Source organism: Neopelma chrysocephalum, unplaced genomic scaffold (assembly GCF_003984885.1).
Source record: "Neopelma chrysocephalum unplaced genomic scaffold, ASM398488v2 Primary Assembly neopelma1_91, whole genome shotgun sequence".
NCBI lineage: Eukaryota > Metazoa > Chordata > Aves > Passeriformes > Pipridae > Neopelma > Neopelma chrysocephalum.
Genome location: NW_020897753.1, coordinates 2,397,041 through 2,460,859, shown reverse-complemented (window position 1 = coordinate 2,460,859; position 63,819 = coordinate 2,397,041). Strand labels below are relative to the sequence as shown.

The window sequence follows — 63,819 nt, the reverse complement described above, 5'->3', positions numbered from 1 at the left end:
GCCGCCGCCCCGCTCTAATATACCGCGGCGCACCCGCGCCGGACAACGCCGCTTTTCAAGCGCTTTCAATAGCGCCCCGCTCTTCAATGCAAAGCAGCCCGGCCTCCTTTTATCCGCCTTATTCTCTCGCCTCCCCTCTTTTCTTTCCCTTTTCTTTTCTCTCTCTTTTTTTTTTTTTGTCTTTTTTTTTGGTTTTATTACTGCGATTATTATCCCAATCCTTTTATTCCTTGCGGCGGAGCCCCTCGCCCCCCCGAGACACACACGCACACACACTCACACATACACACGCACATGCAGCACACGCACCGCCCCGCAGCCGCCCGCCCGTCTGGGAGCGCCGCCGCCGCTCCGCTTCATCTAGCCCAGGGCGGCGGGCGCATGCGCCCATCCATATGCATGAGGGGAGAGGAGGAGGAGGGAGGGAGGGGAGGAGGAGGGGAATGGCACGGCACGGTCAGGGGAAGGCAGGTACCGGCAGGAGGAGGAGGAGGAGGCGGCGGAGAGGAGGGATGGCACGGCTTGGCATGGCATGGCATGGCATGGAGCGAGCTGCGGGCGGCGCCTCCTCCGCCTGAGGGAGACGGCGCGCCCCGGCTGCCCCGAGGGTCCGTCCCTCGGGAAGCGCCGCTCCGCAGGTGGTTCCAGCGCTACCTGGAGCGGGAGGAGCCGCGCCGGGGCGGCCCTGGGAGCGCCGGGGCGGGCGCGCCCTCAGCGGCTGCCGCGCGCCCTCGGCGGCGCTCGCGGCCGAGGGGCTTTTCCCGCCCCGCCGCTCGCTGAGGGGACGCGCGCGGGTCCTGCCTGCCCGCCCGCCCGCCCAGGAGCCGCGGCCCGTCCCTCCTCTCCTCCTCGGTCCCGATTGAAACAAGAATGAAGAGTTCGGGAGCGCTTTTTGCGGGGTGAAGCCTTCCCTCCCCTGCCCCGGGCCGGCGGCGGCGGCGGCCGCCCTTCCCGCCCTGCGGTGCCTGAGGCGGGCCGGGGCGGGGGTCGCTGCGCGGGAGCGGGTCGGCGCTCCCTGAGGGGACGGGAGGGGCGGCCGGCCCGGGGCTCTGAGGTAGCCCTGGCCAGCGGCTCTCCCGAGGGAAGCCGAGGCGGCAGTCGCCACCGTGCGACTCGTTGTCTCCTCCTCTACACGAGGCCGCACCGCCGAGGGCCTCCCGGGGTCCAAGTGGGAGGAAAGATCCCTCAGCCGATCAGTCCCGGGAAGCGAGTGCTGGCTCAGACTCCATCAGGGACCCTGTTACCCGCACTGCAGATGTTCGTCCCAGCTTCCAGGGGATTGCTGGGGTTTGTCTGCCCACGCATCCTTTCAGGAACAGGGTCCAGAGCCACACAGCCAGGTGGTGGTCACCTGGGGGACTCCCTGCCACAGGGCACTGAGAAGCCCAACAGTTTGCAGAGAAAGCATTTAGACTTGTTCCCAGAGGAAGAGCCACACATCAAAGGGCATTGAGCAAAAAAAGCAAAACCCCCAAAACCCCACCCCTAACTTTGTCTCTGGTTTGGGAAGTCCCTGGGCTGCTGGTCTAGAAGTTGGGTGACTGTGCTGGGAACTTGCTGCATCACTGTCCCTTTCTTCCTGAGGCACTGGAGACAGGAACCTGGCCTACATGACGTTTGGTCTGACCCAGAACAGCTATTCTTGTGTCCTGATGTCCTATTCTACCCTGATCTAGCGCAGTAGATGTGTGAATGTCTGTTTTATACACCAGTGTCAGTGGCACAGAGGAAAACAAGATTTCTGACCTAATTTTATATCCTTTGTTTTCATTTCCTATGGCAAAAGCAAAGCGCGTGCCTGTTCTTGGCTATGGTGTCCCATTCTGGAGTGCCTCAGGCTGGGAAGCTGGTGGTATTTGTGCCCCTCACTTCAGAGCTGTGCTCAGACCTCCATCCAACTCTTGCAGATCACTTCCCATTTGAGTTCACAAATCACATCCCAGCAATTTTGGCATTACCCGTGAGGTGTGTGGTTGCCGAATACTCCTTCCAGCCTCATTCAGCCCCCAAGTTCCAGCAGTATTGGTTGTTTCTTTTTGGAGTAATTAACTTTTCTTAGGCTGGTAAACCTTCATTGTGTTTTATCCACAGCATGGCTGCAGTTTGGTGATACAAGAACCAGTGCCTCTCTTCTTTTTTTTTTTTTTTCCAGTGGGTATTGGTTTAGCTTCCACAGCCTGTTTAGATGTTACTCATTCCCAAGTGCCACACATCTCCTCCTCTGGGCCTTTAAATACCCTGCTGCTTGCTGCTACGCTCTGTACCTTTAGGGCAGGTCTGGAGTTGACCTTTCTGTAACAGGTTACTCCACCTGTTTGACTCCAGTGCTTAGGAAATCCAGAGTTCTGGTTCCCACAGTGCTTGTGACTCAGCAGTGTAGCTGCCCTCAAACACAATTACTCGTCCAACAACTTAAAATGCTTTGCAAGCATTAATGAATTAAGCCTCCCAATGTCTTGAGATGGGGAGTATTACTGATAGGTAAAGCAAGGCAGAGCATGAGTCACGTGGCAGAGGCACATTGCAAACCCTCTCCCTCGCAAAAGAAATTTTGACCTCATGGAAGTCAGCAGTGAAATCACCTTATTTAGTCCCGAATTTTACCCTTGAAGTCCCATCTCTTGCTTTTCTCCACCGGGCTCTCAAGGGCAGATCTTTAACCCCTGCACGGCAGCACTGAAAAATAGCTGAGCGTGGTGCCTGCAGCCCGGGCATCTTTTTAAGGTACTAATTTCATTACACATGCAGCAACATACGAATTGCTTCGTGGGCACAGGGGGCCTGAACTGAGCTGCTTCGAGTAGCCAGAGACTGGTGCACATAAAGTTCCTGCTTGCACATCCCACAAGTGTGGAGCCGACGTGTCTTCCTTTGCGGCCGGTGAAGAACTTTTCGACGTCTGGCACTCGGCTTCTTACATTGCGTAAAGTTACTTCCTGCTAACCTTCCTATTCCGACATAATTAGATCACATCCACATTAGAAGCCGTTGTGGACATTTAGTTGTGCCAAAGTCCAGAATTGCAGGCACTGCTTTGCTTTGGGCCTGAATCAGTTCCTTAATTTAGAGCTGTTCATTGAAGCCACTGGGAGATTGCCCAGGACTTTGGTGGGACGGGGATCACAGCCTTCAGAGGGAGTGCCTGGCTTACGAGGGTCAGGTGTCGTGAAGTCAATTCTTTGTGTTAGGAAAGTTGTAATTTCCTTTTAAAGCTCAGTGAGTCATTGAGTCGTGGCTGTGAACAATCCCACAGGATTTCCTTAGATTTGTGATACCTGAAGGTAAGCTTGGAATGGCGCCCCTGGAAAAATTCTTCGTTCAGGGACCTGATCCATCTCATTTTGAAGTCAGTGGCTAAACTTTTGTTTACTACTGTAATGCAGATCAAGACAGTTGCATAATCGTGGGGGCCTGATCCTGCATCAGGCTCCAGTAAAACAGTCAAAGGGCTACCAGGAAAGAATCTGTTGACACATGGAATAGGTAGTCATAAAGAATTCATAAGGCTCGACGACCTCATTTCACAGCAAAGAAGATACAGAAGCCCTTTGTTTCTGTAGATTTTTATAAAAGTAGTTTTGCTCCTCGAAATTACCCATTAAAATTAATTTGCTGTAGCTTTAGGTATAATTCTGACCACACTGAGTGAAAGAATGAAAATTTCATCCACTTGGATAATCCTTTATCTGGGAGTTAAGCTTCCCTGTTGCAAGGAGAAGGACATATCGCTGCAGTCAATCACGGATGAGTGAGCTTTTAGATAAGGCCTTTCCTATAATACACCCACAACACTTCATTTTCCTCTTGCAGCACTGGGACTGACCTCCCCACTTGGATGAGTGTCGTGGAGGCAGAGATAGGGACCGTGCCGTGCTGCTTGGCTGACACGCATTTCGGAGCAACACATTCCAGCAGATGAACCCATTTGCACAGTTGAGTGATCTAAACTTAGAAAGCTAATTTCTCTAATTACAAAGTGAGACTGAACTCCTGTAAAGCTTTTCATCACCTGAGTGGAATGGGAATTGCGCTTCCATAATCATTTAATGTTTAGAAACTAATTAGGAAGCATTTGGTGGGGAGGCCACACCCCACGTTAGGCTGTTTCACAAATGGATCAGGAGGGAAAACTACCTCTGCTGAGAAAGTTGAGCAAGTGGCAGAGGTGAGGAGAAAGAGCACAGTTTAGCCAGTGCTACTTCCATAAAAGCTTCCATTTCTTCCAAGTCAGGCAATTTCTTAAAGCTGTATCTCCAGGCAAGCATTTCAAATGTGACAAAAGATTTTGGAGAAGATGTTTTAGTGACCAGATACCCAAATCCAGTTTGCTGCTATAAGCACTTCCCTCTTTCCCTGGAGTGTGTTGCTTGAACTAAAATTTCATAGCTGTGTTGTGTTTATTGTGCATGTGTGTTTTATCACTTAGGAATTCCCACCTTAGTTTTTCTGTACATTAGCTCCCAGGAATTAAAGTGAGGCACTAAATCTCTTTGAGAAGATACTCTGAGAACAATAACAAATAAAGACTCTGGGGTACTCAGAAATTACTACAGTCAGAACCAGTAAAGTCCCTGAAAGAGTTAAAGTTGTAGAGCCAAAAAATACATCTATTGTAGAGCTTTTAAGTTCTATCCAGCTGTAATTAAGTGAATCCATAACACTATTGCTTTCTGTCACAGCTTAAAATTGAGCCAGAAAATAGTGCTGTTTCTCCTTCAGTTTCCTTTATTTGTATGCACATAAAACCTGCTTTCTGCTTGTTTCTCTGTTAACCCTTCAAGGATTGGATACCTCCACATTAACCTGGCTTTGTCCTTCACTTATCCTCCCCAGTGGTGGGATTCCTGTGCACCAGTGATTTGATCTCAAATCCCTGCTTTCTAAAAACAGGGGAGAGCTGAGACTGCAGTTTAAGGTCTGAGCAGGGGTACAGCTTATCAAACTGGAGTAGCTTCCAGTAGGTGCAAAGACTGTGACACTGAGCAGTGCTGGCACTTCTGTCACAGACAAGATGACACTTTCCTTTGATAAGCAGCAACCTCAGCTATTCCTGTCAGTCCTGGAAGAAGCTGCAGTGAAACCTGGGCTGAGCCCTGTCTCCAGTGAACAATGGGTGCTTGCAACAGAGGTCCAAGTTTCCAGCAGGGTTTCCCTCACAGCTTTCTGCAAAGGTGCTTCTTTGAGTCATTTTTTTTTCAGTAAGTGCTCAGACCAAGTTTCATTTTCTTGTTATGGCAGCATCAAAATGCCTGAAGTCTTCTTTTCATGCAGATTGTTTTCTCGTCATTGTTAATTGCATATAAGAGCATGTGTTCAATACATTCCCAATCACAAACTATCCTGAGGGTGCAAGGCTGAAGTACACAGGGGTGTCATTTAGCTAAGGAAATGACTAAAATGAACAGAGCAGTGATTAGCACATTTAAATTTGAGTGTACAGTATATAACTTCTTGCCTTTGCCTGCCATTATTCCATGGCTGATCTAATATTCTGGGCCTTGATTTTACTTGTTCCTCTGGGGGAGATATAGAGGGAGTTGCTTCGTTTGGCCTGAAGAAACATTTGGAGACATTAAAGATGCTAAAATCCAGATTCAGCCCAAAATATAAATGTGCCTAAATCAAGGAACAAAAAACTTTCAGTTAGGGACGTGTATCAACATCCATAGCTAATCACTTGAGACTCTCCAAGTCCCACTCTGGAGGTAGCTGTGGAAAAAGTGCCTGCAGCTTCTAGCAGGGCAGTGGAAACAAGGGTAAATGAGAAGGAATGCAATAGGAATAGGCTTGGGGCGCCATGGAGAGGTGGCCTTACTCCTGGGGGTATGAGCAAGACACCCTGTCACCCTGCCTCTCTGGTTAAAGGTTTGCCTTTGCTCTTTCCACAGTACCTGCAGGGTGTTACATTCCTGCCTCCCTGACAGCTGTTTTGTCTCACAGCATTTTCAAATGCACTGGAGATGATTTTCTCTTGGATTGCTCCTGATGTCAAGCTGTGAGTCATGGACCACTCCACGAGTGGTGAAGGACATCCCCGATCTGTGGCACTGTGGCAGCTTGGTGAAGACCCAAAAGAAAAAGAGCCTGGCTGTAGAACTGAACCCTTAAAACCAACTAATTTCTTTGAAGGTAATGGCATTACCCAGTGTGCATCAGCTTTATGTCTGAAAGCAGCAATAGTTTCTCGCAGATCCGCAATCTGTGTGTTGCCCTGAATTGTTGGGGGGAGTATATATATATTTAATGATGATTTTTATTTACTGTGGCAGAGGAGAACGAATCAGGATCTGTCACAACTTGAACAGAAGCAATTCCACACCTGTCCCTTTAACTGCACATTTGTGGCTGGCTGCCTTTTATTGTCCTGCCTCCTCTGGGGCTGTGTGTGTTTGTGTGTGTTTGTGTATGTGTATGTGTGTGTAAGGATTTCCCAGCCTGGCGGATGACCCCTCATCTTGCTGCTCCAAGCAGTGGCTTTCCTCCCCTCCTTTCTTTGCAATATTTATTGGAAGCACGTGCTAAGGAATCTGTGAGCCTGGGATGCTAATGAGTGCATGGCACAGAGCAGAGCAGGGCAGCAGATGCAAAGGGCCAGGCACGTTTCCTAATGAGGGAGTCTCGAGACCCATCTGTTGAGTCTCGTGGGCCCTCAATGAAGTTTGCTGCACAAGGTTGCCAGTGGAGGGGTTTTTTCTTCCCCCCTAATGCTTTTAGTTCTCAACAAGTGCAATCCTGTATAGAGCAGCATGTCATGGGGTTAGGTTTTGTTGTTACTAGCAGATAATGTGACTTTGAAAAGAACGCCCCTGCCCCAGCTGAAAGGAGGATAACCCTCCTCTACCCCCTTCCTTCCCATCCTTCTTGCTCGGATCAATAACAGGTCCCCAGGCACAAAGCCTGCATTCTTTTATTCTCAAATTAGAGCAGCTGCAGCAGCAACACCACAGCTCATTGGAAACCTATTAGCTTTTGAAAGACTTAATCCAGTTTGAAAATAACTAGTGTTTCTCAATCCTTCACGCACCCATTCCTGTAAGAGGCAATAATCTTAGGATGCATTGAGAGTGGACTGGGCTTATTATTATAACCTGCATCTCTCTCGGTGTCCCAAAGGGGCAACAAAGAAGGCAAAATGTCATTTTCCCAGCTTCACAGGGCCTAAGAACATTGGATTTACTCTGCCATATCACACCCTATCACTGAGGTCTGCCACCTCCCATCCTGCCTTCAATGGTGACTGGAATTGTGGGATTCACTCTCCAATTTCATAGTTTTTAAGGCCAGAAGGGACTATTATGATAATATATTTGACCTCCTGCAAAACACAGACATTAGAATTTCATCCTAGGTGGGATAAAAGCTGGGAGCAGCTGCATTCTTTGATGCTGCTCTGCTGGGCAGCAGTGGAAATGTGGGGGATTTTGGGGGGTACTTTTTCTATAAGGGGAATTTGTTCTTTTTAAGCACGTGAAGCACAGAGCTGTGCAAATGGGAGCCTTGTGCATACTCAGCAAATGCCTTGCTTTGGACTTAGGAGACCTGATTTTAGGTAGAAAGGGTTTTCTCCCGTGTCTGTGTTTCTTGTTTAGCTTTTCTGTCACCCCTTTACTGAGGCTCTCCCTGCAGCAGCCCTGTGAGCTAATTACTCCCGTTTTAAAGGTGAGAGTCTGAACTTCAGCAATTGCTCTGCCCTTCAGAGACTTTTAGGTCATAAATGCCTCGTGAAGACCACAGCAATGGGGAAGTAAAGTTTTCATGAACAGGATCCTGTCTCCTGCCCCAAGTCACACTGGAAATCTGCAGATGATCGGGGAGCTTGTTTTCTCATTTTTCTTTGAGTCCTAGCTTACTGTGTTTGCTGGGACATCTTTCTCTGCTCAGACTTTTCCTGTGCTGTGCCAGTCCTAAACCTTTCCTTCATGTGCTGCCAACTGCTGTTAGTTTTGGTACAAATATTTTGCCAGAGGTAAGTGGGGTGGGACCACCAGCTGACTTCCCAAAGGCCACTGAACAGCAACAGCTTTTGATTTCTGCTGACCTGGACCAGATTCAGTGTGGTGACCTAGAGCTAAGGGGCTCAGGATCTCATTACTAATCCCTTGAGCTAGCCAATTCCTTCCACCAAGTCAATGTTTTCTAAAGTGTTAAAAGACTTTTCCTGCCTGCCTGCCCATTAAATCCTGCTCTCCTGTCCGTGTCCTTGGATCAGCCTAATCACTGAAGTGGATCAGTTTGAAGTCTTAAGGGTGCAAGCTGTGGGCCTGGCAGTGCAGAAGATGGCAGGCAGCACAGCTGAAGCAGCCACTGCTTTGGGGTGACCCTCATGTGCTGCTTTTGTAGTGCATTGCCAGCTGGGACATGGGGTGTTTTCCTACTTTTAGCTAATTTATGTGATGTTTACAGTTTATATATGTTTCTAGATACTTTAAGTATAGAAAAAAAGAAACCAAGTGTTTTCCTGGATCATCCATTGGCATTGCTTTTTGGATGCCTCAAGTAATAATTCTCTTCTGGGTTATTTTAATCTTCTCACTTCCTCAGATGGTTCACAGAAAGAAACACATAGAGCACCATCACTGTGTTCTAATGTATCTTTACTATTAAAACCTTATATTTTAAAGATAGAGAGAAATGTGTTTCAAGAGAGCGTGTGGAGAAAACCACTATGTTTTACATTAAAATCTGCACTGGCCTCATCCACATGCACTTAGCAGGAAACAGCTTCCATTTGCTTTATTTTAGATTGAATACAGAGTAGTTTACAAGTTCTATATATGTAAAAGACATATATTTTACATATATATATATGTGTATATATATATATATGCAAATATGAAGGAGCTTCCAGCAAAGCTTCTTCATAATTAATATCTGCTTACAAGGGTGGGTATATACATAGCACATACACATACATTTGCTACATGTATTTGCTTTTTCCCCCCTTACATACATATATATTTATATGCAAAAGGGAAGTTATTCTCAGATGTTTCAGCTACTCATCCTTGATAAATGTTTTCTTAATATCTGCTTGGATAAAATGGCCATAGCTGTGTTTTTGTGAGGAATGTTTTTCTCCTTGCAAAGTAGGAACACTTTCCCCCACTGCTTGTGCAGCTCTGCATGTGGCAGTGCCTGTGTGTGCACATGCACTCAAATACTAATTTTTTCTAAAAACAAAAATTAATCATAGAGAGCACATCTGCCTTTGACTGCATTTGATAGGCCAGGCTGCAGATGAGGAGAGCATGAATCTCCAGGTTCTGCCCTCTTATAAATGCAGTTGAGTATCTGTTGAGCGACACTAAGCACATTTGCCCTTACTTTTGGTCAGTGGATGAGGATGCTCTAATTCTAGGCTGTCTCTTTAAGAATCTTCTCACAACAGGTAATTAGCCTCCAGAATCATGGGTTACTTCTTTCCAGTACTGGTGATGTCAGTTCATGCTCTGTTACCATTTGAAACTAAGTTCTTAATGTGGAACTTGACATGAAGGCCCGTGTCTGGTAAAGACACAGGAGCAAAATCTCACAGTGTCCTTCCTCTTGCCAGTGCTTTGTTTATCTGAATTGTTTCCCAAGTTAACTCCTGTGGCCTAACCCCATAGAAGAGAAGATCTAATCTCTAATTTTCCTCTGGGACCATTCCTGCAAGGTCCTTGAAGAATATATCCTGTTTCCCAGTCAAAGAGTCAATCCAAGGATGTGTCCCGTCTTCTCTTCTCATTTGAAGATTGTTTACCTGTTATTTATGAACTGTGTTTTGTCTATGGACTATTCCTACTGTGGGGGCATTGTGATGCTTCTTAGAGAAGGAGGAAGGATTAAAATGGCTCAGACTTTATGTTCAACATCACATATTCCTTGCAGAAGGATTTACAGTCATATACACAAACACACCAAAACCCAGCCAGCCCTTGGAGGATGCAGGAATTCTGCCATGAAGATAGATTGAGTCTGTAATAAAGAAATACTGAGAGAATTCTTAATTACGTGCTCTGATGATGTTTTAGAGCAGCATGGTACATGTTGTTGGGTATCAGACGTAGAGTAAAATATCAACCATTTCAGGATGGTGCTAAAATCAAAGCAATTCAAGGATCAAATTATGCCTGAGTGTCAATATTCCAACTCAGATGTAGCAAACTGAATGCTCTCGTTTATGCCAGCTAGAATTACAGTTTGGGCATTTTATTAAAGCGTGAAGAGGTCACTTATTGATCAAAGAGGGTTTTCCTGAAAGGAAGGCAACCAGTGCTGAAGAGCTGAAAGCACTGAGCTGTGTTCATTTGGATTAAAAATAGGTGTTTTGGGCCAGCAGAGCTTCAAAATAAGCAAATTCTCAAACCAAACAGTTTTCCTTTTGGTAGCCGAAAAGGAAACCGCACATCCAGGAGGAATGTAGATCAAAGCAAACTCTGCAAATGATGCAGAAACACATAAAATAACAAACAAGGCTGGTGGGAAGAGGGGAGCTTTTGTAAGTAGATAGGTCTGTTCATGTTACACTGAAACCAAAGGCAAGATTGCTAAAGAAGATACTGGAGAGGGGTATATAAGGCTTTACATTTTTCTCCTCAGAGGAATTTTTCCAGCCTGTTTTTGCATCTCCATTGTATTTGCTAGGTAACATATAAGGGGCATACTCAGCACCAGATCTCACTGATACCAACTTTTGCCTCTTATCTCTTACTTTCCTTCTCTCCCTAGTTTCCCTGAGCCTCCCTCTGCCTAAGTTGCAGAAAAACATGTTTGTTTTACTGCTTGCCCATAATGCTGTTAAAGCACATCATCCAGTCATTTTCCATAACTAAACTTTCAGTATTTAGGTAGTTTAACTTTCATACTTTGTTCGTACTTGTAGAACAAAACAATTCAGAATGTTTATAGTATTAGCTGGTTAAATTGGAATTCATTTGTTTAATGTGTTGTGTATGAGAATACAAATCTACCTCAGAACTGTTTTTAAGGGAAAATATAATACTGCTAGATATTTTTAAACTTGTTGCTTTACTTATATTGAAGTGAATATGTTGCTGCAATGATCAATTGTAAATATTGAATTGAGAAGGATTTGGTAATTGTTGCAGTGAAGTCACTCTTTAGCTTAATGACTTGTCCAGTCCTTTCCTGAATACATCTTCATGAAGTGATGGGCATGTAATTCCTGAACTCCTCAGGGGTCTTGATCCACAGAATTCTCTACACAAGAAGATGGACCTTGCAGAAGGCAGAAGGGTCTTTGGTCCAACAGCGGGATTTTGGGGATTCCCTCCTGTGGGTCCTGCAGACCTCTGCCTTTCTCCTTTGTCCTGCTGGCTCCTTCCATGTGCCTCTCCAGCTGGCGTGTACCTCACCTTTGGCAGGAATCAGCCCTTTTCTTGTGCAGAAAGAAGGTAATTTGTTTCCTCCAACCAACAAGTGGAAAGGCAACACTTCTTTATGAGCCACATTTCTTTACACAGAACTGAACGTGGCTCTTACCTCTCATCCCCCCTCTCTTACTCCTGCACCTTTTGGAAGCACCCTGGCCCACATTGCTGGAGTAGAACGGGTTCCCAGGGCTCTGTAGATTCAAGGACAGGACACAAGCTGGATTGACACTGTCAGGTCACAGGATATGCATTGCACCTTCTCATCTTCCCCTGGTCTGTGCCTGCTCCTTGTGTGGAGAGCAGGGGACTGTAAGAATGCTGCTCTTCTGAACTGTCACTGGGATATGCTGCTCTTCCCAACTGTCACTGGGATAGCTTGGAGTGGATGGAAAACAATGCTTTCCCACTGTACCAACAGAGATTTCCTCCAGCATTTTTTTATTTCTCTGGGACTCTGGAATTGTTTGCCAGTTCTTTGAACTTTTTTTTAACGTGGCCACTTTTAGCCTGAATGGAGACCAGTGAAAGTTTGAGCTCTGTATCCTGGGAAGCTCCTCTCTGCGTGAGCACTGGGCCAGTCAATAGGCTCCAAGTGTAGGATTGTTAGACAAAGGGACAGCCTGCAGCAAAAGGGATGTTTGTACTGTGGCCAGAGTAGGCTTCCTTAAAAATAATAGCCAAGGGTAAACACTATCAATTCCCAAGTTAGATGCTTGGAAAAATCCACCATCCCGTTTGCTAAGCCATTAGGAAGGGAAATAGGACTTGACAGTTCTCTCTGCTGTGATTCTAAGCATGTTGTTTCCCTGAGAAAGAGTGCCTGTGTTGCTGTGAGTGCTCTGCAGTCACTGGTGGCAAGGGATTGGGAAGATTTGCTGCTGCACAGAAGTTTGTGCATGGCTTGGTTTTAGGTTGTTTCAATCTATCCACATCAAGTGACAAAATGCAAAGCTGTCAGGCCTGACCCGGGAAAATAGAGCTGTCATTCCAAATGGAGTATGTGCATACAGTGGCTTCTGTTTTTCTACTCAAACATGGTCTTTATTTTTGGGATTTCAGGTAGCAAAATATAGGGGGCTGGAAGGTTGTTAAAAGAGGATTATCACAAACCCAACCTAACTTTGCGAAGGGAAACTTGCTATTAGAGGAAGACTTTTGCAAAATTTATTCCCAAAGCGATACCTTCCAAAAGCAGAATGAATTTACATGTGTGACCCGCTTCATTTTTGGTAGATAAATGGCCAGCAGATCTGAAATTCAGTCAGCACTCTGCATCCAGTGGCTAACTGGGTGATCCTGGTCACCAGAGGAGAAGATGCTGGGCTTGCAGAATTTGGGAAGTTCATTGGTGGTAGAAAGGTTGAAGAGATCTCGATGGAAGACGTGGAGTAGACCAGCTCTAAGGCAGGCTGGACAACTTCTGGGTAATTTTATACAGAGTATTTCAAAGTTCCTAGAAAATCTCTCATTGAGTCCAAGAGGATTTATACTGTCCCACAGTGTTTAGCTGGCCTCAGATATTTGGGAAGTCATCTTGGAATCTTTGTAAGGACAGCAAACAAACAGCTCCCAGTATGATTGTGATGGTTGTGCTTTGCACTGATAACTGGTATCAGAAATCAACTACATTAATCAGGAAAAAATACCTTGTCCATAAAACTGAGTTTAAGCAATTGGGACAGAAAAATGGCATAGAGACACAAAGTGAATTCAAGTGAGTGAGAAAACCTACTTAGGAATAAGGGCTCAGCCCAGACCCTACACAAAAACAACTCAGGAAGGAAATGAAATATATACTTCAACATGAAACAGAAGACATCAGTTGTCTGAGGTTCTTTTGCTGAAGTACCTTGCTGTGTGCAAGGCTTTCAAGGCTGGTCTTTCATTCTGGTGACTCAAACAGTGTTGATAAACATAGCTTGAAAACTGATCTAAAAGGACCTGTGGGGTCTTTATTTTACATATTTTTCATCAGGACCCAGCTTTCTAAAACACACGATTAAATATTTGATAACTTTGACCACAGTTAAAACTGATTAGCCTTTAATTCAAGGTTTTCAAAAAGTAAATAAACAGTTTACCCTATACTTACAGAAGCTCAGAAGCCTGTAAAGAAGATCCTTAAACATTAGGACCAGCTGCTTTTACATAACTGTTAATTCAGCTATTGCTTTTATTGCAGTGTGGTTCCTTCACAGTATCTCTTACACTCAGTTATGTTAGCACAAGAGTTGTGTTCTCACTCAAAACAGTCATTGGCTTTTTGGCAAGAAAAAGCTGTAATCATAATAATTTTTGTATAAGCAGCAGTTTCACAATTCAAGTCCTGCATTGAAGAGATTTCTAACGACTCTGAGCTGGAAAGGGACAGTTTTTAAACAAGGAAAATGCTGTTAGTATCACAATATTGTAGAGAAGTCAATGACATAGGAAGGAAAGCATGTCCAGTGTCATGCCAGATAAGATATCCAGTTCTATAACTTTGGTTGGTATTGGTCAGTATAAGGAGCAAAGAAATTAAAAAGCAATACATTATTTGCCTGAATGAAAAAAATATCCATTCATTATTGTTAGTCTTTTGGATCAGCATCACAGGGCTCGATAACCCTGTGGTTGTATCTTGTCATAAATAACACTAATTCATTTTGAAACACAGCATTTGTGGTTTCTTGGTTGGTTTTCTGGCAGAGATTTCCACAGATTAATTATTCATATTGAGACTTTTCTTAAATCACTTTTACATATTATCTTTCTCCTTCATTGGCAGAACCTTTGTCTGATGTTAGGAGAGAGGCTGAAGAGGACACAGCTCACTTGCTGTGTGTTTGATCTGCAATGTACATCTCTGCCTGTAACTCTCATATCATTTTCTTCAACAATGATAATCAGTGTGTTTTCAGCCTATTTTTCCCAGACATTTCTTTAAGCTTCCTGGGCACTTCACTTGCCAATCTCCAGACCCCTCTTGTTTCTGCTCTCATCTCTCCTTCCTGTGGGTTCAGTATTTCGGACAAGGAACATATGTAGGAACACTATTGTAATAAGGGAGTAATAAAATTTATGCTAAATGCCCACATATTACAAACAACCGTCTAGACAAGATTTTACAACACTTATCTCATCCATGGCTCTTATGTTTTAGGTTTTAGGCTATCAAAGTAGAAATATAGTGAATCCTGCTGCTAAGAAAGCAATGGCTTGGCTAAGCCGGGAAGGCATTCTCTGCTTTTACTGCTTAAAAATCACGGCTGAGTGAAAAATAAAGGTATTTAAATGACAGAGGAGCTGCAGCACCGAGTGTGACTTTTCAGCCTGGTCTTTCACATTGCTGCTGGAGGTCAATTCACGGTGAGTCATAGCATGGTGGTACTGGAAATCTGTTGGTTCAGGGCCTGTGGTCTTCTACAGGATGATCACATTACAATTTTGAAGTCTCCTGTGTGTTTTGGGTGTCTTTAATTCTGGAGTACGTGTTTTAGGAAGGCTTTCCCTCTCCATATTGCAGAGTGTCTTGCTGCTGACACTGAGCACCAGGCAGTGTGAATGGCTCATTTCAAGGGATCTTGGTCTGTGGTGAAAAGAGCAGGAACAAGTCCAGTACACACAGAACAACTGGCTTTTGTTTACTGAGTCAAAGCTGTAAAACCATAGAGGGAGCAAAAGCTGAAATCAAGGGACATAGAAATAATGGAGTGGGGACAGAAAAGGAGAATCAGCATTTGAGGGTTCTCCTGTAAGATGCAGAGATTTGGGTTCCAGCAATGGGGGAAAGACACAAGTCATTCTTCCAACACTGCTTGGTGCAAGGACCTCTTGATTTAAGTTCGGATTTGGGGCTCTAGGAGGGGAAAAGGTTATTTATGAGCAAGAATTCCCCAACACCTTCCCTCCCTCTCAACTTTCAGCCTGGTTCATCAAAGCCAAAAAGTAGCTTTACATGATGGGAAATATACTCTCATACTGCCTTGCTGAAGGCAGAGTCCTCCCTTGTAAGATGCAGGAAAAGCTTCCTTAAATTTTATTCTTAAAAAAAAAAATGCTTTCAGCGTTCCTGGTGGGGACTTCCCACTCGTTGGAAGCTACTGCTTCCCTGAAAAACCTTTGGTCTTTTAGAGCATTTTAAAACAGATACTCTTAGGAAATGCTGTATTGCTGTGGGGCATCTGGCTTGTAATCAGTCAATCCTTTCAGAGCAACTCTTCCGTCATGACACCGACCCAGAGCATGCCTGGTGTGGTCCTGGGGAGCCATGTGCCTTATATGTCCATTGCAACTTGCAGGAGGTCAAGTAGGGGGAAGCCAAAGGATTTGTGCAAATGGTGGAGCCAAGCAGAAGGTCAGGGATGGCATTTTGTGGCCATGGGAAAGAGACAGCTCCTTCTCCTGGGTCGGGATGAGTCTCCGTCAGTGCCGAGTCTCAAAGAATCATGGGGCTTCCAGGGCTGGCACCCAGTGTTCTTAATTTTGTGGTGAATAAGAGCCCTGAAAGCACATAATTTAACCCTCCTGAAGATAATTGTTGAAATAAATCATCCTCTTGTTTAAAGAGTAAATCTTCAGCAAGTTTCAAGAGAGCCCACAGCGCTGCTGATTTTAATCATTGCTCTGCATAGGGAAGTGTCTACACTGCTCAGTGTTTCCAAACCAGCACTGCTGCTATTAAAAAGTCAGGCCTGGATTTAGAAGCTGTCACAACTCAAACTAAACCTTTTTTTTGAGGGGATTCCTGAAATCCCAGCTGAAAGAGAAGAGGGCTGGTGAGCAGAAACCCTGCTTTCCTCTCCGGGTTTAACTAACCAGGAATTCTGCACTGCCCTTTGGTGCCTCAGTTTCCATGTCAAAACGTGGAGTCCTGTAGCCAACGCTCTGCAGTGCATTGCCATCCTGGAGGGGAGAAACGCTTCAGGAAACGTGGATATTTTTGTTTTTCTGGTGTTGCTGGGATGTTGCTGGAATAGGGGTTATGTATGTCAGGAAATGTGCCGTGGTGTGTCAGACTGTACCACAGAGAGCACTTCCAGTCAGCCATGGGTGATTTTCACTCCACTTCCCTGTGGTCACCCAGGGCTCTGCTGGGCAGTTGCTTTTCTACAGCATGTCCTGCTTTGGCTGAAATTTTTCAGGGTTTGGCTGGTCCACAAGGGATTTTTTTTAGGGGTGTGAAAAGGATGGGTTTGGGGGAGACGCATTCGAGCAAAGTAGAAATTACAGCGGTCAGCTGAGGTCTGGAGAGCTGTGCTTCCTAAACCTCCCTGGCCTTCCTCTGGGAGCTGAGCTGTGGCAGAGATGGTTCACTGCAGAGGCAGGATGTGGGCTGGAATGACTAGCCAAGGTGTTCCAACCATGGGTGAGGTAGGGTTTGGATACACTACAGCTTCTTTTGAGGCTGGAGTGTTCAATTAGCACTTGGCAGCTCAGTTGCTCCTATGACAGCACTCTCCATTCCCTGGCTGTCTGGTTAAAGGGAGTCTTTCTGCTAATTTATGATACTTAAGTTAAATAGCAGAGAATTTGGGCCATTTGTACATGAATCCATGATGGATTTCAGGCAAGTTCCTGCTACTTACCCGTTTTTTCCTGACCACTAGTTGGAACACCAGAGAAAGTTGGTGATCTTGATATTCTCCCGTATTTTTGTTAATTTTTTCCTTTTCTTGGAGAGCACTTGGAGATTTTGTTTCTGGAGTTTTCCGGGGGTAGTGGACACTGCTGTGGTCTTCTAATCCCATTTCTCCTTGTCTTCCAAACTGGGAAGTCCTTACTGCTCTTCTGAAGCTGATTGTAGTGCTAAAAATTAAATTCATACAGCTTTTGGCGCAGCACCATTTGAGCAATTTTAAGTGGTTGGGATTTAATTCACTGTGCCATTTAAGCTACTTTGAAGAAGAAGAGATACATTTTATTTTGGTTGTATTTTGTATGAAATGTGTGGAGTTATTGGAACCAGATATATTAACTTTGTGCTAGGCTGATGTACACCAGTTAAAAATGTATCCCTTGGCATATGGAATCAAAAGCTGAGGGTTTTCTCAGGCACAAATGCCACCCAGCCCCCTGGATTCAAGGTACCCCAGCCCCTGGGTTTGTTACTGTGTCTAATAGATACGAAAACACTGGGTTCCAGTGCCACTTCCATCAAGTCATCCATTTTAGAGGTCTTAGAACTTGCTTTTGTCTGAAGCAAAATATTTGTCCCATGTTATTAGAGAGGACCTTACTGTGGAGTAAATCAGGGTTTGTTAAATTGTTAAATATCATAGAATCAAAGAATAATTTTGGCTGGGAGGGGCCTTTAAAGGTCACCCAGTGCAACCCCCCTGCAATGAGCAGGGACATCTTCAACCAGCCCAGGCTGCTCAGAGCCCCATCCAGCCTCACCCTGAATGTTTCCAGGGATGGGGCATCCACAGCCTCCCTGGACAACCTGTGCCAGTGTTTCACCACCCTCATTTTTAAAAATGTCTTCCTTATACCTGGTCCAAATCTGCACTCTTTTAGTTTATATGCAAGTGTGGGATGTGTTTAGCTCCAGAAGTGGGATGGGTGTATGTCAGGAATCATTCTGTCATGTCTGAGTTATAATAACATACATAAATCATACAAGTATCGTGTGTCATAAGCACAAGGTTTCATTGGCAATCATCCTTACAAATTTTGATTTGCAGAAAATCTTGGGAGCCCTTGTCTTTTTCCAAAGTTTAAAAAAAAAAAGAATAATCTACTTGGAGTATTTGTAAATCAGCTGCTGAAGAATAATTTGTGAAAGAAACAGTGTGACATTTCCAGCTCTCTTTAGAGGGAGGTCTGTTCAACAATACACTTCAGGTGACAAAACACAAATATGATGCACAGTGCCAAATGGAAAGGAAGAATAGACCCTCTGCTGCTGGGAATAAAAGAAGACTATAGTAATGTGATTATGGTAATGGTCAACAAGTCATAGTCTCGTGCTTTTGTTCACTGTAATTAACTTCTCGGAATGGCACAGTCGCTTTCTCCGTGCTCATCAGATGGCCCTGCCTTTGTGTCCCAGTCTGTTATTCCTCCTGCAGGGACTGCAGGCCTCCAAGTGCATTACTAAATGAATTCATTGCTGGGACAAAGATCCAGTGGCAGAATAGAGATTGATATCTTTTGTTGTCAGACATTCAATACCATATAGCAATCCAATTACTTAAGCTGTTTCTATCAGTCTTATTACGGCTCACTATTGAGGCATGCTTTAAAGCTGGATAATTCTGTCTTGCAAGAATGTAGTGGAACAGATTAGGGCTTTAATGAGAAGGCTTTCTGTGGGCTGGGGCACTTCCATTGTATGTGTTGGGATTGAGGAATCATACCTAGGCAAAGGCCCGGAGTCATTGTTGCAGAGACCGATCAAAGGGAAGCCTGAAATCCATACAATTGCTCGGAGAAATTTTATGGGTTATAAAAAAATAAAATAAAAACTGGCCAAGTTTCTGTCTGTTATTGCCTATCTGATGAGAATCTGTGGTGCAACAGTGGGAAAAGGAAATTACTTATTGGAATTCAGATTGTGGAATGGATATCTCGTTTTGTGTTTGAACTTTCCCTCCGCTGTGCTATAGGTCAAATTCTGTGCTTAGCTGGAATATTTTAGGAATGCTGGCAGCATGGATTCAACACAAGGCTCATTCTGCATACAACTGCCCAGGGCAGATGTTGGGAGAGGAGGGTTTCTAGTGCACAATAAAACAGCAGGAAAGAAGGCTTTGATAACTGCAGGTAGAGGAGGAAAGATTAGACTGCCAGGTTTGCATCCATGCTCTGTAGCACAAAGCAGGTGTGGAGAATCCAGAGACAACAAAAATCAGTAAAACCTCCAGACTGAGGCTGAAGTGTAGAAGTGGAAAACAGTTATTTTTCTGTGAGGGAAAAAAAAAGTCAACAGTGTGAATATAAACAAGTTATCTACTTTGCAAATATTTTATGTATGGAAAAGACACCTGAGTTTATTGTGTGAAACGTAAGCGGCAGAGGCTTGAGAGGTGCCAGACTGAATTTGTTTGTTCAGCAAGTCAATTTGACTGCTTCTTGAATGCAGGATTTCAGATGGACTTCTAAATTGTGATAAAGCTGTGCCTCTCTCTCCTAGGCCTGGACAGAAACATCTGCACTTTAACAATTTGAACAGAAGCGCCTCGGAATTACTGAGGTTGAAGTAAACTGGAAACCCAGATTAGAGTGCTTTTGTATGGAATACATAGAGGTTGGAGCCATATATGAAAACAAGTGTTTCTAAACCTGTCTGAAATTCCACCTCTCCAGGTCACTACCCTTAAATAACTGAGGGCATGTTTTATTTTTTGGTATGATGAATGCATCAAAAGCAAACACTCACTTGGTGCGAGTAGCAAAGCTGTGTAATTTCTGCAGGGCAACACTGATTTCCAACAATTTGAGGATATGGCCTATTTTTCCTGGATGGAGAGAATTGTATGATTTATAATTTCATTATAATAAGGCTGATTTTCCACTTCTTAGGGTTGTTTTACACTATCAACAGCTAAATATTTCCTCATCAGGGACAAAGTCATAAACTCTTGCCAATGCACACATGTTGTCCGGCTGTAATATTTCCAAAGTATTATTTGGAAGAACAGCAATTATAAAGACATTTTCTAAAGGAAATTGTATCTGAGTTAGGATAAGGATGTGAGGGTGTGAACCTAAGTCTGAGGGACACCTGAAAGTTTATCTATGCATTTAGATTTGTTTTCAGAAAGTGTTTGCATTCCTGTCTATAGAACACAAATACTGATTTTCTTCAGCACTAAAGGTATGACCCAGTTCTGGACAGAAGCTAAACTTTATTTTGTGGCCTCAGTTGCCTGGTGGGGATTGAAGTTAATGTTTCATGAGGCAAAGGAGAGCACCTGTTCATTCCAGGAACAGCTACTGCTAAGATATTTGCTTTGGGTCAGAGTTAAGGTGATTTTGTGCTGAACTATCAGTTTCTCTCTCTCTCAGGAGTGTAAGGAGCAATTAAGGATTTCAGGTGGCCTGACCTTTATTCTGCTCATTGTTGGCTTGTAACGAGTGATGTCTACAGTAACTGCTTTCTTGTAATTTATTTACTCTGTTTAGGAATGAGAGCTTTGGACTTGGGATCTTCCAAGGGGATCTTTTTATGTGCATTTTCATTTATTTTGTCTAAATACATTGAAACCTCCAGGACAGATACTCAGCTGGTGTAAATCAGCTTAGTCCCATTGACGTCAGTGGAGCAGTGCCAGCAGCAGATCTGACCCACTTCTTTAATCTGATCACTTGTCCATCCCATTTATTTCAGATTACATCAGAGTGAGCAGAGCCTTACCTCACTCACCATGAACTTGAGATAGGTACAACCTTGCAAGTTTTGGCAGAGGACTGTCATCAGTGAGAAACGTGCTAGAAGCAAGAGTAGCATCCGGTCCTCTGCCCTACAGAAAGTCCTTGGAGCCTGTGCCTGACAGACCAAGCTTGTCTTAATGTGAAATTCCAACTTTCTCATAAGAAATTATGTTAGTTTACTACAAAACATTAACCTAACACTACTTTTTTTTTAATGTCTAAATATCTCAACTAATTAGCAATATTCATTGAGTGTTCAGAATGCTCTGTGCCACTCAGCACCCTGTGAGTCTTCAGAAACCTCAGCACCCCGACTGCCAAGGCCATGCTGGTGCCCACCTTGGAAATTTCCAAGGGAAATCAGATTGAAGTTTGCAGTCACATCTTGTCCCTTCAACTTTTCCTGGTTTTTAAATGTTAATTTACCCCTGTGTCTCTTCCCTGCCATTGTCCTCTCAGATCATTTTTGGATGTTTGAGCATTGTCTTCATGACCCACACTACTCTGCCAATGGATCTCTGTATCTGATCTCTTGAGTTGAGTGAGTTTATATTTCCCTAGTAAAGGAAAGAGTTTTACCTCTCTGTTGGCTGTTTTCTATGGTAGTTTCTAATATTGAATAGCAACATGAGTAGCACAACTATTGCTTTTTGTGGCATTGAACTGTCTTGAGTGTTTCTGTCCAGTTTGAATGAAGCAATCAATTTTCCCAGAGACCAGTTGATCCTCTGCAGTGTTATCCAATGTCCTACAACCCCTTTGGAACTCATCATGCAGTGGCCATTGACTTTGTACTGGACTTTCTCCAGTACCTCCCTTCAAGAGTTTGCAAATGCCAAAATGATGGGAGCCATTGCAGTTCTGGTATCTTTTCCCAAACACCAGATGTTGTCTAGGCTTCTCTTGTTCACAAACTCTGTCTTGTTTTTGCAGACTGTGGTATTTTTGCCACAGGTCTCTATCAGTGTGTTGTCTCTTACATCTGTCAGAACTGTCCCTGCCCTCTAAGGTTGGATAGAGTGGCTTCCTTTTCTTGGCAAGTTCTGGTTGGGTTATTCCTAAATCTTTTAACAGTATTTCTCTCTCTTTCTCCCCTCCACCTTCACTATAGTATCAGCTTGACCCTCATACCAGCTTGTTTTCACCTATCAATTAATAACAGAATATTTCTATTTTTTTTCTGTACTGTCTCAGTGTAGTACTCCTGCACATTTAATAGCCTGCCTCCCCTGCCTCGGTGAACTAAGCTCTATAAATCATCCACGGCTCCAGAATCAGACACTCTCTGGAAGGGGAACACGATCCTGTTGGCTGGGAAGTTGCTGCTTAAGCTTCCCTTATCTCTACTGTGTCTCTCTGAAGGGCTTTGACTTTACTGGGATTTTTAAATCCTTCTTTCTTCCACACAGAATATTGGTTTTGTTCACTTTTTTTCTTGTGGATGCCCCATCCCTGGACATGTCCCAAGGTCAGGTTGGATGGCAACCTGGGCAACCTGGTCCAGTGGAAAGTGCCCTTGTTCATGGCAGAGGAGTTGGAATGAGATGATCATTAATGCCCCTTTCAACCCAAACCATTCTCTGATTTCGTGATTCCATTACTTTTCTCTTGAAGAAGAAGCATAAAGCCCATATAATCTCCTTTTTATCTCTCTCCAACAAGCTTTTCTCTTCCCTGCAATTCTTGGTGCAGTCCCCACTGTGCCCAGAGAAGCCAAGCTGCAGGGCAGGTTTGCTCTTAGGGGGGTATCATTGCTAGTGTAGAAAGGGAAATCCATTTTAACAAGAACCCCTAAAATGTACTGGGAAAGGAAACCTCAGTGAGTGCACAGAAAAGAAGACAAAAAAAAATCCCAACTGTGAGGGTCAGGTTCAAGGGGTTCTTTTCCCTACAGAAGGCTGTACATTTTGTGGAGTATATGCTTAGGAGCTTTTCTGGGTGAGGGCCTTATTAAATTTGAGTCAACTAAATAAACAGAGCAAACACAAAAATTAATTAATTTTTACAATATACTTGAGGGAAAAGCAAGCAGGCAGCTTTTATCTTACTTTTAAGGAAAAAAATTGAGGCAGAAAAATGAAGTAACCCAGCTCTTGGGAGCAAGTAGCAAAGCAGACCCAAAATTCAGAAGATTTTTGTTCTGGGCTTTGTCTACTGCACTGACATTTTACTTTTTAAATGTTTTTCATAAGCTGTAGTAGTTATTTTATTAATTTTTGTGTTTGTTTTCATAAGTGGAAAGAAGTAATTCACAGTGAAGTTAGTCCAAAGTTGGGAAAATATTGAGTTCAAGAGGTACGGCAGAAATTTAGCGAAGATGCAAATATATCTGTGTCCTGCCAAAAGCTGTTCTTTCATTTACCAAGAAAACTTCACTAAATTAATGGATTTTAGATGAGAAGGAAACTTAAGATTATCTAATATGACCATATGTATTTTGCATGCCATAGAATTCCACTCAGTTATCTCTGCAAAACTATTTCCTGCCCGATATTGGGCCAGATCACCTCTGCTAACATTAACTACTTCAGTCTCAAAGCACTCTCCCAAGATATCCCCTGACTGGCCTGTTGTAGGTTTACTGGAGAAAGACCTAATGATTCCTAAGTCCATGGAATATGAAATGTATGTACTCTTTGTAATCCCACAGTCCGAGAGATTGCTCAAGACAGGAGTGAAAGGAAGCAAAGGAAAATCAATGTTTAACTTGGAAATATTTGTCAGTTAACAAGTCACAAGGAAGTGAGTACCTTTAGCACCTAGGATAGTCAAATTAGGAATTTATTTTAATACTTTATATTAATACTTTTAATTTATACTTTTTTTTTTTTGGGTTGTGGGGTTGTATTTAAAAAACAAGTGAGCCTAGACAAAAAAAAGAAAAATCTTCCTTTGGTGTTTTATTACCATTGAACTTCCTAAGTTCAGGAATATTCTCTAAAATGTATTTGAACATATTTATTTTGTAGAAGGCTGACTATCTGGCCTCTGACCACACTGAAATCCATCCTTCTTTTGGACAACATGTAATTAATTGTGTGCATTCTGTATAGGGAATGCTTTCCTGAACTGGAGATACAACCTGTGTGCTTTAATTTTTTTAAGGGATCTATTTTCTGGCATCTTGCTGCTTTTCTCCTTTTTTTTCCCCTTCAAAAACAAGTCTGTTGTTGAGTTTCTGAGACCTGGAATTCCTTATACAAGGAAATCCGCTGGAACTATAAAAACTCTACGTACAATGAATAGGATGCCCACTTCAGCCTCTATTTCTGGATTTCAGGTCTTTGTCATACTGCAGAAGTGTAAACATCTTAATCCCTGTGAGGGAGGAGTCCCTCAGGTATTTCCTTATGGATCAATCCCATAAAGAGTTGATCCCTGTCTCGGGGGCACATCGATCTGTCTTGTCTGCGGGAGCTGAAGGGACTTTATGCATTGAATTTTCTCGGCGGTGCTATAAAATAACGCGTCCTGCCGAGTGAAGCCAGCCTGTTAATGCATGGATTTTCTGCCTTGAGTGATTTCTTAAAATCAATAACTCATTAAAAAGAAAAAAAAAAATCTCAATTCTCACAATTCATAACCATGCAAATGACAGGCTGCCTCCAGGAGCAGCAGCTGGCTGAATTGGAACAGTGGGTTTGGAGGATGGTGTGTTTGGTGTTTGTTCGCTTGCCCCGACTGCAGTTTCATTTTTGCTTCATGAGAAAAACGATTTTAACAACACTATTCATTCATTAATTCTTAAGAGTAATGCTCTGCTGGCAGCATGGTTAACCAGTTGCTAAAAACAAGGTCTGCTGGTGAATCCTTTAAAAATATGACTACATCTCTCTTTTAGCAAAGAGTAAAAGTGTAAATCTTCTTCAAAATCACAGTCTCTAGGAAACCTTTATGCACATTATAATTCCTCAGCAAAGTGTCAGATAACTTGGAAGGGGAGGAAGCTTTCCATCCCAAGTGTGTAAAGCATCACAGTCATTAATTTATTGACTGAATTGATCTGACTTTTAAAAGACTCCCTGGCTTGGCATCAGTGTTCTGTTTATCTCACAAGCAATGAATCTCTTCTTCCTCCCTGTGTGTAAATACTTAATAGCTGTAAACTTCAGAGGTCAGACCTTGCTGGATCTGTAAGTATTGTACTTCAAAGTACATTTGGATTGAAGTTTTCTTTTTCTCCTGCTCAGATCTCAAGTTGCTGCACTATCTGCTGTATTTGACTTTCTTAGTGGCTTGGAAACCGTGTCAAATGTTTTTCAGAGCATTAGTCCTTTTTTCAGGGTGATTTTTCTTGCACCCAGACATATTAATTTAAAATATTTAGGGTTTTTTTTTTCAAGTGCACCGACAGGATTTAGAATGCTCCACAGGATGCTGAAGTCAGCCTCTTTCCCAAAATTTTTCCATATGATGCATGTCAGCAGCACAGCTTCAAGGAGTGTCTTCTCATCTTGCTTTCCACTTAGCATGAGTTTAACAGGTGTCTGGAACGCCCCAGAGTAGGGCAGGATTAGTGCCTGGGGTCTGGGAATAACGAGAGAAGGCAGTGGGGTGTGGGGGGAAGGAAGGTGACTGCAGAAGATGAACTGGTTCCAAAGGACACCCTCAAGCAAGGGGTGGCAAAAGAATAAAATTAGGTAGATTTAACTGTAGTGTGAGAAAGAGCAAACCTTGCATGACAGCAGGGACTTATATGGTTTAATGAATTACTGGAAGGTTGGGAGAATAAGACATGCCCTCTCTAGAAGAGGCTCTGGAAGGGCTGAGGGAATCCTGATCCCAGTAATAAATTTCTCTATCTCAAATGAAAAATGCAGCCAGTAGTATGACCAAGCATTCCTGAATGCCTGTGTCCTGGATTCCTAGCCCTTGGAGGCCAGTGGAAGAACTGACAGAGCAGGGATAGTCCAGCCAAGGGAATTAAAATCAGATATTATCCTGTTTGTTTTGTGAGAAAATTATAAGGAGCTGTTCCATGACCAGCAGGAGCTCTGTTTTCCATGGAACCATATTCTTGGTCTCCCATGCACTTCCCGGGGACCTTCATGAGCCCCCCAGGTCCACTCATGGCCAGAAGGGCAAGAGGCAGCTCCCGCTGCATGTGCTGTGGAGCCCCACATGTGCTGATTGGAAGGCTGGAAATAAGCTGTTTGTACAGGCTGGACAAGTAGCCATTGATCCCACACCTTCCAGGGGATTTTCCTCAGCTGGGGGCACTAATTTAGGTCTCTGTCCTCTGTGCAATGACAAGAGCTGTAGGAACATAATTATCTCCAAATCTTTTGCTTCTCCCCTGACAACTTGCATTGCAATGGGGCAGTGGGTTTGAATGTTATTAGGGACAGACAGGAACAGACAGACAGTGTGGCTGCATAAGCCTTATTTCCTTAGGAAATCAAGTGGAAAAGTTTGTATAGTTTATTATTATTTGTATAGTTTATATACAACACAACACGGTTTGTGTCTGTCCTATTACCTTGAAGGTTGTTGTTGTAATTCTATGTTCCATTCTGGTGCTTCATCTCATCTAGAGTTTGTAAAAATACTGCTTTGGACCTTTTGTGATTTGTTTTCCTGCAATCTCAGAGGAATGTGGGACTGGAAGGGGCGTCCTGGGTCAGTGTGCCCAGGCTCCTGCCGAGGTATATGAACTGTAAAAGTTAAAAAAGAGAAAAATACTGTATCATAAACTTCTGATTGGTACAGTGGGAAAGTTAATGAGACAAATGAAACCTTCCGTGTGGCCTTTGCAAAGCTGCAAGTCACAGTGTGGGGCAGTCCCCTGGCAAATCTTGGGTCATTACCTTATCTGCTGCAGTAACTGCCACGGGGAAATGTCACAGGATGAAGGAATTTTCCCCTTTACAGCAGCAGAGTATGAAGAATTCACATTTTCTTCAGCCTGGGGTAAAGATTGCCAGATTTTTTAATGTGTGAAAGGAGTATTAAAACGTTAAACATATTTACAGGGGAAAGATTATTTGATCTGGGGAGAGGAGATAACGTCCCTTAGCTTTTAAATGTGCTTGAGTGACAGTAAGGCATGTTCAGCATTCTGTGGGATTTTCCTAAAAAACAAGAACCCAGAGGAAAATAAGACAATAGTTAAAAGAAGGTTGGCAGATTCTATATACAGGTCACATGGGAACAATAGTATCAGTACTTTCTGAAGCTGTATTATAATGATTGAAAGAGAACCTGATGATGTAAAAGCAAAAACCATAAATGCCTGTGTTTCAGAATTTGTACTGTTTACCTTTAGCTGTGAACTGATTGTCAGTGTTAAATGCACTTCTTTACTATATGTAGGTACTTGCAGATTGCTCAGGACACTTCTAGAATATTTATATTTCAGAATATCTAGATTGTTTCAAATCTCAGTGGTAAAATTCCCTCTACATAGAGTTAGGTCCAGCTGATCAGAGAAAGATACAACATGAGACAAGGAGGAGAAGCACAATAGTTTATTTGACAGTTCCCAGAAAATAAACAGAAAACAAAACAACACTTTGAAAAATCTCACTTTTGCACTCTTTAAACTGTGTTTGAAAACAGAAAGATAATTTTGAAATTGTTTTGGATCATTTCCCTTTTTGAAAGTAGAGTCAATACGTAATTAAAGCATTGACATTTTTAATGTTTTCTGTGGAATAGCTTTAGGATGAACTGGGAATTCCACTGACTGCCTTCAGTGCTGCTTTTGGCTTGATTTTTTAATTTTACATCTTTATCCCTTTCATCAGAGTTTGATCCAGTGAACCAGGGACTACTTTAGGCTCTTCCATCGAAATGCTGGAAGCTGTGAGTAGTTTTAAGCCTTCAAACAGACTCTTTGACTTTGGTTTCACTGTTTGCATCCTCGAGCATGAAGTGTATGTTAAATACTTCCTTGGGTTGTCCTGTGCTTCAAACCTGAGCTCTGAGCACTGGTAGGACTGGGGGTGATAAACTGATAAACTGAGCTCCCTGTTCCCAGACCTGAAGTGTGCAGTGAACTCCATTCTGTGAGCAGTCCATGAAATCACAATAAGAAAGATGAAATTTGCAGCTTTATTTCAGAAAAGCCCATTTGCTATAAAAATTGCACGCTTTAGTAGAATTAGGCAGTTTTAAAAAGTCATTCCAGGGTCTGAATCATTAAACTTTGGACCTTTAAAGGTATTTAACTGTTAAACTCCTGACTGAATGGAAACCTATTTCTGGAATGTTGTAGTTATTTTGTTTTAAGGTGTTCAGAATGAGCCCAGTCTTTTAAACACTGTGTTAATGCTTGTGGTAAGTTAATTTTTAACAAAGAGGTTTTCTTCATGAAAAGCACATTTTCTGCCCAACAGAATTTGATAGTGTTTTCCATTAAAACTCTGAAGACTGGTAAATTTGATATTGCTGCTAAGTTTGCTCAGTCAGGCTCAGCCTTCAGAAAAAGGCTTTCTTGTAGAGGGGAGGAAAGGGCTATTTAAAATCTATCACCCAATGGAGGGATCCCGACTGCTTTCCATTAGTGGGTTGCCCTTCATGGCTCTGTGGGAATGGCTTTAGGCAGGTGTGACTCATTTGTATGACTCTGCTTTGGGGAACCAGCTCACCAGCTGGTTTGGGGCTTAGTGCTCTGCTCTAAGCCTCACCAGGACCCTTTTCTAAGCCCACCTTACCCTTTACTCATCCCATCTTAAACTGCATCCCTCGCACCATGACTGATGATCCCAGCCTGTCACTGCTCCTCTTTGTCCAGCCACCAGCAGCTAAATCCCTTTCCCCACGAGCCTCTGCAGAACCAGGGCTTTGTCACTATAGCTGGGCAGGCAGGTTAAGATTTTTATCCCAGTTTTTCTTTGGGTAAGTGCATTATCTGCCATCCTTCTGCTGGATCAAGATCAACAACGTCTCTGAAAAAAAAAAATGTGCCAGTCCTGCTTGCTTCACCTCAGGGTAGGATTGAGTTGACTTGGGTAGAACTAGTAAAAAAGATTGAAGCCAGTTGGCCAAATCCTGTTTTCAGTCAGCATTATATAAACTACTTTTACTCTGTTGAAGTCAGCAGGGAAAACCCAGCACGAATAGTTTATATTGACTTCAGGGATAAGTGCAAAAGCAATTAAAAATTCTTTTTATCATTAGGTGTTATAATGCCATATAAAAGCACTTACATTAGGCATCATCAGCTTTTGAAGCAACCAAGTCCCAAAAACAGGTCCACGGTCCGTAGTGTGCCAGAGCTACAGCTGAAAATTCCTGCTTCCCTAAAAGTGCCTTTATCTACTGCATTTTTGGAGAAATACTTGCCTAAAGAAGGACCTGAAAAAGTAGTTGTGTATATGCATCACACTCAGAGCAGGGGAAATTCCTACTGAAGTTTTGTCACCCGTGTTTTAGACACTTAAATTATGATAAATAGCAAGAGAACATCACCTTCAGTTTTATCCTTATGTTAATAATTAACAGCCCTATCCCCCACATGGTGTTTAATATAGGCAATACACGGAGGGGAAAAAAGTATATTCACTTAAAATTCAATACTGTATTTACAGTACTGCTTTCCCATGCTTATTTTAAGGTCATTTGGGAAAAAAGCTTGAAGTCTAAAAAAAAAAAAAAAAGAATGGATTGCTATTCTGGGAGTTAGATTGTCACTTAATAAATATATTTCTGATAATAAAAATCGGTGTCGTTTTCCTTGCAGGGACTTATTCGGAAGAAAGTTAATAAAAACTGCATGGAAAAACCAGCATCACAGCTATTTTTTTTTTTCTGCTTGAAATTCCTACAGGGAAGTTAGCTGAATGCAAAAAGTATGGAGAAAGAGAGAAACATTCCATTGGTCCTTAAAGCCCAAAGGTGAGATTCTCTTCCTAAAGATACTATTAAGCAAGGTAGCTCCCAAGAACCTTTTAAATACCTTTTTTTTTTTTTTAAGAACAAAGACTTAACTGGCCCTGCTGATGGGAAAGTCATAATGTGGCTTTTTTTTCCTGATGGCTTTCTATTCTTTGCATGTGTGACAGATGTCAATGAAGTTGAAAAGTGTCCATTTCCCAGCGGGATGCTGGCTGTTCCCCAAAATGCCTGGGCAGTTTATAGAGGGCCTAATATCTCCTGATGGTGATGGAGGGATTTGTAGGGAAAGATTCCTGCCGGGCAGGGGCCTGCTGCCTTTGAATAGAAGGCAGCCAGCAGCTCTACAGGCCCCAGCAAGAGATGCCACTGCACCATCAGGAAACTTTGATTTATTATCTGAGAAATTCACCATCCATCTGCATGAAGAGGTCACAGAAGCAACTTTCCTAATGGGAATCTGAGACCCCCATTATTTCCCACTTATTGCTACAAGCATGAAAAATTGCTCCAACTGAGAGAGTTGGACTTTCAGGACTTGTTGCCATGGTTGGATTTATAGGAATATTTAGGAGCGATGCTTAGTGGTTTTTTGGTGGGTTTTGTTTTTTTTTTTTTTGAACCTATAAACTCCAACAATTTTCACAGGTTTTTGCTAATTAATGCCACCACTGTGGAAATGGGAGCAGTTCTGCAAACAAGCTGCGACAAATGGGATTTTTATTGCCAGTGGAAAAGCCCAGGGAATAATTAGCGGGTCCATAGAGATCTCCTGATTACAGACATCTGCATTGGTAATGTCCAGACACAAAGATCCCGGAGGGAAATGTTTCGGGATTTTCACCTTAGGGCACATTTATGTTGTCAGCTACACCCTTCAAAATGCAGTCGGACATATGTGGGAAAATATTTTGTGAAATGTTAGACCAAGGAACCTGATGTTGACTAATCTGGACTGGGGAAACTGGCTTTGCTTTCCGAAGTACTGTCCAGCAGCCAAGACTTGCAGATGTAATATTTTGATATCTCATTAAGCCTGATTTCACAGAGATATTTCTCAGTGCTGCATCTGAGTTGCCTGAGATGCTTTTGCAGTTATCGCTGCTTTGGTGAATAGGATGAAGAGAAAACAACAAGACTGATTATTAAAACACCACATGACTCCTTGAAAATGAAGCACTGAAAAAAAGAAGTCATGTCAAGACAGGATTTATTAGTTCAGGTTGAAGAGTAACTTGATTTGGGATTTTCCTCTTGCCAAAGTGATTCAAAATATAAATTATGGATCTACTTATAGAAGCGGTCGAGGTTTTGTCTTTTTTAAAACAGCACACTTTTAAACTGGCGAATAAATTATTATTTTCAGGCCTTTGAAGCAGAACTTTAAGCTAAGGTTTTTTTAAAAACCACAATTATTTTCATTTGTATGGCATTAGAGCACAGTTGCCCCAGTCCTAGACTGGTTCATGTTGTATTAAATACCATATAAATCCCAAACAAAACTCAATCCTTTCCTGAAGAACTTACAGCGTAAAGGTTTGCTTGCTTTTACCAATTGTGAATTTAGAAATAAATTAAATTTATAGTGCCTATGATTTTAAAATATCCATGACACAAAGTAGACCTGTCTTGCTCAGAATCTCTCTGTGATGGGATCTTCAATCCCACAAGCCTTGCAGCAGAAAATGCCCTTAAATTTGTATTAAAGCCCATCCTTCTCCAGGAAAACCATTAAGCAAAAGATTAATTTTAAGATACATTTCAGTCCCAGTGGCATCATTTATCCTACTCACTGGTCAGGCAGTCACTTACAACAAAGTTAAGTACTGAGGAGACCTAATTGTGAATCGAGGCTGCCCTTCAAAGTGTCATGAGAAGCAAGAATAATTCTCCTGGCTTTTAAGCCACTACATACACAATACCTAGTGAGAGCTACACCCAGTAATGCACCAACACATCAGATATTTTCCACAGATCTCTCTTGGCTTAGCTTTTCTGCTCTCTCTGTGATGAGGGGTGGGGGTAGAAGGAATGAAAGGTCAGGAAAAAAGGAGAGTTCAGAATTGCTGGGGATAGTTTTGCTCCCAGATAACCTGTATGACAAGTACATGTATATTCATGGGCACTGAGTGCTGGGGCCTGTGTTTGTTGCTGTCTGACCCAGGATATTTACAGAGATATGAAGCGACCTCAGAACGAGGTTTTTAATAACCTTACTCTGAGTCCTTATGAAGTCTTTCCAGAAGTCCCCAGAGATGCCTGTGATCACATGTATCTTATTGTCACCGCCTTGGACAGATGGGAAAGTCCCCAGAGGAATTGCTTCAGAGTGGTGTTTACTGTTCAGGATGTGGGCTGCAATGACACTGGTTTTGTGGAACATTTGCGCTGGTTTTGGGGTGCAGGTGAAAGAACACTGTAGTTTACAGTGCCCTGCAAACAGGATTTTCATTTATTCTGGATAGTCTTTCAAAGTATAGGCTATTTACATGCACAGTCCAGGATGACTTTGAGCTCCAAGTTGGTCCATTTTTCAGCTGCATTTAAGGAAACGGTTGGCATTGGTTAAAGGGATGAGTGAGTGGCATGTGTATCTGCTGTTCAGAAATATGATATGAATTCCTGTAAATAAGGTATTTAAACATAAATGTGTTTGACTGTTTTCTAATGAGCCTTGTTCACAGGCCCTGCAGGGTTAATTAGGTTCCTAGATCTTATCTTTACTCTATTACACTAAAGGCAAAAACCTCTACAGGAACTGAATCCACTCAGAAAGAGCAAATAAACTGGCTCTAAATGATCACAAACTGACCAAGCTTTTCTGCTTCAGCTCCCTGTATGCCTTCAGGCAATTGGGGTTTAAAAGCACCGAGATTACAGGACCATAAAAAATACACATTTACATTTACGTGTGGTCACATGCAAAATTTAAGATTTAGAGAAAGCCACAAAGGGAATGTTTAACATAAGTAGCGAGGCACAAGCTGAATTAATGACACAGCAGCCCCAGCAGAAACACAAGAAAAACATGTAAACCTTCATCTATTATTAGTTGCTGTAGCCCACACTCCAGAGCACAAGGACTTGTGGTCATTAAAGCCTGTTGTTTTCCAGGAGATCTTTAAGCTGCCTTATGAATGGAAGCTGGGCAAGCCCTGAAGTGGAGTGATTTACATGTGAGAATCCTAGTTTTGAATTTTGTTCGTTTGTTGGATGATTAAATCCCTAATAACGTTAAAAGAGTATCCAGAACCCTCTCCTCACCACTGCCAGGGTGGGGACACTCTGCAGGAGGGCTCTCCAGCCTGTCTGTGCTGGACATCCTGGGATGGCAGAAGGATCCAGACAGTGCTCCCAGGATGTGCATCCCCTCCTCTAGCACTGACATGTCTATCACCTCCTGTAGCACTGACAGGGGTTTGCATTCCTGCAGCCCCTGGCCATGCAGGCAGACCTTTTGTCCCAAGCCTTGCACATCTGCTACAGGCAATTCGGGAGCTTGTAGCAACTACAAGAGCTTGTAGTGACAGGAGAAGGGGGAATGGCTTCAAACTGACAGGGAGTAGGTTTAGATTAGATATTAGAAAAATCTCTTCCCTGTGAGGGTGGTGAGGCCCTGGCACAGGTTTCCCAGAGAAGCAGTGGCTGCCCCATCCCTGGAAGTGTTTAAGACCAGGTTGGATGGGGCTCTGAGCTACCTGCTCTAGTGGAAGTTGTCCCTGTCCACCTTTGGGGGGGTTGGAACGAGATGGTCTTTAAGGTTCCTTCCAACCCAAACCATTCTGTGATTCTATATTCTGTTCCCTTAAAAGTCCTGTGATGTAATGTAATGCAGACACATTCTGATGGAAAGCTTCAGGAGTAGATCCTGTCTGTTTTTCCACATGTTGGTACCACACCTAGCAAACTGGCTTTCAGTCTGACACGTTGGCTTCCCAATGCAGCTGCAGCACAAGTAAATACTAGAGATGAAGAGAAACAAATTTTCTTTTTAATATTCCTTTTTCCTTGCCTTGACACCCATGTCTTTGCAGGAAATATGTATTTTTTTCACAGGAGTGTCCTGTCAGGGAATAAAAGCTAGGCTGGTTCATTTTAAGCAAATCTGAGTTCTGGTTGTGTAATTATGGATCTGCTCACATGAACATGCACAAGAAGAACATGGAGGAGTTCCCAGGGGAAAAGTAATGAAGTCTGTTTGTCTTGCAAAAGCTATGTTGTATTATAATATAGCAAAGGATAGCATGAGAATTTCTCATGCAGGACATTCTTCAGGAATAAAACTCAACTGTCGGATGAATTTCAGAAACCAGTTGTCCTGTTGGAAATTTTTCCTCCCGGAAAATATTTGTTTAGTTCCTTTGCATATTGCAAACTACTCATCACCTTAAGCAGAGTCTGCTCCTCAGCTGGTCCAGCTCAGCACAATAATGGAGATCAATAGTGCTGCTACTTAATACCAGCCCTGAATTTAGAATGTTAATTGTTTAACCTTGCCAAGTGGAACGTGGTGTATTTTTGACACCACAGTGGCAGAGAGCTCAAGCTGTAGAGAGGGATCCCATCACATCAGGCACTGCACAAGCAAAGGGGAAAAAGGACATTCTCTTAAGCATGCACTTATTTTTTTTTGCACCTAATTAGACTAATTGAAACCTGTGGGCCTCCTGATGTAGTGAAAGTTAAGCATTTGCAGAAATCCTTGCAGGATGAAGGAATAAAGACATGGATTGTAAGACTGAGAAAAGAAGAAAAATCAGAAGGTCATGTTGTTTTATCTCTCAGTGGAGTTTTCTCCTAGGATTTGTTATGATTTACTGTCATTACATATTATGTAAACAGTCACTGTTTCCATGAAGTGGGAGGTCCTGGTAATCTCCTGTAGCTATTCAGCATTGTTTGTGAATTTAACCAGAAGTGTACCTCCTTACTGTACTGGAATGATCAGGGATCTGTATACCCTGTAGCCTCGGGTTATGGCTGTGACCCCATTAAATGTGTAGGTGGGGTCTCCCTATTAAATCAGTAAAGCCAAGGGAAGTCTGAGATGATTTCCATGCTTCCTGCTGTTGTTTCCTCCTTAGTGGATGCTCTTGACTCATCCAGATTAGCAACTGCCTGGCCTTGGGGCCCATGAAAATACTCTGGAAGGATACTTTCTTTTTGAACTTTAGGGAATAACTGAGTGGCAGGTGTGTTTAAAAAAAATAGATAATTAAGCCTCCCTTTTTTTCCCTGTTTCCTTCTAAATCCTTTACTAAACTGCATCTTTACTTCATCCCCTTCCAGCAGAACCTGTATTACTTAGTCATACAGGCTGTCCACACTTTCTTCAACAGCAAAGGCAAAGCAATTCTAGCAAATACCTTGCTCATAGTCTTGTGTTCCTCCTGTTGCAAATCCCTGCCTTCTGGAGTTTGTTCCCTCACCTATGCCCAAAGTTTCACTGACATCAGTGGGAAAGTTCCCAGGACATCTGAGAGTAATTAATTAATTCCTCTTTCCAGGAGTGATTCCTTCAGTGCTGCCATTCCAATGGAGATTGCAACAAGGTCTCCTTCAATACCAGTTGCTGCACTGGTGCAGATCCTCTGGCACCAATTCCTGTCCCTGGGAGTTGTCCCAGCTTGATGTCTGCAAGGATGTGGTAAGAACTGCACTTCTGTCCTGTGTTTGCTCACTGGGCTGCCAAACATGCACACTTCACTGGGTTCTGGAGAACACTCTCCTGTTGTGGGAATGTGATCCACTTGACTAGGTAGGCCAGCAGCTGTGGGATTGTCCATCTGCTGGTCCTCCAGATTAAATATTAGCCCTCATGTCTCCTCTACAGCAAGGAATTTTCTCCAAATATGCTTCTCAAAGAACATTTCTTCCTTCTCCTCTTCTACACCAGCAATACTGTGAGACGGGTGATCCAGGTGGGCAGGGTGGGAATTTAAGCACACAACTATCAAAAAATAGAGCTTATTCTTTGGGTGGATTTTTAAATGTAATTGCTCTTCAGTGGTGAATGAAACAAAGCACACAGCTACAGCGAGATGACTACACAGTGTTAGAGGGGGAATCTTGTCACATCTACAGAGGGAAGGCTTCTGGGCTGTGAGCTGGTGAGATCTCCCCAGGAGGCAAATGCTTCACAGAGAACCTCTTTCACGAGAAATCTTTCAGCTTCTTATGGCTTTGTTGCTACTTCTGCTCTACACTGACCATATATATTTATTTATCAATGCTGCTAGAATTTTTAGTTTCTGTGGATGGGGATGTTTGAGCTCACTGTGGGGTTTTTTTTCCAGCTGACATAGAGAGAAATATTTGAAATAGATTTAAGAAATAGAGTAATTGTTAATTTATTTCTTTAGGGTTCCATTTTCCTCATGCCAGTTATTCATAGCTCCCACTGAAGCCAATAATTTCCTAGTCCTTCATGGCAGGAAAGGCACTGAAGTCAATGGGAATTATTTGTGTCCTGCAGTGGGGGAATAAGCCTCCTGGGAAGCTGTGGATCTCCTGTTTGCCATTAGCAATCCATAACTGCATTGTCAGTAGTAAGTCATTCCAGGATTTGTAGGAATCACTATTATTATTTAAGTGTACCTGTGCTTTCATTCTCACTTCTTTCTGATATAAAAGTAACTGATGCAAGTTATGAAATTACCTTAATTTCTGCTGACACTCAGTTTGTTTATGGCTTATCTTTAATTGCCTCTATTAAAGCACTTGTTGCCCTGAGATTCAGTGCTGTGTCCAGGCCTGCTGCAGATCTCCTCTCCTCAGAATTTCACCCATTGCTCGTGAGAATTTCAACTTCTGGATAAATAAATATTTTGGGTCAGGTCTTAAAAACACAGAAATCCTTATTCACATGTTGTTTTTGGAACGTGCCCATGTCTTAGTGGAACTCTCATACCACAATAGCTGATGGAAGAAATACAGAAATGTAACTTCATGTCTCAGCTTCGAGGGTCAGAGGGGAGGGGAGGAGATGGGAGAAGGAGTCGACAGATCCAGTGACTGAGCTTTTCTCTGCAGAGGAGTAAAAAGGGTTTAGCAGTGACAGAAAGGAGAACAAGCACAGTGTCAAATGCATCTTCCAAAGAGAGCGAAAAATCAGATCAGGCTAAAACAAACTTATGTGGCAGCTCAGAGGGAGCTGCAACTAGCTGAACTCCCCCCCTCCTGTCCCTCTTGGCCTTTTGTTCCAGGAACAGATGTCCCTTCTCCCCCAACTGTCTTCTAGTTTCAGAACTAAGAACTTGGGCTCTGAACTTTTAATTCGTGATTGCCTTCATAAGCTTCTCTATTCCTGGATTTTGAGATTCTTTGTTATTCTTCTAATTATCAATCCCTTCCTGTATTGCTTGTGTAAAAGAATAAAAAAGACTGGGCTTTGCTGACTTGTTGGGCCTGTTCTGTACAATCCCCACTGCCCAGATATTTAACCCTTTATCCAATTTCCAACAGTACACAAGCAGAAGAGGTTTCTGGAGCAGGATGCTTCCTGTCTTCAGGAAGAAAAATTATGTGGTACTTTACAGACAGAAACAGTTTGAAACCATCTTTAAATAGCAGAATTGAAAATTGATTCAGAAAAAAAAAATGAGAGGAGAGAAAACCTTCGGGATAAAGTGCCTAGTGTTTCATGCCACCAAGAGAGATAAGGTTTTGTTAAATATATTCATTTTAACAGCTGTTTTTGACAGTGCCAAAGACATTTTCCACACTCATCCTAGTGAACTACGTCTCTGTTATTCTTAATTCTCTTCCAGACCTCTTAAAAGAAGGAGGTACAGACTAAGTGATCAGACACCCAGAACAGGCTTGTGGGACTAGGAAAATGAATGGGAAAAGTCAGATGTGGTTGCTGGGCAAGCAGAGGGTGTCTGGATAGATCTGTGGTCACTGTGGGCTTGGGTTTTGGGCACTTTCACCCCACGAGTGGGTGCCTTGGTGAAGTCCCAGTGGAAAGAGGAACACAGGTTTGTAATCACAGGTGGGACAGGCTGCTCAGGATGGAGGTTTTTCTGGCTTATCAGCAGAACATCACAGGATTTTAATGAAGTCAGGCAGAAAGACTTGAAGAAGAGAAACCCTTGAAAACCTTCCAGTTGTACAGGCAGACAAATAGAGAATCATTGCCTGGTAACTGAATAAAAAATTATTATAAAACATAGCCAGGTTTAGGTCACATGATTTATAAAGAGAGAGCACAATTATGAAACACCTTACAATGGCTTTAATCATGGGATTTATACACCATTGTATCTTTTAAAAATACCAAATGAGAGTCAGACATCTGATCATGTCCTTATGTGACATAAACAGCCATAAGCTGATTGAAGAGATTCGCTGGAGTTCTTTGGCTCTCTCATGTGTGATCAAATGCTTCATTTCATAGGACAGTGTGATTTTTCAGCATGTGTTTTGTGCAATTATTATTATTATTATTTTCCTTCAGGCCCCTTTCTAAATGCTTGCAGGAGGGGATTGTGTCACTATGGAACCTGGCAGTGCCCTGGAGATTCCACACTTGTTGCTTCCCCCGTGTTATCTCCTGTGAAACACTAACTTGCTCATGGGGATGCTGTAGAATATTGATCAGAGCAGAAAATCATTAACACAAAGTAGTTTTCCACATCCTGCCACATAGCCATTCATGCAGTTGATGTTCAACTTTGGCAGTGCAGTGTTTGGGATGTGGAAGCCTATTTTAATCAAATATTTCAAAAGAAGGGCCAAATCTCTCCAAAGCTGCCTTGGCATTTGCTAATTTCTGTTGAGCTGCATTGATTTTTCACCCTCTGTAGAACCTTGTCCCTGTGAAGCTTCTAAATTGAGATAAATACTGTCTTACTACAGAGCTTTCCAGTGATCAGCTGGAAGCCTGAGGTCCCCTGGCTCCATCTGGGTAATAAACTGCAGATGCTGGATGCCTCTCTCCACCTGATGAGCTGTCAATGTGCTGGATAGATGAGCTGTCAGGAAACGAGAGAGGTTTCAGGTTGAAACAATTCTTCTTCTTTTTTTTTTTTTCTTCTTCATAAAGAAAAAAAGAAGCAAAAACAATTTTGTGGAATGTCTTGATTTCACCAAATCAGCATTTTTTCCAATGAGTATTGGTTCTAAGGGAAGCCAGAGGCCCTACAGGTCCAGCTGAATTTTAGAACGTTGCTACTGTACCGCTTTTGAGCGAGGAGGGTTTTGGGACTCAACGGCTTGAGCTTGGTTTGCTGCATTGCACAGGCAGAATGGTTCAGCAGTGAGTCATGAGGCAGCAGTGAAACAGGGGGAGAGTTCAGTGGGTAGGGTAAAGGCCTGGAGGGTGGAAAAGTTAGTGCTAGCAGGGACTCATTTCAGGATCCCTGAAGCACTTGGCCCTGCAGGATTTTAATGTATGTAGTTACGAGGTGGGTGTTATGTGGACATCAACGAGTGTGGTGGCTGGTGTAAGGACAGAAAGCCAATGTAACAGACAGTGGGTATGGGTTTTGGAGTTTCCATTAAGGGAATGATAGTGGAAAATGTGGCACAGAGTAATCTTATTGCGAGAGGTAATAATTTCAAACACTTTGCTCCACTTTGATTTCTATCTGCCGCTGTTGCATTCAGTTAGGAGCATTCCTGGGAAGAACCCTAAGTAGGTGGAACTGGATCCTGCCTTTCTACAGGCAATGGGAGCTATGCTGTTTATTTCATTAAGAGTTAGAGTGGGCCTTTAGGAAGAGAGAGTTTAATTACTACTAAAATGGAATGGATCCAGCTCACAGATTCTTTCCTCAGCTTTGAAAACCTCTCCGGCAAAGGCAAAGACATTTTAAAACAGAACCAAGCATCCACAAAAATATTAAAAACTCCATCTCCCAGCCTCTCCTTCCAGCACAAAGGTGGCCTTAGCAGATATGTTTAATATTAAGACTGCCCAGGACATGGTCAGTCTCACAGGCAGGCTTTTGGGCCAGTTGACAGCAGAGGAGAGTTCCCGTGTGAATGCTGAGCGCTCCGGCCCTGCCGAGCCAATCCATTTCTTCAAAGACCAGACAGCGCTGAACTTAGTAACGTGAAAAATGCGACTTTTAAAAATTCTATTTTAAGTCCACAGCTGGATTTTCAGTCAATTAGGATGTTTCTTTTCTTGTGCTTTCTGGTTAAAATATTACCTTAAGTCAACCAACTAATGTTTCAGCCCCGCTCTTAAAATACGGAAAGTCAAGATTGCACTTTTTTGAATTTTTAAGAGCAAATTTTCCCTTCTAATCTTTTAGCATAATTCCTGCAAATGGGTGACGATCAAGATCTGAGGTTTCTCTTCTAAAGATTTGCTGTTTCCTGATAGGATGGAATACTCAGACGAAGTGTCAGTTTTAATGTCAGTGAGATATTGAAAGTCCTCCGAATAACTGCAAGCTGCAGGTCAGGTTGTACCTCCACCTAAAATGGTCCTGACTTAGAAAAAAAATTATTAACATTATGAAAGAGCTCAAAAAAGCTTTTGGGGTCAGAATTAGCCTCTAGAACTATATTTTGATTTTCTATTACAGGGCACATAGTGTTGGTCTGGTTTTCCCAGGGTTTCAGTCAGACTGTTTGCCAGCAGGCAGTTTGAGTTAGACTGCATTGCAAATCACTGCATTACCTTATAAAGCACTGAGGAAAATTTTGTGTCTTCTGCCACAAACTATTATGTCCTAACAATTCTCTAACAGCATTTCGTTTTTCCCTGAGTGAAAATTAAGGGTGAAAAAAAGGAAGATGCCCTGGTAACACTGGGTTCATGTTCTAGTGAGATTGCCCAAGTCCCTGAGACAGGTCATGCTCCTCACACTCCTCACCTGAGGAGTTGTAGAACTAAGGTTAAAAATCCACCTTCTGCTACTTCTGAAGCAAATACCCTGTCACTGCCTTCCTTCTCTACTGTTGTCTGGGATTTTATTTGGGATATACCTATGGTGTCCTCTCCAGGTCTAGGGCTCCCTGACTTGACTGACAGCAGTTTTTTCTTTCATTAATCAGAGTTTATTGCCTGCACTGAGACTTTGGTGCTCCAGATGACTGTATTTTGGCAGTTTGTTTACACATCCTGCCTAGGACAGTTCTATTACTGATAGCTGAGTCACACATGGAAGGGTAGCACAGCCTTGGGCTTGAACTATTTAGGTTCTGGTCTACAGAGACTGACACACATTTTGGTGTGTCACACAGGGTTACAGAGAAGGAACTATATTCTGTGGCACTCCAAAGTGATAGTTTGGGGTATTGAGACTGACACTTGCTAGACAACTTTGCTTTGTTTCCTCTTTCTCTGTACATGCCTAGAAATCACACACTGTTTTACCAGAAGCATGAAAGCTAATAGATATTTCAATATCCAGTTACTCCCATGTTAGTTCATGTCCCACAGTCAAGAAACCAAGGCAAAGAGAGATAAAGGGAAACAGAAAATGTGCCAAAGAGTGGTAGGGGAGAGGAGGAGAGGTGGAAAAACCAACCTGTTCCATGCTAATTTAGGCACCAGAGAATTTGCTTTCTATAATATTTGTTATCTCGGGCACGTGCACCAACTTTTGAAAGAGAAATATCTTTGAAGGTAAATCCAACTCAGAGGTCTGTGTGTGTGTAACAGGAGCACTCTAAATGACCCTTGAGGCAAGGTTAATAGCTACCTGTATTTTGTCATTTCCTCTGCTATGCAGTGGAGAGATTTTAAAGTATGAACAGATTATTATCCCAGATAACTGATGGACACAGAAAAGGTGAGTTTGGATCTCATCTCCTGTAACATCACTGTAGACAGGGTATACCACAGCAGCGAGCAGCAAGAGCAGCTGCTTTTAGACATAGCATTATGTCTAAAAGAATTATGTCTCTGAAACATAGCATTTCTTCTTATGTTTCAGAGAAATAATACCAAAATCTACAGTATTTTCCACTCTCTGAAACGCTGAGAAGATTTACAACAAGGCTGTAGCTGTCAGCACAAGTCCAGGGAAAGAATGGCCCACAGGGCCTGTTTCTCTCAGGAGTATTCTGTAATGCCAGAAGGTTCTTTCTGGCCACAGGAGCAATAGCCATTGACTGACATTTCTGAGGCATCATCTCTCCAGTTTGGCTGCAGACTCCTCTCAATCCTTCCTGGAACGGAGCAGGGATATGCCCAGCCCTTCTCTGAGCAGAGAGGTTGAGGGGAGCAACCCTGTACCTGCATGTTACGTGGTAACAAGTGAACACATGAGCTGGCATTAATAGCAAAGGAGAGGTTGTCTCTAAGCCCCTGAGTAACTCCCTCCTTTTGCCCCTAAATCAAAGCAAGCTTGCTCAAGAGTTACTATTTTGGTGCAGAAGGGTAACATACTTAGAGCAAGACTCTGAAGTAGTAAAAGGAAGTCCCTACTTTTCAAGCATAACCATTGAAGCAGCACAGAGCATGAACCTTTCTACCACTCTTTCTCTGCAGTTTTGGTACTCTTTCTGTCTCTTTTCTGTATTGGTAAGACAGATCACAAGTGTGGAAAAATTAATAAGAGTGCTCAAAGTGTCAATGTATTCAACACTGTTCTGGTGAAACCAAGGCATGGGAAGGGAGATAATTTCATATTGAAAATCCGTGAAGTTTGTAAGGAAAAAATGACCTTATTGGCCCTGCCTGTCTTTCCTGGGGCTTCCACTCACATTCCTGAGCATGGCTCAGGGCTGCAGGTCAGCCCAGCTGGGGTTGTCCCTGTGACACCGTAGGATGCTCTGTAGGCACGGGCCCTGCTGTGCCAGGCCTTACCTGCAGTCTAATGGCCTGGCCTGGGCTCAGCTCTCTGTGAACTTGGCTAATGGTCTGGGCTCTGGGCTGTCACCCTGGATCTGCCCTGCTCAGCTCTCTGACCTGCTCCCTGGCTCAGCTCCTGGTCCTTTAGGGCGTAACTGGCCCTTGCTGCGCCCTGACATTGCACTTTCCTTCCCTTGTTCTCAGGGCTGGGCTGGATTGTTCATTCCCAGTTCAGAGCCAGTGTTCCAAGATATTTAAGCTGTTAAGTGGCATTTCTTCTTTTGCTGAAGGTGGTGTGGTGTCTTCACAGTCTGTGCATGCAATCCCTGACAGGTACCTCACCTCCTCCTCTGTGAGTCAGCTTCCAGGAAAACCGCATCAGGAATCCCAGGTGCCACGTGTATACAATTCAAGGGAAGGTGTATTTGTTACCTCTTCAGTGTATTCATCAGAAAACTTCTCAGAAAATGCTTTGGCAGTTCCAGCTTTGTTAATTTTCCCGAATATTAAACCACCAGTGTTTGTAATCCTGTGAGTTGCCAAACAGTGAACAAGCTCTTGGCGTGGTCTTGTGTCGTTTTTTGCTTAACACTGGCAAGTATTTAATTGTTTGGGAGTTTGTCCAATGTACACTGCCCTTCCCATTATTGATTGCTGGAGCAGCCAACATGTTTTGTAACTGCCTGTTTTAAAGACCGACAACTGCATTTGAAGTGTATAGTCTGTATTTTGTCAGCTGCAGCAGGGAAACATCTTTGGAACTGGATCACATAATGCACAGACCTGATAGATGGACTCAATTAAATCAACAATAATATAGTAGTTGGCACACTCAGTGTAGCTACTCTGATCCCGCTCTAAAATTTTTCCAAATCCTTTTTATTCTCCAAGCCTCTGATCAAAACTTTAGGCCCTTTATAACCCTCATTCAAACATCACTTCAGAGGTTAACACATTTGAACTCCCGAAGCAATGCTTTTAACTTCTGTCTTGTGGTCAATAAGAGGCTAAGTCTATCTATAAACAGTGTCAGATGGTGTCTCACACGTTGCACTTAAGAAACCTTACTCCTGATAGTTCCTTGACCTTGGTGGCCTCGCAGACTGGCCAGTTTAAATGACACTGAGCAGGGCACCTTTGGAGAGATCACATGCCTGATACTGTAAAGCTGACAGCAAACTGACAGTGCTCAGGGTGTGAGAAAGGAGGCAGAAGAGCATCTGAGGGAAGTGAGCAGTGAAGTCTGCCCCAAAGCAGCAGGTTAAGATAATTATAGGATATTTTTTTCTGTTGGCCATATATTAGCTACGTACACGTGTTCAGAGAATCAGAAAAGAAGGTTTGTTCCTGGTGGTTACTCTCTCCCTTTAGTGCCTGGTAGTGTAGTGAATTACCATAATGTTGGGAATTACTTGGACCAGAAATAGTATTACTGTAGACCAACACTGTCATTGGCAAACAAAGCCTGGATCTTCAGCTAGTGTAAATGTGGGAAGGTTTTGTGACATCTAGGGGTGTTAAGTTAGTTTGTACTACCTGAGGATCTGGTTCAAAAAAGCACAAAGAGGAGTTGAGCATTCAGTTCCTATTGCAAATCCTCTAAAAGAAAAGTGACTCTGGGTGTGATAAAGATGATACTGTATGGGAGGATTCAGGTTTGTTAATTCAGGGTTACTAAACAAAGCTGTTCTCAAAGGAGGGTGAAGCCCACCAAGGGTTTCACCCTTTTTCTCCAAGACTGAAGGCAGAAGGTTTTTCATCTTGCTTGCTTTGGTGAGGATGACAGCACAAAATCTGGGGCCAGGTAGAGTCAAGCCCTTTTTACTCTTCAGAGAGTTCTGCTGGGAGACTAATGGCTGTAATCCCTGCACATCCAACCTCTATCCCTAGATCTCATGCCAGATTCGTGCTGGGTGATTTCTATGCGTTGCAAATCTCATGTGCTGTGCAGCTGATGTGCTCCTACTGTAGCTGAAGCCCCATGAGCAAAGATGGTCATATATCCTATTGTCAGGAGCTGAACCAGAGCACGGATGGGTTTGCTGCTATAAATAAGGCTGCAGGGGCAGCTTCTGAAAGCCAGCTATGTCCTTCAGGATCATTTCTCTTCATGCACCTGATGGATCTGGCTGTGCTGTCACGAGTCTGTCATCCACATGCAGCCTGCAATCTACTTTTGAGCTCTTGAGCACATAAAATATTTATTCCACATGCCTCTGCTCCACAGCAGCATACATTTTTCCCAATTATATATTGTGGGAACAACTTGAACATGCCCTACCTAAAAGTTTACATATGCTGAGCTTGTGGGAAGGATGAGAGTAGGGGGGAGAGACATTTCTGCCATGCTGACATAATTCAAAGGCTCCCATTTCTTAGTGTTCACAACTGCAAATTGTTTGATCACTGGGTTGTTAGAGTTCAAGTGTGCAGAGAATGATATTACAAATATGATTGATTAAATTTTTTATTTTCTTCCCTTGCTTGGTTGATGTGAGGCCTGTGAGCTCTTCAGATTTAATTTATGGAAATTATTCCAAGTATCCAGGGGGCTACACAACAGAGAAATAAGGGTTTGTTTCCAAAATACTTTTAGATTGCATACAACATCTGTCCATTTGTGGGTGAAGGGAATGAATGTGGAAAATCGGACACCCAAGTTTCAGAAATTAATGAGCTGAGATGACCTGGTTAAGGACAGTCAAATTTCGAATGAAAGGCTTCTTATGGCAACTATTGGACAAATTTAGATTGACAAGCAGGAGAAATATGTGGTGATTGTCACCTTTTTCAACAATAAAATGTGAAGATGTTAGTCAAGATGATGAATTCTTAAAGGATTTTCCCCTCCTCCTTACTGCTTCACATTTATTATACACTGAGTTACGATGAGTACCATAACTTGGGCTATTCCTTCTTTGAATACAGTTGCCCAGAAATTCTTTGATCCTGTCAGAGGCAGGTAAACTGTTTATGCAGCTGATTCCTGTTTAGTAGGTATAATGTTACTGTTATTTATTTTGTAGAAAAACAGTGAAGTTTTTGTTTAACTCCAAGTTTATTTTCTTAGGGAGCAGCTGAAAAGCTTAAATAATAGTAAATCTTTGTTTTTATTCTTTTCCAGCTATTTTTCCTTCAGAAAATCTCATTTCCTAATATCTATTTTTTGTTTGCTTTTGAGAAATTGTTAAAGCTGTAACATTTGACTTTGCTGATGCACGTGTCCCCAAAGGTTTGTCAAAATCTTTTTGAAATATTTTCAACTTATTCCTCAAAACGAGAAACAGCAATATTTTCATCACCTGATTAATTTTTTCCATGTTACTCATGACCAAATGACAGGTTCATTGATCAGTTCTTTTATCTATAAACACAGTTTCAGCATCACTTTTAAATGGAAAAGATAGACCAAACAATCTGATAAGGATTCCTGATTGTGTACACTGCATGTCACCTTGTAATTGCACAGCTCTGGGCTCTCTGGTTGTGGTACCTTTATTAATAATAACATAAATAGACTCTCCATTTGGTGTTTCTGTAATTTCTCTGCTGGATTGAGTTGGACAGGCGATTCTGTAGGCCTTGGACTATAACCTGTACCTAGATCATCTGTGCCTTCACCTCTAACTTCAATCCTTTTTCCTGGAAGGATGCACGGAGCATAGAGGTGCATGACATTCCCTGTCATCTCTGTGTGCTCTGCAGGGCTCAAATAAAAGGTGTGTCACAGCACAGGGATCTCTCAGAAGATGAGAGGGCTGTTTTGCAAGCTACTTCCTAATCAAATAAAAACCATCTGCCTCTAAACACTGACAATCCAAACAAAGAATGGCAGAAAAGTGTTCTCAGCTCTCATTTATTCTTAAAAGGGCACAGTGAAGAGCTCATTGCTCCACCTGACCGTGGATACAAAGCAGCCTTATGTCTGTCAGTGTTTGAAGTGAAACCCTGGTCAGGCTGATCACTTAATTACAGGACCACCTTTTCCATTTTGAGCGTGTTTTTCTCAATTCTTCCATTCTGAAATGACCCTGTCTAGGACTGAAAAGGAACTGGGGAGGTGCAGAACTTTGAGAAGGGGTTTGGTCTTTATCAAGTGCTTTTCTTTAAGGTGAGCTTATGAGTTTTGAGCTCATCTCTAATGAGCACTCTCACCTAGGTGGAGACAAGAGCTTGATTTTACCTTATCCTTGTGGATGTTAGAGCCTGGATTGGGATAACTGACTCAGTGCCTCTCTGAGCTGTGTGTTCAGTGGGGATGGGTCAAGCGACAGCAGCTGCATGAACAGCAGAGATAGCAGAGTTCCTCAGGAGGGGAGGGAGGCTTCAACCATACAGGACAAGTGTAAAATGTTTTTCTCACCAGGGAACTCAAAATAAACACTGTGACAGTCTTTGTCCCATGTTACCTTGCTGCTTGAGAAAATGTAAAGTAAGTACCACCTATAAGCTGGACTGGAATTCCCCACTTGATGCTTTAAGCATTTCCTTGATGAGTGGAGGAGAGATTTGATTGTCTCTATCTTTGAAAGGTGATAGAAATACTCCAGAAAAGCATGTGCCAATTACATGCATTAGTGTCTCCAGCAAAATCCAACTCTCAGCTGAGGATATTGTGCAGACAACACCTCCAGTCAGAGCACAGAGCATAAAACAGGATTGTGGGGCCTGACACGAAGGAGTGATGACTGAAGGGACAGAGATACCTACAGTGTCTTGTGAACTTCCCAGGGCCTGTCACTGAGAGGCAAAGGCTGTTTGTGGATGAAGCTGCTGTCTCTGAATCCCTGACCTCAACAGATTTTGCCTCTGTTACATAAGAGTGAGAGTGCTGCCTCTAAAATAAGAAAGGGGAAGTTTTTTGTGATCACTTTTGACAGCTACATGCAGGAGTTACACGGGGATATTTGACCTCCAGTTGTTTTGAGGAGCAAGGACTCCATCTCACATATTGGACTTTTGGAGAGTACCCAAAATTTGCATTTGGTTGCAAAATTTTCATATGCTTGTGAAAACATAGAGAGAATATAATTATGTATTAATATATAAAGTGACCAGTACTTCTTATATTATTTGGCCTTTTATATAATGATAAGAATGAACATAATTTCATAGGAAAGATGTGGCTATCCTATCCCTTTTTCTCTAGTCTCTTAGAAAGTTGCACTGGAGATTAACTAACCAAAAGGAAAAAAATCCTGGGATCTGGCCCTTTATTGGTGTGATTCATTATAGATATAAAGGTACATCAGTTCAGCATCTAATCTTTTCTGCCAGGAGAAGGGTTTTATGTCCACCAAGGGTCTGTAACCCTTCAAAATACTGGCAAAAGCCAAGAAAATACAGTTAGGCCAAGAAAATTGTTGAAAACTGTGAACAGCAGAAGCAGCTTTAAGGGTTTGCAGCTTTAGAGATAAAACTCTTCCCTTTTTTCTCATCTCTTGGTCAGTGTCAGGCGAAAGCAGCTTGTTCTGAGATACTCTGCTGTTATCCTGTGTAATATTCCAGAGGGGTGGGTGTTTAGGCCAGGACATTGGCATGGCTTGTTGGGACAGGCTTGCCACCTCTGGAGTTTACCTTTGCTTTTCCTCATGGAGGATTTCTGGAGAAGAGTGATGGATGTAAAGAGGCATCCAGCCAACCCATTCTACCTGTTGCATCCCTGGGAATAACTCCAGTTGTGGGGAGTGCTCCATTCTCCCTATGGCATGCAGTCAGTCTGAAGAGGTTCAGTGGGCAGTGAAGCACAAATACACAAATAGTGTGACTTGACAAATCCAAATTGCCTCCAGTGAAGCTCTGTGGGTTTTGTAGAAGCTGAAGGACCGGCCCAATAGGACATGAAGAGCTTCCTACTGCAGATGAAGCAATTCACCACCCACTTCTATTATTAGCAACTGAAGGCTTTTTGAATCAGGAAGAATGGCAAAATTTACTTCCTTTTTATTGGGCTTTGAAGTGAAAAATGGGCTGTTGTCATCAGCAGTGTTGAAAAATACCTTCTGATTTTAAGAAAATATCCTGCTATTGACTTGTATTAATTACTTACCAGCATATTAAGTGGCCTTTACTGATGATGAGGATATCTGGAATGTTAATATACATTAGGCTGAGAGGTTAATTTAGGGAAGTTACAACATATTTCTGAAAATGACATTAAAAGTTTGGAGTGCCCTGAACTACAACATGACACGAACTGGAACCGAGAGCCTGAGAATCTGAATTCAATTTGTGACTCTGTCACTGACATCCTGTGTGACCTCAGGGAACTTATATAAGCTCTGTGTGCCCTGTTTCCCTTTTGTCAAAGAAGAAAAAAAGAAAATCTTTCTGTTTGTCATGTTTGCCTGCTTAGAGCTGGGGCCACTGGTTCTTTCTGTATGGCACCAAAAAGAAAGAGACTCAAGACTCTTTGTGAGGGGCCCTGGGCTTTACCATGGAAGTCATTTTAAAAAGAACAAATTCAGTAATATCTGGAATGTTGAATCCCAAAGCCAAATTAGAACAAGACAGCTCTGGGCTTGAACACACAATGCTGTTTTTTTAATTACTACTTCAATCACTCATTATTTTTAAAACTAAATACACTGATGTTTACAAAATAAATAACTACATATTTCATTGTCACCAGCAAAGTACTAAAAGGAGAAGAAAGGAAATCCTGTATAGAGCTTCTCCAGTGGGAGATCTCTTCGAGAGGGAGCTGCAGAACCGGGCCCAGCATCTACCCAGTGCTGCTCAGTTTAAAGCACAAATGCTCCAAGTTCTCACGGTGGTAGGAGCGAGTGCTGCCTTGCTCTGAAAGCACAAGGGCGCAGTTCTTCATCTTCTGCACTTCCATGAAGTGTTGGAAGTTCTCTCTCATGATTTTCTTGGTCTGTGCCCCACAGGCCCAACATCCCCACTGGGCTCGGGAGTCACAGCTCTGTGTCACTTGAAACAGCATTGCCTGTGCTCCAGCAAGTGGTGTGTGTGTTCCTTTGGGGCCTGGGTGTTTAAGAAACATGTCTTCTGTTCCTTCAGAGATGCAAAGCAGCTGAATAGGGTGACCCAAGACAGTATATCACGAGATTCCCTTGGATTCACAATCAGCCGTCTGCCCTGGATACAGATGGCGAGGGATGAGAGTAAATCCCTGAGGGTAAAGACCCATATGCCCGCGTGTGTTTGCCAGTTGTACAGAGGGTCACCCGCTGCAGCACCTCTTTAAAAACTTATCATTAAGCCCCTCTCCTTTGTGAACTTTCTCATTATCATTTCATTGTGTCGTGCAGCCCTGGCCGGGCGCAATGAATATTGACTTCATGCTTGCTTTTCTAATTGAATTACAGGGGAGCAGGCTGAGCCACTGAAGTTTCCTGCCTGCAGTCCTGCTTCCCTGGCAGCCAAGTGAATAGAGGCTGAAAGAAAAGCTGTTTGCTTGGGCATTATGGATAACAGAGACCTGTCACAAAGCTGCTACAATGATTTATTAAAAGACAGAAGAAAATGAGAGAGAAAGAGTCTTGCTCACTTTCAGCACCAGCTGCTTGCTTTGCTTGCCTTCTTTCCTTTTACTTTCTTCCTTTTCTTTCTTTTGTCTTTCTTCTTCTCTTTAGTACTTTCTTGCTTCCTCTTGCATCCTTTTTTCTTTCTGCCTTTCCCTCCTCTCTTTCTGTCTCTCCCTCTCTCCCCTTCCTGATCTTGCCTTATCAAAAACAGAAAAAGTCGGAGAAAGACACATCATTAGAGCAAATGCTTAAAGTGAAAGGCATCACTCTCTAATCCTTAAATAACAGTCCCTGCCTAAGACAGATGTGTTTATCATTATGGCCAAATCATAACAAAGACTGTCGCTGTAACTGCTCCGGTAAACAACACCCCACACATGTCCCTGCAGTGTTAGCAAGTCTTCTTAAGGAAATCATAAGGAAAAACCTCTGGATTCTGTAGTTTACCTTTTCCTCTACTGAATTTAATTGTCAAAGTCTTACTGATGTAGCAGGAGTGGAGTAAATCCAAGTCTCAGTGGCTTTGCAAACACATTATATTGTGTTGCTCACCAATAATTCAATTTACAGTGGTGCAGCGCAATGAGGAAGCTCTAAGAGTTGCTCATGGAACTTCTTTTACTAAAAAGACCCAGAACTCAGCTCATGGTGCTTGATCAACATGGGGATCACACTCTTGTGTTGGGTCATTTTTTCCCTTTCATTTAGTTTGCATTTTTTTTTAACTTTAAAAAAGTTTAATTCTGATCAAATAATAAGATCAAGAAGCAGAATTCTATTGAGTTAAGTAAAACGTTTAGCTGAAGGCTGATGGACTGTGGAAACAGTTGTTTTGGATTTTCATTAAAATCTGTATTGGTTTATATTTCTTGTAGTTTATTAGAGGCAGCATTTCTGGAGTTTGGGTGGGGAGAGAAAAGAGCTTCATACCCAACTCTGGTTAGGGCTAGAACAGGTCAAAAAGCTTCCATCCAGGCTGTTGCCTGCTGAGGAGTTAGGCTTTCCCATGAGAATTTGGGAAGAAGGTCTTTCTTCTTTCAACATCCACTTCCTTGGATTCGTGTTCACTCCCTCAAACCAAAAGATTTTAGCCCAGAGAAAGCTGTGTACCTTCAAATCTCAGCTGGACTTTGGAAGTTTGATACACTGTTAATTAAAAAAAAACAAAACACAAAACATGCCAAAACAGGATAGAGTTCAGCTCTTTTCAAATGACTTATTCAGACCTGACTTTTCGTAGAGGTGAATTTTATTCCTTGCTTCCCATTCCCAGGTTATCACCTAAATATATCCTTTGTTTGGTTATGTCGTTGTTATCTTTCCTGATTCCCTGTCTATCTTGTTGTTCTGTATTACTTGCTTTCTCCATTTTTATAGCCTTCCACTTTACTTCTCACAATTTTTTAAATCTTCTTTCGTCCAGTTCTAATTAGCACCAGCATGGAGAGTTGCAATAAATCACTACAGAAAAATCTCACTTTTCAGCGGCTGGCACTTCCCTTAGGTTTACCACTTCTCAGTGATTAATCAGGATTTAATCTTTGTTTGGAATAAGTTTATTGGTGGCTGCTCTCTGGTAGCCACTAAGCTGTTTGCAAATAGAAGGGAGGGTTTTTTGTGACCTCATGGAGACAGGGCAACAGGTGGATTTATTCTCAGGTTTACACGACTTGAAAGGGTAAACACGGAGCTCCAGCCAATGCTTTGCATTTCAAAGGACACTTCCATGGGGCTAATGTGTGTTTGGTAGGTACACTCCAGGTTGAAATGGAATAACTATTGACCGAAGCTGGAGGGCCTTGTAACTTAATAAATGACCTTCTGGCATTTGAATGATTAATAATTGTTGGGAAACAGTAGATGGTTGAGTTAATTCTCTCACCTGTCTTGTCCAGTCCTGGTTTTTGCTGAGTGGCCATCAATGAATCAATTCCTCTTTCTCAGCCTTCTACTACTTGTTTCCCTGCCTTGTCTAGGTTGTTTTTGAGTTTCATGGGATACTGTCCATTAAGAACTTGTCAGTCAAATACTTGTATTGGGAAGTCACTTTTATGTCTCGTATTCTGCTGTAGCAGCAAACAGCAGGAGATGTGAGGAGATGTGTTACTAAACACAGGCACGTGCACGTACACAGCAACAGCCACATCCTGGGGCTGTATTGGGGTGCAGACTTATGTAGCCTCTCCTAAACAAAACTACAACATTTCAAGGTTGTATTTGCCAGGGATTTACTATCATGTAACAGAAAACTTCCTCAAGCAAGTTAAAGGATTCATTTTCTCACCTCAGTTGCTGCTGGAGTTGGTACCTCCACTGATACTGGAATGGGTATTGTTCCCAGAGGGAATTGACTGCCCTGCTGGTTACAGACTCTGCCAAAATTCCTGTTAAATTCACTGGGACAAGTATTTCCTCCACCTGTTTTAGAATTCCTGTAAAGAAAGTCTACTGCCTGTGTACATATCTGGGAGCAAAATGTACTTATTAGCACCTGGGATTTAAAAACCCTGGCATGAGATTTAAAAACCATGAGCAATTAATGAACTGAAAAGTGACATTACAATTTCTCTCAGCGGAAAAAGAATTTAAGTAAACAATCACAATTTTTTACCATGTTTATCTTAGCTATGTCATGGGTTGAGGAATTGGATATGGTTTTTTCATGGCTAACTAGTTGGCCTGAACAACAATTGAGCCTTTGAAGCAACACAAATGGTTCTGACCATTTAGATTCGGGGTCACTATAGAAAGGAAGTTTTATAAGCCACCTACACACTATTTCCGCCTGGAATTGGAGAGACAATCTTACTGGACTACAGGCATTTCAAACTCCTGAACCAGCTTAACTTTGCAATTCATTCCATGAAGCTCAAGACAGGAAGTGCTTTGTGTGGCGTTCTCACATCAGGACTGGTACCCATAAATCAAGATGAATGTCTTTCTGAATGACTTGCTACAGTTCAGCCCCAACATTTGGGCTCGAGGCAGCAACCACTAAGTGAAGTGCTTTGGCCCGTGGTATTTGGGAGGTCAGGTCTGGAGATCACGATGCGTCCTTGAAAGGCTGTGAATCTTCACATTGTATATTATTCTATGTTATGAAAGTGTGGAAGGAGCAGAAGATTTTTAATTGCTAGTAATTTATTTTCAGCAGCAGAGACCATTGTGAGTGCTTAAAATTTGGTATGTTTTCTGAAGGAGAGAGAAGGAAAAAAAAAATCCTTCCACTTTGAAAAGCTCAGTGCTTTGACTAGTTCTTTTTATTGGCAGGGATCCTGTGTTAGAGCGAGTTCCCTGAAAGGCAACCAAATTGCCCACCACAGACAACTGTGATGAATAACACTCCCTGTCTTTGCAAAAAGCATTGCTTACAGTCCCCCATCCAATCCCAGCACCCTGCAATGTGCAGTGAGTGCACTGGGGTTTTATTTGGGGTTTAGAAGCTATTATTGCCATTTGGCAAAATTAATTCTGGAGAGCAAGGGATACTTTGTCAAGTCAAGGCTCCAGCTGCCTGAGTGGGAGTCTGCTTTGCTCATTCTGGCAGCAGTCATGGGTTACACCTTGGATAAACCACTCCTGTGAACAGAACAGGGAACCAGGCTGGCAGGTGCTGCTCTGAGCCCTGTTACTGGCTGATCTAAGATATGTAACCACATTTATTAGTTGCTTCCTTTTCCTTCCTTCCTTTTGTCCTGTTTGCCCACACTGTCCCTGAAGCAGACTGTTTCTCTCTCTATTTTGGTTGTACTTAACAGAAGAGTTCTTTGTTCATGTGACAGGTTTAGAAGAGGCTCAAAGACAATCCTCCAGATGTTCTGGTCAAACCAATGGCCTACAGGGCATGCACAGCCCTGTGTGCAGGTGCCTGCTGTGTAGAGTCATGTGGCCCCACAGCCTGGACCTCTTTGCCCAGCAGGGAGTTGGAAGAACCACCGGAGATGGGGCACCCTCTGCCCATTGCTGCCCCAAAGGGCTCTGTGCCGCTGCAAAAAGGAAATCAGCTTTTTCTGGGTTTCAAGGCTGTTACCTTTGGTGGAAGCGAAGCTGGTGCAACACTTCCAGAATTGTTTGCTGCCTCTTCCTAAAGTACAGTAACAGGTAAATCCTTGTGTTGCTTCCTGGAGACAGGATACCCAACTTTGTCAGTCCTCTGGCATGCAGAACTTCCTGGAGGTTTATTAGTCTGACATCATCCAGTAGGAAACATCCTAAGAGGCTCTGAATGACCACAGCAACCTCTCGGTTTCTAAAAATTGAATTTATATTCCCTCTGAATAAAAGTATATGAATATCTATCAATCCATTAAAATATGTCTTTCTTAATTTAACGAGCTTTGCTCAGCAGGGCAGTGATAAATGCACACAATTTCACACACCCGACAGTCATGTTTAAAAAGAAGGAAAGGGAGGGAAGGGGGAAAAAAAATGCAACAGAGCTCCCTAAATGGTAATTCAACTTAATTTTTTAACAAGACTGTTTTGGTTTCAGAGTGATTCCATGACCTACAGCAATGATCAAAGTGATGCCGCCGTGGTGAGTCTCCTACAGCCAGAGCACTACTGAGTGTGCTGTGGCAGCTCTGCCCCGTTTAAACAATCTCTCAACCAGGTGCTTCATTCTCCTCTGTACCAGAGCTGCTGGGCTGACTGGATGCTCAGGTCCTTTAGCACAGCTTAATCAGGCCCATGAGAGGTCCAGAGAAGGGATGAAAGAACAGAAAGATGAGCTTTTTAGGTGTTCAAAAGATTGCCTGGGTGTACCTTTCTGGGCCATCAGTTAAATGTTTGTGGCTGTCCCACAGTGTTTAGACATTTTTCAGTCTAATGAACTTGGGTTAATACTGATAGGAATGATGTCTTGCAATCATAAAAGCTGTTCCATTTCACTCTAAAGAGAAGAGCTGGCTCTGCACACTTTGCACGTGTCAGACCAAAGCAGGGAGCTGGAGGACACTCTGTGGCATTACTGCCTTGTTATGCTTTGTCAGCAGTGCCCACAGTGGCACTTATGTAATGCACTGGGTGAGCCCTGCAGTCAGTTCTCAGGGGAACGTTTCAAGACACAAAGACTGAAGAATTTTAGAGAGGCTGGTGCCTTTCTCAGTGTACATGAAAACTAGTTGGATACTGGCATGGAATTGCTCCGTGCTTAGACCATTTATTAAAGTCTAGACGCAACATAAAAGCATGTAAATTGGTTCCAGTCCTCTCTAGTAAAAACTTCAGCCTGAGCTGGGAATTGATTGGTGAATCTCGAAGCGTAATTAAAATTGACTGTTAAAGTTTCTCCCCCTTAATTGGTAACACTTTCTTTGGAAGTCAGTGAGTTAAGATCCTTGCTGGATCGTTTAAAGGAGTTCCTGTGTATATGATCAGAACTCAAATGCAGTTTTATGGAGGAGTTTACAGTTATGTTCCACCCTGGTGGTCTTTCATCCTGTATCTTTCCTATTTAAGATTTATGCTGTCATTCACCACAGCCTAATTGTGTTTTGATAAAAATGAAACGATTGCTGACGCATTTCAGCCTGAAAGCCGATGACATTTTGAAGCTTTCAGTAAGATGATCTGAAATACTGTGCTGCTCAAAGCCTCTGTCTCCCTGCTAGTCTTCATTTTTAATTCCAGCATTTGTTAGTCGGTTTTGTATGGGTTTTAATAGGCACCTATAACTCCTCTCTGAGTGTTCTGCCAGCAGTGTGTTATTCACTGTGCCTAATAGCTCATCCAGACCGTTTCATTCTTTCTTTAGGAGGAGAAATATGTGCAGTGTGGTCTTCTGCTTTAGATTTTTTTAAAATTATATAGATTTAAGATTACACAGGTTGCTATATTTTGTGACGAAGCCAGTTCAGAAAAGCACATTTTATCCTTTGAGTGACGGACAGCTGGGTCTGTAGTGGCTTTTAGCTCCTTAAGGATATCCTTCCACACTCTTGGTACAGACCCAGTTCTGGAGGTTGGTGTTATTCAGGATGGTACTACCGGACATACTTAGCTCTCTTTAAACATAAGCTGTCTTGTCCTGACTAGCCATGGACTTAATCACAGCATTAACTGCTCTCCTGAATCAGGCACTAGAGATACACTTAATTCTCTCCACAGTCACGGTATTTTTAGTGCATCACAGCCAGAGCTTATCATCAGTAAAATGTAAATGTGTCAGGGGATCATGGATGTGCTCTACACAAGTGTTGTCACCCGCTAGACTCAAGATGAGGAGCTTTCATAACAGCGATTGTTGTCATACAGAACAGGCAGGAAGACACTCAGGTTACTTGGCTGGAGGTGATGCACTTACTCAGTTGGAAATTGTTTGGGAGGGCACAGTTAGGTACTTGCCAACGTTTGGTGTTGTGTGAAGAATCCACAGTGCCATAGAAAGTGTTCATTGAACCTCGTTCGCTCACCATCACAGCCATGAAAACTGAGGCCAGTTAAACTTCTACACCTTGGCATCCCTGCTAGTGATGCATGTGGATAGGAATACATATCCTAAACACTCCCTGTGCCCCCATGATGGGCTCAGCAGTGTTGGGAACAGGAGATCGAGGTCAGGGCTCTGTACAGCTCTTTGAAAGGAAGCATGGTGTCACCTGGACTGGTGCCAGGGCACCCTGAGGTCAAGCCCTGAAAGTTTAAGAGGTGTTCAAGAATAACATGTGGGTCTGATCCCCAAGCCATTGCAATCACTAGGGATATTTTGTTAGTACCACTGGATTTCAGGCAGTGTGGATCAGTCAGACTTGGTGTGCCACTGGCCCTTGTTTTAGCTGCTTCTAACAACAGCATTTCAGAGTGATGTAAGGTGTACTTTGGTGTTAAAGGAATGTTTAAATACTCCTGCCAGTCGTTCTACCACCCTGAACTAAGGGCCTCTGCTAACAGAATTCCAGAGCTGCACAAATTATATCTGGACTTCAGGAAATATTTTTTGTTCTGCTAGGGTTAAGCTGCCTAAATAGTCCTTGCTAGAGCAGGTCTGTGCTGCAGTGCTTGTATTCCATAGTAGTTATGTGCATTATGCTATACTGTATTCCTTTCAAAGCCACAAAGCCAAATCCCAGCCTCAGCTTCAAGCTACTGAACAACAAACAAGCGATGACTCAAAAAAAAATTAGATAAGTGTTATATTTGAGGTGTATGTGCCATTTATACAGGCAGAGTTGACTTTCACTACTTCCACCAATTTAAAAAACATGAATTTCTTTAGCGAGTTACAATACCATCTTTACACCTCTCTGTTAAAGGGATGGAAAGAAAGGGAGCCCAGGTATTGCCATGGATAGAATCTAGGGCTGTGATTTTAACAGGCTGTAAAATGCATAGAGGGGGATTTCTGAATGAGATTTGTTTCTTCTCTTGCTCCTGCCATTACAGGGTCATTCCCAGCGGCTGCCTCATGGCTGTCCTTTTTTATATGCACATTTATATATATTTATATATATGAATGAGCTGGGTTAGAAGGGGCCTTTAAAGATCATCTAGTCCAATCCCAAAGATCATCGAGTGCAACCCATATACACACATACACTCAAAGACCTGCTTGCACACCTACATATTTACAGCATTGAGCTGTTAAATTGTGCTCAGAATGAAGATTTATTTCAGTTCTGCAGAGGGAGTAACACAAAGGTTGTGTGACGATATATGGGCCCTGCCATTCTGGACAATGACCCCTCAGTGTATGAGTGAAATCTTTTTGGCTTTAAAATCTGTCCCTAGTATATGAAAAGAGGTGTTCTTCTTGATTTGGCCATTTTCTCCACTTTTGACAGAGGATCAGTGGGAGAAAGTAGTGATGAGCATGCCCAAAGAGATTGCTTTAAGCATATTTGATTTTCTTTTCATGGGTGCAACACGATCCAACTCCTTTTAAGCAGCAAGGTCATTTAAGTGTGCCATGCCACAGGTTTGTCCTTTTCCCCCCATTCAGTCCCTTAAATCTTATTGTCAGCCATGTTCCCTTTGAGTAGCAGAGCAGCTGCTTGGGGTCTGCTTGTGTGGTTATAATCCCATTAAAAAGCCCACCATTATGTTGCTAATATATTTATAAAGAAACTGGTCACCTGGGATTAACGGTTGATTCTTCTCCCTGGACATACTGTACTGACACAGAATTATTCCCGATCCCCTGGCTTGTTAGATACAACCAGTTGCATTTGTCATGGTGCCAAATTGGCTGAAATAGATTAGCAATTAATGCAGAACATGCTTTCCTGTGTTTGTAAAGTCCTTGTAATCATCCCTGACAATCATCTTCTCATCAGCTCTTTCCTGATAGCGCTGAGATGGCAGATATGCCGGGGCTTTGGGAGATTAATGCTCTTTCATGGGAAATATGAAAGGCATTAAAAGAACATCCTGACAGAGCAGGTGAGGAATCTGACAAAAAAAAAAAACCTTAAAAGCCATTTCAGTAGATATTATTCTGTAGGTTTTTCTAAGCATGCAAAGCTGAAGAAGACAAAGTAACTGTTGGGGAGGATTTGCAAAATCTCCGGCTGGTCTGTGATTCACAGATGTGACTGCAACCACAGGGACACTTCTGAGGTCCCTTGGACTGGTCAGAGTGGGGTACTGATCACAACAAAGCAGAGGCCACACAGATCCAGCCAAGGCTGCAAAAGCCACCTGGGATGGCTGAGTGTTCAGGCACTGCTCCTGAGGGGAGGATTGTGCTGCTCCTGCCTTTATTTGTCTGTCAGTATTGTATTTGTCTGGCTGAGTTTACAGGTGGGGTCTTTCTCACTTTCAACATCACCTGAGGGTTCACCTGCAGTCTGCCTGTCCATGAGAGGAATCTCTGACCTGCTGCAAAGAACTTTCTTCTGAGTCCTTAGTGAAGCCCAATTATCATCCCGAAACCTCTCTCTTAACCCAGTATGACCAGCTTCAGAGCAAGAGGCTTTCTACAGCTTCAGCCATCAATTCTCCATCTCAGTTGAAGTCATATCTGTCTTTCCTTACCTCAGTTTCAGAAGTTCATTCTGCTCCCACTCTTGGCTTCTCCCTGTATTTAAAGCATTCGTGTTGTAAAGTGTTTTCAAATACCAGATTGGGACATTTCATTTTAATTGATATTATAGGATGAACTGAACTTGCACTGAACTGGACAGGAGGCAGAATGACCTTCTGCAGAAGGCAAAATGATCACTTTGAGATGGTTCTTCACCCTGGGCAGGTCACAGGGTTGCTGTGTGCTTCCTTTGCCCATGTACAAGAGAGGTAATACAGCAGCACTGCCACAACTACCGACATTAAATGTGTAGTTTTTCTGGTTATTGGGCAGATACTGTGATACATGTGTTTTACTAGTGCCTAGAACCACGTCATGGGCTCCTGACCTAACGAATACTGGGTTGTGGCTGCCTACTCCTCTGAAGGGAAGAGGGACCAGGGAATGGCTAACTCCGCTCTGGGAAGCAGAGCAGCCCAGCCTAAGGAATGATCAGACTGAGGTGGGATACCTCAGGTGGCCAAGGGCTGTGGCCACAAAAGAGGCTCCGCTCTAAGAGCACCTGAGCTGTGTAGATGCTCTGTCATATGGAAAAAAAAAATCCATTTCCCTTGAATCTTTGCTTTTGATTCCTGGTAACCGTGATTTTCTCCATGCACATTCCTATATTGTTCTCATAACTGGGCTGTGTCCTTCCGAATTGCCATGGCTGAGCCAGGAGCAGAACATCACTTAAATACCTCTATTGTTATTTAAGCCCTGTTGTGATGTGGAAATTTGTGGTAGAAAAGTGCAATTTGGAAGATTAAACTAAAAGCACTGACTGTAACCAGAGTAATGAATTGTGAGGGTATGATCCATGCAGGAGAAGAACAAAGCCTTCTGCAAAAACTAGTCATTCCAAAGTGCAGTCTAGCTGCTTTTAACCAAAATGTCTCACAAGCGGCTTGCCAGTGCCTTCAGTCTCTCTTTTCATTTCCTCTTAGGGGAAACTTTCCTTGGAACTGTTCTGGTCTCCTTGCACTGCTCTGCTGGCAGCAAAGCCCTCGGAGCCAGCTTTGGGAGCCTTCTGCCAAAGGTGTCAGGAAAGAGCTGCTCATGGCAGTACAGCACAGCGTGTAGGGCTTCAGTTATCTCCAGCTGTCAGGAAGTCCCCAGGATGTCTTGAGTCAGGGACACAGCTCTGAGTAGATTTGAGGAGACAGGGACACAGCTCTGAGTAGATTTGAGGCCGTTCTTAATTACACTGGGAGGTCAAACCATCCCTGCTGGCCACCAGGACTTGAGGCTGCACAAAACTGTCTTTTACCCAAGCCAGACACTCTTCAGTCATGGGCTGAATGCAGCTTGGTGGAAGCAAGGGATCCAGCCCAAAGGCCTGTTCAAACGTTTCCATTTCATGTGGCTTGGTATTGTAACATTCTCCCGTGGTTCTAACAAGTTGTGCAAAACTGTGATGCCAAAGCAGCATTCTTCCTTTAAAGTTTCAAAATTAAGAAAAATGGTTGTGGCGTTGGAAACTTGGGAGAGATGTGCTGTGGTTATCTACTGGTCCAAGAATAAAATTCCTATGGCTTTGCACAAAAGCACGGAGTAGTTGTCTATTAAAAAATAAAATAAAAAAAAAATAATTCAAGTCAGGGTACCTTTTTTAGTGGCAGCTGGACAATGTTTAGAGGATTTGAGAGGCCACACATTTCCTCCTCATGTGCCTCTGCGATTCCAGTAAGTGCAAGAAGTGCAAGGCAGAATTCTTGCCAGGGGAACTGGACCAACCAGAGCAGCAGCATGGATATAGCCTGGGGCTGGACTTTGAAAGGAAATACACCTTGGACATGGGAAGAGTTGGAATGCAGCTGTCCAGACTCGAGTGTCAACCACACAGGGCCTTTTGGACCAGGGCAAATGAGATGATTACCTTTGCAGCCAGAGTATATTGCAGCATCCTTGAGGGCACCCTAACTGCCTCGAAAGCCTGGACTGGGGCTGGTTATAGCCTTAGTCTGACAGGACATATTCCAAAAGTGGTTGTGTTTTGAGCAGGAAAGATTCAGTGGCTTCTAGTTGCTTCACCCAGAAGGAAGGGGTCAGACTCTTGTCTTTGTGGGATAAAGAAGGTTACACATTAGCTACACATGAACAGGGCGATCCATTTATATAGGGGGAATCTAGGCTCTCTATGGGATTGATAAATGACTCTGAGAATGAGTAAAAATAGTTGGGAAAAGCTTTTAAGTTTTGTTTAAATTTAACCATCAGAAATCAAAACATTAGAGGGTGTTTAGAGAAGTGCCTGAAGCTTGGAGACCCTGAAAAGAACCAGAGAGGGAATCAAAGAGTCTGGCAAAAATAAAAAAAAAAAAGAAAAGAGGAGGCAAGAGAGAGAGATTAAGATTAAACAAACTCATCTGAATAAAGCTAATCAACTGAGATCCTGCTCCACTGAGATCAACTGGATGAGTATTAAGAAGGGCCTCAAAATGTTACTGGGAGGAAGCCAAAAAAAGAGAAAATCTGTATGTTTTGGGTTGGCTGGAGAAGTCTCAGCCAGGCCGGATTGGGTGATGTAGCAGAGCCTGCTCTATATGAAGAGGTGAAGTGTTGCTGCGTGTAGAGGAAGGGAGAAATTATAAAGGCCCCAACCAGCCATGGTAAAACTGAATAATGGAGTGGCCAAAGGGAAAGGAGTTCCTGGCAAAGTCTGGAGTATTTATGAGGATCCAAGTAGGAGTTTGGAGTATTAATATTTATTGCACCGCTGTCAGTTGTCAGTGCTGAGAAATCTTCAGTTATGCCATGACAAGCTGTCTCTGTTCCACTGGCCGTAACTCAACCTGCTGTGTGGTTCCCCTGGTTCTCCACTCACACATGGTGCCTGCTTAACTTGTTCAGTGGTGGCTGCTCAGCTTCAGTCCTGCAGCTGATTTGGGTGAAAAACGGATTTTGGCTGCTACAGAGCCTCTTGCTGAGCCAGAGTTTCTCCTTCCTCATCGCTCCTGCTAAGAGATTCCCAGAGGTGCCAAAGAAAATAGTGATAATGTTAGGAAACAAGCACTGTTTGGCTGTTGGGATTTTTATTGCACTGGGGTTTTTTTTGTGTAAAATTATAACAAACTAACGTGAGTTTGTTTTGTTTAGCCTTTGTTTGTAATTTCGGTGTGATTCCTTCTGTTATCCCTGCTAACACTGACCACTGGAACCTTTGGGCAGGCACTGCTGCTTTTGTGTAGGGTCCTGAGCTAGATTTCCTTGACTCCCAGATCAAATCCTCAGGCTGAGCACTAAGGAATTCCTGCAAAGATTTGCATGTGCCTCATCTTACATGCTGGGCCCAGCTGTTGAGCCTGGTGATGGCAAGGAGCCCTCTTTCTCCACTGCATGGGATTTTCAGGCAGCCAGACACTGCACAAGGGAAGAGCAGATTTGGCCGGGCTGGTTTTTCGCGGAGCAGGGAGTGAGCGGTGCAGCAGCTCCACCCTCCACGGCCAGCACAGCCCAGCCAGTGAGGGGAGCTAGAAGTTGTCTGCTCAGAAATCAGCACTACCCCAACAACGCATCATCTCACAAAGGACTTTACCCTTTCCATCTTCTCCTTGCTTGTGCCTTGCAGCTACACAGCACCCTCCTCATGGGCTTGGTCATGGAGTGCCTGTTCCACCTGCTCTCTGTGTTCCCGTTGGATCGGGAAGGGCTCCTCGTGGTGTGTGATGTTAAAGATGAGTGTCAGTCTTCACAGGCGTGTTACACATCGTAGGTCTCCTCTGTGTTATATTCCACAAGCACAATTTATCTTGGAGAACCGAAGGGTTGGTGGCGCCAAGAAGACAGCAGATAATCTGAAATGTATCTACCTTTGTGAGAAGACCTTTGTAGAATATTGTAGAGGAAAGAGCTCCAAAAGTAATTCCTCATTTCTCATCTAATGAATGGCTTTAATTAACCTGAACAGTTACGCTCTGGAGCTGTGCACACTTCAGGGAGCAGCTCGATGGCACCCTTCCTGCTGCTGGGAGAGTAGGAGTATGACAGTTCAGTTATTGCTGTGCATTGTTAATATGGTTGATCTTGGTCCTGCTCCAAGAGAACCACTAAGCAATCATGGAAAATGAAGGGTAACACATTTTTAGAAGGATTCTGGATAATTTTGGCTATAAAACAGGCTGCATAATCTTGGCAAAAAGTGGATGAATTCATTATCTGCAAATAGTGGAAAATATTATAAATGGCAGTAAATGAAATAAATGGGTGTTTCCACTGTAATATGCTATTCTCTGAGCCACCCAGAAAGAATACAGCTTGGTTTACTGGGTGGGTAGTCCTAGATGAAGTGAAGGATCATGTTCATATGCTCAAATACTTGTTTGGGACTGAGATATTTTATGCCTTTGTTGCAGAGGGAAATCCATACATTTTACATTTAAGAGGTTGTATTTTATGGCCACAGATGGATGTTGGAGTGAAGCTAAAGCTCTGTATGTGCTGTATATCTGTTTGCATTCCTCAGCTAACCTCAGTTTTATTTGCTCTGCTACACCTTAAAGGTTTGGAGAACTTGGTGACTCACCCTAATGGAAAGTCACCGACCCACCTTATGTGAAGAAGTTGATCTTCTGTATATTTTGGATTTGTTTATGGGCCAGCACTCTTGCTGTGAACACATGGAATAAAGTCTTGGCAATTTTTAGTAGAAAAAAAAAAGTTGTCCACTAACGAACAGGATCTGGCTGGATGCTCTTCATTCCCACTTCTTTGGTCTCAGGATATGTTCTCCTTTTAGAGAGTCCCTTCATAACAAAGTGCCTAAGCCCGTGAGTATCTCTGAGCACGTGAATAGTCCCAGCATCCCAAGATTACTCGTATCTTAGAGCGTTTTGCTGGATAAGAAGCTCAGGTAGGCCACATGGACTTTCCTGTTGGCAATAATGGCCAGGGAGGCAGCAGCCCTGGGATGGAAGCCCTGGGCTGTGTTTGGGGAAGGCAATCCCAGTTCCCATGCTGTGTCATTCTCTTCAGCGAGGTCGAGGTCTGACTGCTCACCTCAGTGTG

At 42.9% G+C, this 63,819-nt stretch overlaps 1 long non-coding RNA gene across 1 annotated transcript; it reads left to right on the top strand.

Annotated features, from left to right (window-relative positions):
- Nucleotides 1-5,443: 5,443 nt before the first annotated feature.
- LOC113972420 lies at nt 5,444-35,208 on the top strand. Its single transcript, XR_003535899.1, has 3 exons — nt 5,444-6,129; nt 29,416-29,570; nt 35,075-35,208. It is a non-coding gene; the product is annotated as an uncharacterized LOC113972420 (long non-coding RNA).
- The last annotated feature ends 28,611 nt before the right edge of the window (nt 35,209-63,819 follow it).